Genomic DNA, 71489 nt, shown 5'->3' with positions numbered 1-71489 from the left:
TGGTGATTTTTCCTTTCTTTTGTTCTCCGGATCCTTTAAACTTAGGAACTGCGCAACAAATTAGTTATTCCAACCGATCAGCCGCATGTCCAATGCCTAGGACCAATGGGCAACCCAGATCCAACCGATCTGATCAATGCAGAGGTTAACAGAATCCCCTTTAGAGCCCAAAATTTCTCTTTGAATTTATGGAAAGATACATTCCGATCTTGGCCCAAAACCACCAAAGGGTGGAAAGGTTGGTACTTGAGGGTTAATAGATCGATGCAAGTATACTGGGCAGAACGGAAGTTGGACCAATGCATTAGGCTATCTATTGCCGATATGCAGAAGAATGAATCAATGATGATTGCAGCTGCTTACTTCTGGTCAGACACAACAAACACTTTTATGTTTGGACATGGCCCAGCTACTCCCACACTTGCCGATGTCCACATGCTCACTGGCTTGGATATTTCAACTGCCGATGAAGGCTCCATTTATGGTAGAAAATCTGAATATAGGGTGAATACCCGCAACATCGGCGGTTGGACGGGATACATTCAAGAATACCAGAAGACTGGGACACTTAACCAGAGGGAACATGCCACATTCTTGAATATGTGGTTAGAAAAATTTATCTTCTGTGGTCGATCAGTAGGACCAACCAACGCCTTCCTCCCCACAGCTGAACTTTTGGCTAATGGTGTAAGGTTTCCTCTTGGCCGATACCTTCTGAGCTCCACTTATCATCTTCTTCATCAAGTGTCTCAGAAACTTCTGCTTGGCGAACCCATCGGCAACCTAGGAGGCCCGTGGTGGTTTATCAACATGTGGCTGAATGCCCATATGCACAAACGTTTGTAATGGGACTTTTTTGCCCAACAATTCCCACGAGAAATTGCTGAAGACCATGTGCTTGGGGATGATGAATCGGCAACACGCTCACCCCTCAATTTTGGTGAAGTCATAATTGTCCTTCCTGGAACAGAGGCCAATGAAGACCAGATCGGCAGATTCTTCCAAAACTTCTACAATGGTCTTACTCGTGATCATAGGGCCTGGGTACCTTATATTGACGAGGAAAACAGATTTCCCCTTCTTTTCAACTTTGCCGATGACACCCTGAATCAGGATAAGGAACTCATGATGGCCATCATTACTCCCAGGGCAATTCCAGTAAATACATTTGGTAGCGGGGAAAACACCAACATTTTGTATGAATTTTACAACCCATCGGCAGTATCCCGTCAATTGGCTTTTGGGCAACTACCAATCAAACTTTGCTTTGCCGATGTAATCAAACCCAGGGAAACAATCACCTGTGGAACAGATTGGAACAAGGTAGTACAACTCTCCCCCGATGCCGATACCACAGATGTTGATAGATCCACCTGGACGCCAGTATCCTTCATCACCGAGTCATACAAGCAATGGTGGCGAGAGTGGAAGGAACAACTGTTTGCAACTTCTGCTCACACATATCGGCACATGATCGACCCTGAATATGCCATCCCTGACGACGCAGTAAGTTTCTTTTAACTCCTTTTTGCTTTTCCCTACATCAGTAACTGACTCTCTTATGACAGGTTAACAGCCCAGCACCATCGGTGAGCAAAAGTGGGAAACCCTTCGATCTTCAGCCTGTTTCCCCGATATCACCGATCGGCTACAATGCCCCCACCTTAACTGCTTTGACCCACCAGAAGATCCGTACCAAGACCATCACCTCTAAGTCCAAATTGGCTACAGCTAGGGCCACTCCATCGGCTGCTGCTACAACCTTGGTCAAGGCATTCAAGGTAACAACCTTGTTTATTTCTACTTATACCGATTACAAACTGTATTAACATTAATCATCAGGGGGTAAGAGCTGCTACTGGATCGTCATCGGCAATTCCTCCGATATCAAGCACCACTTCTTTTGACAAACCTTCAGAGGTATCCTCTTGACTTCTCATTTTATCTGTTAAATATCATACCTTACACTTGTTTTGCAGCAACAATTGGGTACATCGGCAAGCGTACCAGACGTCCAAGCTTCGCAACCAACAAGTGCCGATGCCCCCCAGCCAATCGTTGCCAATGCCCAAGCAAAGCGCAAAGCTTTAACAGATGCCGAGGCACAGCCAAAACGACAAAGGTCCATGCCGATCCCTACATCTGCCCCAATGCCATCGGTCATCATACCTCAAGAGCCAACCACTGATGAAGTCATAGAGGACATCCCATTGGCAAGCTCAGCCGATCCCTCACACGGCACACTCCAGGTTGTTTCTTCCAGTCAAGCACAGGAAATTGCCTTGAAACAGGTAAACCAATTAACCTAGCTGATTTACAATATTCATACTTATCCTTAACCGACCTCCTTTTCTTTTCCTCAGGAACAAGACTCCCCAAACAGCCTATTCTCCTTTGCTATTGATGTCTCTGACGATGATGGAGAGGAAACAAGTTCTTCCCTAGCACTGGGAACAATATCGGTAGAAACTAAGTCCAAGTTGGAAACTCTCCTGACCTTGCTACAGCAGGATACCGCCCAACTGGTAGATGACTCGGACCCCACAAAGGCAATTTTCAAAACAATCCATGGCCAGGTCCCTGCCGATGTTGAAGAAGTACTCTTCCCAGCAGCCCATTTAGAAAGCCGCCAACTACAATATCAACGGACTGCTCAACGTATTGCCGATAGAGCAGCTCAGGCTCAACTCAAAGAAGAGATGCTACAACTGAAACAAATTGCTGATGAGAAGCACAAGGGCATCGACAACTTGCAGACTTTGGGTGCTGAACTTAAGCAGAAAATCTTGGATTTATCAGCAAGGAAGATGGCTCTATTGGCTGAATTGAAAGAAGTCGATGCAGCCTTAACTCATGCTCAACAAGAAGAAAGCCAGCTACCCAATGCTATCAAAGCCCTTTAGCAAGAAAGAGATATCCAAGCTCGCAAAGCCTTGGCCATGAAGAAAAAACTCAAGCCTGTGGAGGGTGCCGCCGATGACGACATTAAAGAAATGGAGGAAGCCGACCAGATTCGCCTGCGTGTGATATTAGCTATCCAATCCTTGTTGAACTTGTAATCTTGTTTATTGTATCGGCACTTTATGAGACATTGACATCCTTGCATAATTCTAGCCGATAGGACTGTTATCGGCACTTATACTTTTATGCATCCATCCAGATACTAGGGTAATATTTCTTTAAATATTTTCCATTTAATGCTCTGGGAAACACAACCCCTTTGAGGGTTTCTAGAATATATGCGTTACCAGGAACAGACTGATTTATCCGATATGGACCTTCCCAATTAGGAGACCACTTTCCAAACTTTGAACTTTTAGTCCCAATCGGTAAAATCAATTTCCAGACCAGATCTCCATCGGCAAATTCCTTTACCTTCACCTTCTTGTCATACCATCTGGCTACTCTTCTCTTATTTTCTTCGATGCTAACTAAAGCCCTTAACCGATGACCCGCCACATCTTCCAACTCATCCTTCATAAGAGTATTATAATCATCGGCTGTCAGCTGATTTTGAGAACGTATTCGCCTAGAGCCAACTTTAATTTCCCAAGGCAATACTGCATCATGTCCATATACTAACTGATAAGGCGTTACTTTGGTTGCACCATGACATGACATCCGATATGACCACAAGGCTTCATTTAATACTGTATGCCACCTCCTAGGATTTTCTTCAATTTTGCGCTTAATGAGTTTGATGATCCCTTTGTTAGAAGCCTCAGCTTGACCATTAGCTTGAGCATAATATGGAGAAGAATTTAAAACTTTAATTCCCATACCTACAGCAAACTCATCAAATTCTCCTGATGTAAACATAGTGCCCTGATCGGTAGTGATAGTCTGAGGAATACCAAATCGGTAAACAATATGCTCTTTCACAAAATCAATCATATTAACCGATGTCACCTTTTTTAAAGGAATTGCCTCAACCCATTTTGTGAAATAATCGGTAGCAACCAGAATAAATTTATGTCATTTGCTTGATGGCGGATAAATCTGACCAATGAGATCGATAGCCCATCCCCGGAACGGCCAAGGTTTGATTATAGGGTTCATAGCCGATGCAGGCGCTCTTTGAATATTACCAAACTTTTGACACCCCTGACATCCTTTAAAATATTTAAAACAATCTTCAAGAATAGTCGGCCAATAGTACCCATTCCTTCTGATCATCCACTTCATCTTGAAAGCCGATTGATGTGCTCCACACACTCCTTCATGAATTTCACCCATCAAACTTTTCGATTCATCACTGCTAACACATCTGAGCAAAACTCCATCTATAGTTCGATAATATAATTCATCATCGAGGAGCACATACTTGGTAGCTTGGAACCTTATACGTCTCTCAACCTTTCCATATGGATCCTTTAAATAATCGACAATCTCCTTCCTCTAGTCATCGGTATCAACTGCCGATGTTAGCACTTCCTGAATAGGCTGATACCCTGAAGCATGTTGAGCTAGTCGATTAGCTTCCTCATTATACAATCGAGAGATATGTTCAAGACGAAAATCTCTAAATCCTTTCAACAATTGCAAACATCTTTCATAATACGAAATCAAAGCTTCACTTCGGTATTCATAAATTCCAGCCAATTGATTTATAACTAGCATAGAATCACCAAAGATTTCAACAGCATCGGCACGTATCTCCTTCAGTAATTCTAACCCTTTTATCAAGGCTTGGTATTCAGCCTGATTGTTCATCGACGTAGCAACAATCGGCAATGAAAACTCATACTTCCTTCCTTGAGGTGAAATTAACACAATGCCGATACCTGCTCCTTCACCACATGTGGACCCATCGAAGAAAAGTGTCCAGGGAGCAACCTCCAGAGAGTCCACTGTATTACAATGCTGAGTGACAAAATCAGCCATAACTTGCCCTTTAACTGCCTTAGTTGATTCGTAACGTAGTTCAAATTCTGATAATGCTAAAATCCACTTGCCGATTCTACCACTTAATATCGGCATCGATAGCATATACTTGACTACATCGTCTTTGCATATGACCGTACATTCGGCAGATAACAAATAATGCCTTAATTTGACACAAGAAAAGTATAAACACAGACATAATTTTTCGATGGCCGAATACCTCGTCTCAGCATCCACTAATCTTCTACTCAAATAATAAATAACACGTTCTTTCCCTTCAAATTCTTGAATAAGAGCTAAACCGATAACTGTATCATCAGTTGACAAATATAACCTGAAAGGTTTCTCGTGTTGAGGTGGAACCAGCACTGGAGGATTTGTTAAATATTTCTTAATTTCATCGAGGGCTAACTGCTGCTCAGCTCCCCATACAAATTCCTGATCGGCTTTCAATTTAAGTAGTGGACTGAAAGCCTTGATCTTACCCGATAGATTAGATATGAATCTTCTAATGAAATTAATCTTACCGATCAAAGATTTCAATTCAGTCTTATTGATAGGAGCAACCACCTTGTTAATCGCATCAATAGACTTCCTACTGATTTCGATGCCCTGCTGGTGCACCATAAAACCCAAGAATTGTCCTGCCGATACACCAAATGCACATTTATTAGGATTCATCTTCAATCCATGCTTCCTTGTGCACTCCAGTATCTTTCGTAGATCGGCTAAATGTTTTGTAACATCTCCAGACTTAATCACCACATCATCAATGTAGATCTCCACTAATGTGCCGATGTATTCATGAAAAATAAAGTTCATAGCTCTCTGATAAGTAGCACCGGCATTTTTCAAACCAAACGTCATAACTATCCACTCGAACAACCCCATATGACCTGGACATCTGAAAGCAGTCTTGGGAATGTCTTCTTCAGCCATGAATATTTGATTGTAACCTGCATTACCATCCATGAAGCTGATAATTTGATGCCCGGATGCAGCATCAATCAACAAATCAGCAATCGGCATTGGATAGCCATCCATCGGTGTGGCTTTGTTGAGATTCCTAAAATCAATACAAACACGAAGTTTTCCATTTTTCTTATAAACAGGAACCACATTAGAGATCCACTCTGCATATCGACACTGCCGAATAAACTTTGCCTCAATTAATTTGGTTATTTCGGCCTTAATATCAGGAAGTATATTAGGGTTGCATCGGCGCGCTGGCTGCTGATGTGGCCGAAATCCAGATTTGATAGGTAACCGATGTTCAACTACCGATCGGTCTAATCTAGGCATCTCAGTATAATCCCAAGCAAAACAATCTTTATACTCTTTTAACACATCAATTATTTGCTGCTTACACTTGGAATCTAACTTAGCACTAATAAAGGTAGGTCTTGGCCTATCGCCATTACCGACATCTACTTCTACTAAATCATCTACCGATGTGAACCCTTGACCTAATTTTCCATCATTGGCAAACCTATCCATTAAAACTCTTCTTTAGAACCGACTGCTTGGATCGGTGGAATTTCATAATCAGCAACTCTAAGGAACTCTTTTTCCCAAACTTCTCCTGATATGCATTTAGTTCGCTCATAAGTATCTGATTCTGCCGATGCGATGATATAAGAAGAATCACCAGGGACAACCTCAATCTTATCCGCAATCCACTGTACGAGGCATTGATGCATTGTAGAAGGAACACAACAATTAGCATGAATCCAATCCCTCCCTAGAAGCAGATTATATGCACCCTTGCCGTTAATAACAAAGAACGTCGTCGGCAAGGTTTTGCTGCCGATGGTCAATTCAACGCATACTGCCCCTTTAGCTGGTGACACATTGCCTTCAAAATCTTTCAGCATCATATCGGTTTTGGTCAAGTCTTGATCTCCCTTACCAAGTCTCCGATACATCACATAAGGCATAATATTAATTGCAGCCCCTCCATCAATAAGTACCTTAGACACAAGCTGCCCATCAACTCTGCCCTTCACAAACAAAGCCTTAAGATGCTGTCTCTCATCATCGGTAGGTTTCTCAAAAACAGCCATCATTGGATCTAGTGTCAACTGAGCTACTTGATCAGAGAGAACAACTTCTTCCTCATTATCAGACAATGCCAAAAACTCCATCGGCAACATGAATACCATATTAACATCTGCTGATGAACCCTTATTTTTGTGTTTTACCTGCCACTGCTGATGACCGGACTTCTCATTGGAGGAATTTTCCTCTTGGTATAAATCCTCCTGACGCTCACGTTGCATCCTCCTTCTCTATGTCTTTGTTAGACCCTCTGGGCACCATCGAGGAAACTTGGTTTTCCAAACCGGCTGATAACAGGTCCTAGTCGATTCTACACGGCGTATATTAGGGTCCCTGTAGAATATTTCCTCATCGAGAACTCTTGCATTTGCCATTTCCTCAAGCTCCTCTTGATTCCTTGGAAAATATCCAGCACGTTTACCAAGCCTTTCATGTACACTAAGTCTGCCCCCCAGCCGATCATGTACTGATGCTCTGCCTCTGATCGGCTCATTGATAAATAAACCCTGATTGCCAGGTTGAAACCTTCTTTCTGACCGATTGACCCTATAATAACCATTGCACTCAGGGCAATTTTCAACAGTTGGCAATTTAATACCTTCTTCCCAGCAATGGATAAAAAACAGGCACCTCCAATGATCTTTATGCCGATGCCATTCTTCCCGACGTCTTTCTTCTTACTGTTGTCGATATCGATCATTACGCTGACGCCAACCCTCCTGCTGCCTTCGATGAGTAATCACAATGCCAGGTCGAGGAGGGTTTTTGGAACTACTGCTTTCTCCCAACAAACCCTTACTTTTTGCATCATCGGTAGTTATCCGATGTTGGGGATCCACTGATGCGTTTTTCTCAGCAGCCTCTGACGTCAATACTTTGGTCTTCCCTTTGGCCTCCAATGTATTTGTTGGAAAAGGGTGTTGATCAATTTTCATTGGCCTCTGGGCATTGGAAGTACCAAACTTAATTCTCCCAGATTCAATAGCCGATTGTAACTGTTGCCTGAACACCTTGCACTCATTTGTACTGTGTGAAGTTGCATTGTGCCATTTGCAGTACAAGATCTTCTTCAACTCTTCTGCCGATGGGATCACATGATTAGGTGACAGCTTAATTTGGCCCTCTTGAAGCAGAAGATCAAATATCTTGTCGGCCTTGGTGATATCAAAGGTAAACTTTTCTGGCTCTTTTTGACCAAAGGGACAAGATATCGGCTTTTTATTCTTAACCCACTCAGCTAAGCCGATAACTGGTTCTTCATCAGAATCAGAATCTCCTACTTCTTCAACAAATGATACCTTTTTACTCCAATTCTTTTTAGGTTCAAAAACCCTAGTATCTTGATCAGAGATCCTTTGCACAAGATGACTGAGACTTTCAAACTCCTGAGAAGCATATCTGTCTTTAAGATGTGGCAATAACCCTTGGAAAGCCAGATCGGCAAGCTGCCGATCATCCAGCACCAGACTGTAGCACTTATTTTTCACATCTCGTAGCCTTTGCACAAAGCTCTCTACCGATTCATCATTGCGCTGTCTCAATTTTACTAAATCGGTAAGCTTCTTTTCATGGATTCCAGCAAAGAAATACTTATGAAATTGTTTTTCTAGATCAGCCCAGGTAATAATAGAATTTGGTGGTAATGAAATGAACCACGTAAATGCCGATCCAGACAAAGATGATGAAAATAATCGAACTCTTAATTCATCTCTGCTAGTTGCCTCTCCACATTGAATAATGAAGCGATTGACGTGTTCCATTGTAGATATGTCATCCTGCCCGGAGAATTTAGTGAAATCTGGTACCTTGTACCAATTTGGGAGAGGAATTAAATCATATGCAGGAGGATATGGAGTCCGATAAGAATAAGTATTGACCTTGGGCTTTATCCCAAACTGATCCTTCATAATTTCTGCTATCCTATCGGCCCAAAAAGCATCAGCCTCCTGCTGACGAACTGGCTGAATTTCTACAAGAGGTACCTGCTGATATCCTTTCACATATCTTTGTGGCCCACGATCTCCAGCAATCGGCATATTTGCCGTTATTTGTGGTCCATTAACCTGTTGGAAAGGATTCATCGGCTGAGCTGCCGATGCTTGATTCTAGACACCAGCTTGCATATAACCTTGTTGAATCCCTGCAATCTATTGATTTTGCTGAACTGTATGTTGAACAGGTAACTGTCCTGACCAACCATTACTAGAACTCATTGGTATAAAACTTGCCGATGGCTGGTAATTTGCTGAAATTGTTGGATAATTATAACCAGCTTGAGGCATGAACTGAACCCCAGTTTGACTCATAACAGGGGCTTTCTGCTGCATCGACAGTAAGCTTGCCGATGGATTTGAACTGGGCGTTTGAACCAAAGGCATCTGGAAACCCCCTAGAGTTGGTTGCACAGTAGTTGCTATAGCGTATTGAGGCACTTGGGCCATCGGTGAAATAGCCGATGGTATAAGAGCTTTTCCTACTGCGTCAAATACTTGAGGTAACCCAGGATTGAAAGCAGATGACTCCGGAGGCATACCATATCTCCACCAATTAGTAGGAATCTGGCTATTCTGAGACACAGGGCCTGACATAGCTGATGCCGATAGATCTGTACTAAGCTGAATTCGTCCTCCCGATCGTATCGGTGTAGATTGAATATTAGGTAAACCTGCCGATACTGGAGAAGAAGTAACTTCTGTACCCACAACGGCCGAGGGAGCCGATGGAGTATTGACAGATGCTGGCTCTGGTTGGTGATAGGCAGGCCCAACATAATGCGGTGACGCTTGTCCTTCTTTGAGAGTTCGAACCACAGCATTATGAATAGTATTGGACAGCACATTGGAATGATTAATCAAAGCATGATTTACTGTAGAATTAACCATCTCTTGAAGTTTACCAGGATTGGAGTCAAAGGTAACCTACCGAGGCAACGGCAAATCTTGCTTCTGGATGACTTGTCCACTCTTGCTCAGGCTAAACGATTTCAGACAAAGCTGCATGTATTCTTCTACAGCCTTTTCCATAGCCTGCCTCTACTCTTCCTTAAGATCTTCTTCTGATACCACGATAATGTTCCCCGCATCGATCTCGGAATTGAACATTCTAATCAAAGGATTGTTGTCCCACCGGGCGTGCCAAAAGATGTGTTGATACAAAAGTGGATCTGCAAACACAAAGGGCTAATACCCGAATCGATATCCAAGGCGTGCCAGTCGATTTGTCCTGTTAATCGACAAGGATGAAGATACGAGCACTTTGGTCCTGACAACAGCGATACGCCCGGAAGTCACAGCCAAGAGGTACTCACGCGGAACTCAAGGATCACCGAAGGTCGCACTGAAGCGATGCAGCTCGCCGAATCAATGAGAACTCGTAAAAAGGAAAAATAATGCAAATTGATGAAGTCGCCGAAAAGTAAGTAGATGCAAATAGGAGTAAAAATTGGTTTTGATATTGATTGATATATCTATTACAGTGCCCTTCACTCCATATTTATACCCTGATCTAAAGAGACATAACCAAACACAACTAGGACACCAAGCCCATATCTAAGGAAACACGTGACTCTTACATGAATCATACTCTAACAAATATAGAAAAGGAAATCAACTCCTATCTATTTCCCTGTCCACCTCAATTACGATGGAAATCTCACTGTCCACCTTCCCATCGGTATACTCCCTGTTTCATCGGCAGTAGTCTTCAAGTCTTCCTTCATCAGCATACTCCCTGTTTCATCGGCAGTAGTCTTCAAGTCTTCCTTCATCGGCATACTCTCTGTTTCATCGGCAGTAACACCTCCAACCTCATCGGCAACGCCCGAGTCTAAATTAACCTTTCCATCGACCACCACCAGCTATCGGCACCCATCTTTACAAGCTGGCTTTCATCGGCTATCAGAATATACAGTAACTTTCCCCTTGCCGATTAGTCCACTCCTATCATTTTGACACGTGCAAAAAATGGTGTCAACACAGCGGAGGTCGCCCGGAGCAGTGGCTGTGGGCGCAACCTTGATTCGATTCTCTGGCGTGGTCATCCACGGGGGCGTGGCAACGCAGGCGCGAGACACTACAGGACGACATAGCCATGGCGTGATTAGAGACGGCGTTGTGGGGTAGCGAGCAGAGAGCTAGGGCAGCGATGGAGCACGGGCGATAGCGGGCCGAGGAGCAGCGGGCATGGCGTGCGTCGGTGACCGAGGCAGCATCTCGGGTGGCTGCGCAGCGATGGAGGAGCAGGGTAGTCATGCTCGAGACGCTGTGACAGTGGGGCAGCGCGGCGGAGAAAGGAGGTTGGCGCTGTCACTGCGGTGGTGCGAGCATGCAGGGCAAAGGAGCGGATGCCTAGCACCGAGCGCAAGGGGAAAACAAAGAAACAAGAACCTGCTACCGCTGGATGTCTGGCACTATGGCGTACGCGTTTGATGCTTGCGTGCGTGCCTTGCTCTTGTAAAAGGAAAAGAAAGGCAGAGAAGCAGAGGCAGTCAGATAAGACAGAGGCAAGACAGGGGTAGACAAGGTTGCAGCGGAGAAAAGAAAAGGCAAGCAAGAGAGGAGCAGGTCAACTAGCACAGTCTTACAGAGATGACGGATAGGGACATGCTACAGCTGCACTAGCGCCACAGTTACACGTTCTTGATTTAGAGTTATCGTCGTAACGTGTGTGTGTGTGTGTGTATATAACGGTTTACTACTTTAGTCAAGTTGCAACATCTAGGCAGTTACCACTTTTGTTCCCAGACAATTACTACAGCTATAGTAGGTCGCTGGCTGCTGTAAATTATCGAGAAGGAAAGGTAAAAAGTAGTAGGCGCAGTCAGTCTCGCATGCTCTCTGCGACTTTTAACCCATGGAGGTTTGTAACCTGCCTACTCCTATAGTGAACAAAAACCACACTATCAAAAGGCGACAGACGCCTGGGATGGCCGATGCGAGAGTGGCCAAGACGAAGATGGCAAGCTCGTGAGTTCCAGTGCATATTGCATTCCCGTCGATTCCAAGGGCAGATGGACTGGTGGAGGCAGTGTTTTCGATCATGAATCACGCGTCTGGACTCTAGACCGTTAGCTCCCCCACCGGCCAGGCTGCCGTGCATGGGTGGCAGGGCATGGGCATGGCCACAGAACCATGTAAATTTATGAAACGGCCAGACGGGCAGCTGTCGCGGGTACGTTACCAACCTATTGCAGGGACTAAAATGAGTCTATACTTAAACATGTCACTTAAACTAAGGCTATAAATATATATTGTTCTATTTATTAATAGATTTTTATTTTATTTATAAAAGTTGCTTTTCGTTCTTAATCTAATAGAACAAACCATTTGCCAAAATCATCGTTCGACATTCCTAAATATTTCTACGCACGGCGTGGTTTAACTTGAGCATTTATTTGAGTCCACAAAACTAAGTTACACAGAATTCGCTTATCGTGTCGAGTATGTTTTAAATAAAAAATCTGAGAAACTCGTTTCAAAAATTCGTCTTAGGCCTAAATCGCGGTGCTAAACAAGCTCGTAACACCAGGGGTGTTACAGCTGTCGACGCTGACGTTAAAAATCCCACCTCCTCGGGAGGGTGGGAAAGGAGATTGGACGGCCATGGTTTTGGCGACAGTCTCTGTGGAGCCCTAGGACTCGGAGTCTAGATTCTCCTCTAAGATGGTGTGGAGGGATGCTTCGGGGCGTCGGCCGATGTGCAGCATGTTGATAGTCGGCGAGAGCTGGTCGGCGATCTGGTCAGCGAGAGGATAGATGTCTCCCACCTGGTCAGCGAATTTGCCCCTTAGGGCATCTTTGTAGGAGCGGTGATGCTGGTGAGCCCAAAGGGTAGGGCCGTAACCCCTGGAGTTTCCTAATCGGCCTCCGATGGATCTGAATTGGAGGGTGGTCAGCGCTGAACCAGAGTGGTCAGAGCAGATTCTATGATGGAGAGGCAGTCAGTGAGCTTCTGGCCAACCTGATCGATGGATGTGATCAGATCATCATTGCTGATCCGCTTCCTCGGGTAGCGGGGGCACGGGTGGTGAATTGTTGATGAAGACAACCTCGGAGGCAGTTCTGAGATTGGATCTGCAGTCACGGGTGTTGGGGTGGTTGGCGCAGAATCAATCTACACTGGCTCGATGATCTCTCCATCTCTGTCAGCGTTGATGATCTAGGAGATCGATCCGACCATGAAGATCTGGCCGGGCTACGTGGAGGACAAAGAGTCTGCAAAACGTACCATTTTGTTCAACATAGAAACAGCACACACGCCCCTACCTGGCGCGCCAACTATTGATAGAATATCATCGATAGTCCTCCGAGGGGTATCCCATGAAGGTAGATTGATCGTCAGATATGTGTGTAATTGAGAACAAGAAGGCAACAGAGACACAAGAGTTAGATAGGTTTGGGCCGTCAGCGCGATGTAATACCCTACTCCTATGGTCTGTTGGATTGTATTGGCTTCGTATGATCTTACGTGTGTTTTGAGAGGGTCCCTGCCCGCCTTATATAGTCTAGGGGGCAGGGTTACAAGTTGGTTAGATCTAGGAGATAACCAAAAAGTAATAACATATTACATGAATCATGGGATCGAACGTATCCTAACAGATCTCGTAGTATCTTTAGGATATCTTCCTAGTGTCTTGCGGGGCGTGCCGAGCAGCGCCGTGCTCCGCAAGGCTTCGTCTTATGGGCTGGACCACCCCTGGGGGCACGGCCTATGTAGTCTGCCGTGGGTATCCGGGGTCATACCCCCCACACTCGGGGACTAAGTGGACACACTTCACCTTGCGGTGAGTGTATTTTCTCTAATCTGGAAGACTCCGTGCCTCCTAAAGTTGAAGGCGATTACCTCCCTTTCTCGTGGTCGGACTCTAAGTGGGCACACTTGGTTCACAACGAGAAATTTTTTGATTTTGAACTTGAGCTCCTTACATCCTTATGGCAAGCCTTACTTGGGATACTCTGCTCGGTGATGGTTTACAACTATTTGGTGACTTATTATGATGGTCGGACTATGAGTCTAACTGCTTGGCTTTGTTCACACCTGCTCAGACAAACTCATGATAGCGTTGCACAATGGATACAAGGCGCTCGGGGACTAGCTGTGGGGGGTACGACCTTGGATACCCACAACAGACTACATGGGCTGCGCTCCTAGGGGCGGTCCAGCCCACAAGACAAAGACCTACGGTGCACGGCACTGCTCGGCGTGCACCGCAAGGCATCAAGGGCGATATCCTGAAAATACTACGAGATCTGTTAGCATACGTTCAATCCCATGATTCATGTAATCTGTTATTACTTACCAGTTATCTCCTAGATCTAACAGACTTGTAACACTGCCCCAGACTATATAAGGTGAACAGGGACCCCCTCAAAACACATGTAATATCATATGATCGCCAATACAAACCAACAGACTACATGAGTAGGGTATTATATCATGCTGACGGCCCAGACCTGTCTAACTCTTGTGTCTCTGTTGCCTTCTTGTTCTTGATTACGTGCACCTCTGTCGATCAATCTACCTTCGTGGGATACCCCTCGAAGGACTGCCGAGCATCTTTTGTCGACAAATATCGTCCAATCTACAGAGTGGTGTAGTTCAGTTGCTAAAAAAATGTCCGGTTCCAAGAGAAGCCTCCCGTCTTGGATGGATTCTTCTAAAGATGGAGAGGATGATTCAACCAAGAAGAAACATGCAGACACCTCCTAGAAGGCTCAGAAAGGGCCTGATTTCTCAAAACTTTTGGTACCTATCTACACCTTATTCGCTTGATCGTATCAGCCATGCTTATCAGCCATGATACAGTGTTTTTCTCTCATAACAAAACAACATCAGTCGGCTTATAAGCCATATAAACGATCAAGCGAATAGGGTGCTATTCGCCACAACTGCAATCAGATATATGCATGTATACTGTTCTGTATTGGTGATTTCATACATCTGTGTACGACGGGGTGGTGTTTGTGCTGTCAGGGTTTGTGAACCTCGAGAGGAGCACATTTTGTTGACAAGCATTGAACATGGGTGCTGAGTATCGAGCCGATTGGACATCAGACTACACCCTTATTGTTTGTGCATTTGTCAACACCCCCAAGTTTCGACAAGTTCAGGCAGATAATGGAACCATTGTCTCAAAGGTGGGTTCTCAACTATTGTCGTTATAGTCAGCTTTTTGGAAAGGCCTGGTGCAAGCGGTAGAGTCTTACCGCCTGTGACTGGAAGGTCCCGGGTTTGAGTCGCGGTCTCCTCGCATTGCACAGGCGAGGGTAAGGCTTGCCACTGACACCCTTCCCTAGACCCCACACAGAGCGGGAGCTCTCTGCACTGAGTACACCCTTCAAGCAAATAATTCCCTTTCCATCAACTTTCAAAGCTAAAATAAATTGTTTATGGTCTTGCCTTCTCTTAGGACTACACTGAAGATTGTACTTCCTGTATTAACAATTACATGCTTTAGTTTCATTTCTCAGTTTTATTCTTGCTTATGTTACAAATGAGTTTGTTGATTTTCACGTCACTTATAGGTGTAATAGTTTATCTGTCATTCTTCTCTACTCCTCCAGGCTTGTGCAGGTAGATTTTGTGAAGTTATGGAAGAGCTCTTTTTTGGCAATGAACTTCTCTCGTGCATGTGTCTTATGTATGAAGGTTGCTAAATTGGAGGTTGCACATGGCTTGAGGCTTTCTTCAGCTGATAGCAGATGTCGCCTAGTAACCGGCTGTCCAAAGGTTAATTTTCTTTACTGTTTTTTATTTACTTCGGTATATGTGTCTTTGGTTGTAAAATTGGAGGTCTTTTTTTTGCTTGCATACCTCATAATTCTGATCACTATTTCTGCTTCCTATCCAAAAATGATGTAGCTCAAGGAATTTAGGGGTACAAGATCCAGAGCTGAATTTTACAGTTCCATAACTTGGCCATTTGTTCTCTCAATTAGTGCTCAGCCCCACATGTTTTTAGATGCAGCTAGGCGCACACACTGACTTTAGTTGTATACCCACATTTTATTTACTTCTGTTTCTTCTCAATTGCGGCTTCAAATAACCTGGAACTCATTAATAGTGCCCAAGTTTTTGTGAATTTGGGAACAACACTTTAGCTCCATAGGTTACTATCTTATTTATTTTTTTAAGATTTTGTTTAGGTTCTCTTTAGTTATATACCCACAGTTTACTAACTTGTGTTTCTTCTGAACCGCTGCTCGAAACTATCTGGAACTCATTAAAAATGCCCTATGGTGAATTTAGGATCAAAACTTTTGCTCCATAAGTTGCTATCTTTTTTTCTTTTTTTTCAGATTTCCTTTTCGTTCTCTTTCTGGAGTAAGGCACAAAAGGCTTTCTCTTCAGTGCTTGGAATGCAAAGGAGATTTTGCGAATGTAAGGTCCGATAAAACATTTCAATCGTGATGGAGTAGTCATTCAGCTGTGTCAGTTGTTCCTATATGAGCTTCTACAAGTTTTTAAATTTCTGGCCCATCCATCTAAGGTCTCATGATCCATGCAGTTCATACCAGCTTCTATATGACCTTCTGTAGTCACTTAATCAGTGTTGTTTCATGCTTTAATCCTGACTGGACTGGTGTTGTTGTCCTGATCTTATCCTCAGTTCCTCTAAGCTCCCTTCGGTCTCCAAACTGCTGGCCTGCTTCCTAATAACGACAAAGTTCACTGAATTTTTTTCACCTATTCTTAGAATTGGAATTTTGTTTCAAGCAAGAGATTAAATATTAATTTACTATGCCTTTGCAGGAATATTGAGTTTTTGGTGCTATGGATAGTCCTAAAAGACATGGATGTTCAGTACACTAATTTGCACAATTTCTTCGCCAGGTAAAACTATTTTCCATTACATTTTACAGCAAGTAATGCGCCTGAACCATCTTCACAGTGGCCCGTTTGTTTTAGCTTTTGGCTGTATTAGTTAGTCTTTATGTATAACAAACTTAATAGTTATCTTCTGCGTATGCAATGAATCTAACAGAGTCCATGCCTACTTTGTTTTTAGTACAATAGTTTCATAATATCAGAATAGTTTCCTTACAATCAATCTATGCTGGTTAAACAGATGGTTCAAGCATCGCTTGTGCTGCTCTATTCCATTTCCAGGATAAAAAATTGGTCGAGTTGCTGCAGTTACTGAATCCGTTCTCTCTTCATCATTCGTTATATTGTAACCCCCTGCCAAGTTGCTAGAAATATTTGTCCAACACATGCACACATGTTACTTTTACGCCTTGTCGCATGTGCACACAATCCCTAAAAATTATAGCAACATAACAGCCCACTTACCAGTAATATGGTGTTAAAGTGGGGGTCTCTGTTTTTTCGGTTAGCGTATCCTTTCCCCAATTTCTAAAGGAGCTTCAGTCTTCTGGCATTTGTACTAAAACAAGCTAAGAAATCTTTTTTTTTTTGTTACACGTGGTTGCTGCCATTCTTCAGATTACTCTATGGGGAATAAGGAGTGCTTTGCCAGCTCGAAGATGCAAACGATGCAACTAGGTGCATATTATATGGTCTGCACCTCTTCCTTTCTTTGCCTAATTTCTTAATGCCGAAATGAATATACGAGAGTTCAAAATAAATAGTTGACATTCTGCAAGATGCACCCTGTCAAAAATTAGTGGGTTGTAATCTCTTTCTAATTTTATCTGACTGTTTTTATGTGGTCTGCCTAATTTATGTGATTGTTTTTTATGTGTGAACAGTTTGTGCTAAATCTACTTCCTTTGCAAAAACAATGGGGATGCAGGTATATATGTATATATGTTTAGCCTTCGTAAAATATAGCCACTTATTGATGAATGTTAAATAGCTATTTCACTTATTTGGGGATTTTTATACTATACACAATACTATGATGATACGATAGTTGCTGCGATTAGTTAGTTCAGAGCCTTTTGAAACCAATTTCCCTCGTAGTCTGGTACTTTTCTTTTTCTTTTTCATTTTCGCCTGACCCTCTTCCCTTTAAAATATGATGTTGGATGAAAACGGTGCAGACTAAAAGGTGTCCGGGCTCCGTTCGCTGGTCTGAAACTTGGCTGAAAGTGGCTGAAAAACACTGTTCTGGCTGAAATATTATGAGAGAAAAACACGGTTCCGGCTGAAAAAAGAAGCCAAACAAGCCAAACTTCATACCAGCCGAACGAGGCCACAGCCACAACGTGATTGCTTCACAGGTTGGCAACTTGCTTGCCTCATTTGTAATAAACAATGTTTCTTTTCAATGCATGGTGTAGATACTAGTTCAGAAAATTCAGTCTTGTGTGATCTAACATGGGGGCTTCCCCTGCTTTTTTCCTGGTTCAAAAAAAATATTATGTTTTAATTCCTTATATTGATCTGACTTACCTTATGTTACCAGAATAGGATATTGTTGGAATACTTTGTAAGATCTGTGAAAATAATGTTGTAAGTGCGTGTTTAGTTCGTGAAATTTGGAAATTTGGCTACGGTAGCACTTTTGTTTTTATTTGACAATTAGTGTTCAAGGACTAATTAGGCTCAAAACGTTCGTCTCGTAATTTCCAACCAAACTGTGCAATTAGTTTTTTTCGTCTACATTTAATGCTCCATGCACGTATCGCAAGATTCGATGTGATAGCTACTGTAGCACTTTTTGGAAAATTTTTTAGGAACTAAACAAGCACTAAGTTTACCAGGGTTCGCTACTTAGCTATTCAAACCACACTGCTCCAGAGAACGAGCTCTGGCTCGGTTGGCAAGCGGTGTAGGTGAGCACGCTGCCCGCCCACGTTCGAAGCCTGGCTTCGACGCTGGTGTGATGGTGTCTCACCCGGGAACAGTAGTTCCCTAAATAATTTCAGTTGTCTCTCACGCAGATGTGCCACAATGGTCAAGTGACGTGCCCGCCATGCTCGGAGTCTGATGATCTTCGAGTACCTCTCAGCTGCGTTCGTTGTTTAGATATAGTTGTAGGTTTGTTCGTATACCGTGTGTGTGAGGTGTGCGTGTGTGGTGGTGTGTGTCTGTATCCGAACAGATTCTACAGTTGTACTTAAGATGAGAGGCAAAAAAAAAACCACACTGCTCCAAATAGAAGTACAACTATCAGGCTAGAAAAATCTTTTTCCGCACTATAAAAAAAAATAGACCATCTGCTTCGCATACTAATGCTATTAGTTATTTAGGTTTTATAACTGCGTTTTGTAGTCTCATCCTTGTTAGAAAGAGTTTGTTTCTTCTTCTGGGCTGTGTTATTGTGCTGCCGAACAATAAACCCAATGCATGTGTTTGTTTGTTCTCTAATGTGTCTACAATTCTACGTATGAGGTTTTTGTAACTTTCTTTGTTGATTCTCTGCTTTCAGTATCTCAAGCTCATGATGTGAACTGGTGGGGCAGAAGTTTGGATTCGTATCAGCAGGCTCTCTCCTGCTAACCTCCGCCAGACACTTGCCAAGGAAGATCAAGAAAATTTGTACAATCTTGTTCAGGCTGGTATGATTTACTGTACACTGATGTGGAGTACTTCGTTTACTGTTGTCTGGTATATGATGGTTACCCACTCTTGTTCTTTCCAAGCCCCAGCTCAGCCGACGGAATTGGAGGATCTTAAGGTAGCCGTGGAGGAACATTGAAATGCTGTATTCCGTACTTCTCAGTGTACGCGCAAAGCTCTGATGTTCAATGTTCTGCAATTATCGGTATTTTCCCCCTTCAGGGTAATATATGATTTCAGCAACAGCTTTCCACTTGGTAATATTTTCATGGTTTCCTAATATTGTACCTTCAGATTAGATTCGTAAAATACATTCACTAATCCAGCCACCTTCAGGAACTCACCAGTGTCCAACCATTACGATCATCAATCAAAGCAAAGCCTGCAACTTAATACAATCAAGTGCAACAACTGACGAAATCTAGTTGGCAGTCTTAAGAGAGGTATGCCCACAGTAATAGATGAATCGGTAGAGGTGCGCGTGAGAGAATCGGACAGTGACAAACAACGCAAGAGACAACGATTAGACATGTTCAGACCGCCGACTTGGCGTAATACCCTACGTCCTGTGTCTTTTAGTGGGTTGTATTGCATATGATCAGATAAAAACAAGGGGGTCCCTACCCGTCTTATATAGCTCGGGGTAGGGTTACAGATCGGTTGTTTCTATCCTGATCGATTTATAAGATAGGAAGTTATAGATATTACGGGATCTAGCATATCCGAGCAGGTTTCCTAAATCACCGAGGATCTTCACGTAGTCTTGCGAGGCACGCCGACTTGTGTCGTGCTTCACGCATCGTTGTCTTGTAAGCTGGGCCTCCACTAGTAGCGCGACCCATGCGCAGTCTTGTGGGCTGGGCCGAGCCGCTAGGAGAGCTAGTCCCGTGGCTCGGCCTATGTACAACCCCGTGGGTATCGGGGATCATACCCCCACAGCTAGTCCCGAGCACCTTGCATCCTCTGAATAACACCGTTCTGAGCTTGTCCGAGCTAATCAACACGTCGCAAATTGTCAGGAAGAGGCTTTCGACCAGTCTAACTGGGAGCCGAGCTGTTGAAAAAGATATCCTAGCAATTAGTCAGGCGTCTGGGCTATTGGAGCGAGCGTCCGAGCTGTTAGAATCAATGTTCGAGCTGTTCAACCGGGAGCCGAGCTCAAACTTATGAGAAGCCGAGGTTTGTCAGAAGGATGTAAGGAGCTCAAGTTAAATTTTTTTGAAATCTCCATCTTGGACGAAGTGTGTCCACTTAGGTTCCGGGCGTCGAAGTTGGCCGCGTGGCGTCCTTGACTTAGTTATCGTGGAGGAACTTAGCCGCTTTGAAGAAATCTAAGTCAAAGAAATAAGCATATTCACCATAAGGTGAAGTGTGCCCACTTAGTCCCCGAGTCTGGCACTTGGTGAATTAGTCTCGTGGTGCCAGGGTCCGAAGTAGTAATCTTCAGGTGCTGAACCCGTTCCCAGCTTAGCTGAGAAAACAGTACAATCATCGCTAGATGACGTGTACACACGTAGTCCTCGAGCCTGCTGAAAGATTACGAAGATATCTAGTAGCAGGGTCAGAAAAAATATCTTGCCATGGAAATCCAAGAATTCCTTCAAAATATTGGTTGGCACACGCTTTGTCTTTGCGGCCCGCGCAAAACGACGCTTCGCATACGGATACGGTAAGCCCAGTTAACAGCCCAGTGACGCGTGGAGAACTCGGAGGGAACGCAGCGCGACAAGCGTGGTTTCCCAAAAGCCCTGGAAGGCGGAGGGTCAGTGTGGGGGGTATAACCCTAGATACCCACGACAATGGAATGGGCCATAGCACCAGGGGTGGTCCAGCCCATAAGAAGAAGGCGTGTGATGTAAGACACTGATTGGCATACATCACACGGTTTTAGAAAGGAATCTTGAAGATAGAGAAGGATCTGTTCGGATATGATAGATATCGTATTCCTTGTAAATACTTACCATATACCCGAATAGATCTAGATCTAACCGACTTGTAACCCTGCCCCCAGACTATATAAGGCGGGTAGGGACACCCTTGAATTCATCTCATATTCAATATAATCCAATAAAGACACAGGATGTAGGGTATTACGTCGATCAGATGGCCCGAACCTATCTAAATCGCTGTCTCTGCGCCTTGTGTCACCATTCAGTTCCTATTATACGCAACTACCATGGGTATACCCCTCGGTAGACTGCCGACCAGATTTCATCGACAATGGCGCGCCAGGTAGGGGGTGTGCGTGCTGATTCCATGGCCAACCAGATGGTCACCTTCTCGAATTCCATGGTTTTTCCCAAGCCTGGCCAGATCTTCACGGTCGGATCCATGACTTGGGTCATCAACCCCGACGGTAATGGGGAGATCATGGAAGCAGTGCAGAATCACTCTACGCCGATCGTGCTAACATCTACAATGACATCTCTGATCCCAGTGCCTTGCCACTCGGTTAGGAGATCCATCAACAACGATGATCTGATCACATCTATCAATTGGATCACAGATCGCTTAGAGGAATGTCAGCTCCTCGTAGATTCAGTGTTAGATCAATCTAGAGCGAGCAACGAATTTCCTGCACTCCAAGTTCACCATGCCACTAACGTCGAGCGCCCTGCTCATGCACGTCGTTCGAGGTAGCAAGATGAAGATTTGGTGATCACGGCAACTCTGGAAGGGCGTACCGTTCAACGCCGACCGCTCCCCGCCCCAACGTAGAGAATGTTGAGGCCCTATCCTTTTGGGCTGGTGGGTGCAGGTCCGATCTATCAGGACGTCGTGCACCATCTTTTCACCGACCACACCAAGCGCAGCTATGTCAACGACCTCTACCAGATTGACCTCCCTGAGGTCGACCAACCTACGCCAATGGTAAACTTGGTGCAAATCTGAACAGATCTTCCGGATAAAATGCTCCACACCATCCTAGAGAAAACTCCTGAGCCGTACTTCGAGTGCTCTGCCAACAGCTACCCATCTTTCCCTCTAGGTTTTTGGAGAGAGTTTTTCATGGTTAGCCATGACAGCATCGCTGTCGATGGAGAGATCAGTGTCTAGCACCATGAGCGTGAAGCCAGGAACATTGATCGCCAATGACGTCGCAATGAAGAAGCAGAAAACGCCGCTCTAGCCACTAGGGGTGGCCCACCGCCCCTCGCCCATAATCTCCAAGAAGAGTTCCTCATAGTGGACAATCAGTGAGTGGAGCAGACGCCGAGCGCCAATCTAGCTGTGGCCACCCACGAGTTGGCTAGACTCCCACAAATGCCGGAGATACTCAAGATTCAAGCGTTGCTCAAAGCAGCTCAGGCCTAGGTCAATGACATCCAGAATTGGATGTGGCCACCCGTGAATTGGCTAGATAGTGAGGCCATCTCCGCTTTCACTAGAGGACTCCATCACCATCAGGAGCTACGCTCCAAACTTTACCGCAAGAGGCCCCAGACCATCGATGAACTCCTCAAGGTTGCAAACTCATACGTAGATTCCGAAGAAGCCGATCGGCAGTTTAAGGAGGACGTTGCTCATGCTTCCCGCTCACATCACCACCCATGTCGTGATGATGATCGTCATGAAGAATGGCGTTATGAAGATCGCGACAGGCATTACGATGATCCTAAATGCCATCATAATGATCGACCAGAGGGATCGAGGGCTGCACCGCCACATCGTCGCCGACCGGAAAACTTCATCAACAATGTAGAGAAGCTACACGCAAAGCGCAATTTCAGCGCTACCTACGAAAAGCTCCTAGATAGTCCGTGCCTAATTCACAAGAACAACAAGCACACCATGTGGCAATGCTATGGCATGGCCAAAGCTTTCCACGATGAGGAACAAAAACGATAGGTGCGTAAGGACGATGAGTCAAATGACGGTAAGGGGGGGGGGAGCGACCCGCTTTCCAAGATGCCAACAAGACCATCGCTATAATCTTCGGAGGGTACGCCGTCTCCAAGAGCAAACGCCAGTAGAAGCTCACCGCTCAATAGGTCATGTCGATCACCCAATATGGCACGGTCACCGATCCCAAATATCTGGACTTGTTGGAGCATCCTATCACATTTAGTAGGGCCGACCAGTGGGCAGATATCCCATACCTAGGGCATTTCCCACTCGTGCTGGATCCAATCATCAACAACGTGTGATTCAAGAAGGTCCTCATTTATGGTAGGAGTGCCCTCAATATCCTCTTTGCTGGAGCCCTAATTGAGTTAGGCCTCACAAAGGACGATCTCGTCCCTGTTGATTCCCCATTCTGGGGTATCGTACCTGGCAGAGCGTCCCAACCTTTAGGGCAGATCACTTTGCCAGTCCAGTTGTGGCAGAATCGCCCAAAATAGCACCCTTATGGAGGCGCTCGTCTTCTACTAGACACTAAGCACCCCGAAGGCGTGATACTTCGAATAGTTCCGTCGAGCACACCCTAAGGGAGAACTCGAATAATCCACATTTTTCCTCCAGGATCCAATAATGAGAACAGGTTTATAATACTTAGTCCATTTCATACAACCAAAGTTCTTAGAAATACATTATTATAGTACCAAATTCAGAGTGTAGAATTTAAACAACGGAATTAAAATAAACGTCTATCGATAATATGCAAGGATCTGTCTGTGCCCACCAGAAGAATCCTTCACACACTAGCTACTCCTCAAGCTGCACCTGTAATAGGGGTAAATAAACCCTGAGTACACAATGTACTCGCAAGACTTACCCGACTAGTGGGAATAATTTCCCGACTCCAAAGGGTATGATAAGCTTATTGGTTTGCTGGGTTTTTTTTTTGCGGAAAGCAGTACCAATAGTGAATCCTTATGCATATTTCTTATCAGCAGTCATGATTAGTTCATTATCTAACCATTCTAGGTAAGCACCTATTCTACTTTTAAGAAAGAGTTGAGCAAACAGATCTATTTCACCACCTTTCATTTTCTAGTTTTTACTATAGTGCTAGACTGTAGACAAGTCATACCGGATTACTCGGCGATTCACGAATCAATATGCCTAGCTAGGTACCCCAAAACACACGCCCCACTTATACCCTAGGCACAAGCAGGACCAACCCACCACTCTCCTGTCAAGGGGTCTAGGTCCTCGTCCAAACTTGGACTCCAAGCCCCCGCACATGAGTCCTGAACTCATGCAGTGCTTAGACCTCCACCATCTCCGCCTCCAATCAGTCAGTCCGGAAAGAGCCGAAACCCATGACAAGAGAGCAACGAGCCTTCCCTGCTCCCATAAACAAGTATGTGCTCAGGATAATAAGTTTGTGACTTACCTAGAACCCATTGCAATGGCCGGTCCTTAACCGACACGGACAGAGAAAACAGTGTAACCAAGCTATGCCCTATTGGCCGTGGGACACAACCTCTTACACCCATCAATACCCATAACATATCCTAGCCCGATCTTCATTTTTCTTTTACCATTTTATCATAAGAGTGATAATAATAATCACCTATTGTGAGTAACGATAGGTTACTCACGCTACCGAAAATCCTAAGCATAGCAGTTACTCGCACCTGTACTAGTAGGACTCAAAGGACAGATATATTTATGCAGGTGGATTCTATAAAATGTTTGTAACGTAAATGCACATCATATATATATATATATTCAGTGCTTATTCAAAATAAGGGTTATGCACTGAGGCTTGCCTTGAGCAGGCGTGGTGTCAGCAAAGTCAGCAGCTGATGGCTCCGAGGCTCCCTTTTGGATGAGGATCTCCTCCTAGTACTCCTCGATTATCTCCTCGTACTTCAGCTCGCCTGCGGTCACAAACTCTTCCAACTCGTTATCTACATGCATAAAATGATGATGCATCACTTAGTAATACGACAACAACAACTCTTAAAATAAGAATACATCTATCAAGCTACTAAGCTAGCTCTAATGACTAAGATGCTAAGTTACCTATTATTCCCACTAAGCAGGTATGAAACATTTGAGTATTATCTTAGCAATAAAAAATGCCTTTCTAACGTTATTTATGATTTCACATATATACTAAAATAAGGAGTACTTAACTACCCTATTTGTCAACCTATTCTAAGGCTACAAAAATTATAGTGAGCACATAATAATATAAGGAACCTAATGTAGAAATTTCATGGTCAAAGATACTACCAATTTACCACAAAAATTCCTACAATTATTAATCTAAATAACATTAACACTTTCAAATGATTTAATAGACCTTAGCATCAACACAGACATGTATAAACTAACCATACTATCAGATAGACAACATTTTTAGAAACTAAACAGAATTTATTTCATAATTTTTGGATACTTATATGAATTGATATTAATTTTCAAAGTTTAACTTAGAATGTAAAATATAAAACTATTAATACTTTCTAGAAAAACAAAAACCAAATTCAACCCGCGTGGCCCACTAACGAGCGGCGCGGCCCACATGCGCGACTCGCAGGCACGGCCCACGCGGGATGTGGCCCATCCACGTGGAAATGGCCCACGACGGGGAGGCCCGCGTGCGCCGGCATCTTCGCAAAAACACCCTTGAGCTACCGATGATTTACCCTGAGGTCCGCAACACTATTTTCTATAGACTGCTCCAATACAAATAAGCCCCTCCCTATTCGCTTCTTTACAACGGGCCGGTCCTCCGGCCACCCCCGCGCGCAACAGCGCGGCGATGATGGCACTGGATAGCCACGCCGGCCATCTGGGCCCCTCCCCGCCCTCTCTAAGGGGCCGATGCTCACCTAGATGCAGACATGAATCAATGGGCGGTGAAGAGATGAGCCGGACGCGTTTAGGAGCTCCCTCCACGGCGGCGGACACCATGTTCCAGTGAGCCTAGGCACAACTGAGGTGATAGAACCAATGGGTGGGCATCAGCCACTCACCCCGAAGCTACCTATGGTGGTGGCTAGACCGAGGACGGACCGAGCATGTCTGGCAACATGTACACAGCAAGCCCAGCGATGGACTGTGGTGGTGCGACCACGTCAGCGGCTCTAGAAAAGCAGTGGCGGTGTAAGTGGGGTGCGTAGGGTGACTTGGAGGGAAATACGAAGCTAATGGTGCAGATGTCTGGCTCGATCAGCACTTGGGGATGGGTCTGTCATCCGCCTCGACCGAAGGCGGCCTTAACAGCTCGGCGGCGAGGAAAATGGCCAAATGGAGTTCGGTCGGGCTCAATTGAAGGCCGGAGAGGACTGGACGGTAGCAAGACTCTAGTACTAGCACCTGTCACGAGTAATTGCGTTGACAATGACCAGGCGCTATGAATTTGGCTTTGGCACAGCTCGGTCCCGCCTGCCCGTCCCTATCGACCGCAACAGCACGCGGGAGAGAGATGGAGAGAAGGGACAACACGAAGCGTCGCGTAGCCATTCAACAAAAAAGAACTAGGCGAGGGGATAGCAACTCCACGTGCGGCGCAGGGCAAGGCCAGCAGCGGCTTGGCACGATGTGTCGCACGCGGGAGCTCTACGCCACATCGACAGGGAATGGTTGACCCCAAGCGGGGATTGGTGTGCGTGTGAAAGGCAGCGGCCTCGATCCTATACTGACGCAGCGCCACTAGAGCAGAGAGAGAGGTAGGCGCAGTCGTGGCACCCATGTGCGAGGCGGTGTGCACGCAGCGACACAACAGCGACAGCGGTTGGCGGAGCAGAGCCGAGCAACAGAGCGAACGCCGGTGGCCCCAGGGGCACCAACAGCGGCGCTAGCGGCAGCGCGCATCGCGGCAGTGAGGAGGGACAGCTGCACGCCAGGGCTGTCTGCCATAGTGGCTAGCTGAGCGCGACCAGACACGCGCGCACGTGTGGTCGGCGTGCCGCCCCCAGCACAGGAGCACGGTGACTGCACCTACACGAGGAACCCGACCCAGAGTATGCCATGCACGCTTTTTAAAGCATCCAATTCACTCAATCGGTTGACCCAACATCCATACCAGCGTTGCTATACCTAAGAGGGCATATGAGGCTACTAAAACAAGCCATAATGCAACACCACTCCTTAACCCAATTCCTCTACAAAAATTACCAAATATAGCTTTGTCAACCTATTTTCTGACTTAAGAAATCGACTAAGTCTTGGGTTGGATTTGTTTCAAATTCGCTTTCCAAGCTATTGGAACTGTTAGCTAATGATATCATTTTTCGACCGTAGGTATTTCATCGTCATCTACAAAGACAAAGTTTGTACTTTAAACTTTATTCAAGTATCGTATAGATGTTCTATAGCCTTTTTTCTTAATAAAAATTGGTTTTAAACTGTAATACCCTAAAATTTGTACTTTTGAAAATATGATTAAAATGATTTATTTTTGAATTTTTGTCCTCATAAAATATAGGAAAATAATGTTTTTTATTAAATTAAAATTTATCATAAGGTTTAGCAACATGTTTGTGCATACATGCCGGTGCATTTGTTTCTTTGAGTTGTGTGGATTTGATTCAAATTGAAAATATGCTAAAATGTTTTTGAAGTTGGCTTTGAAGTAAAAGAAAAGAAAATTAGGAAATCAAAGCATTTCAAAAGTTGTATAATTTATTTTAGGAAAACTTACTAAAATGGCTCATTTTTATTTGAGTTAAAAAGTATATTCAAAACTCTATTTGAATTTGATTTGGCTTTGGTTGCCCCCGAACGAAGAGGTGGTACGGCGTTCTGGTACGTAGATTCCGCACCCTCTAGACCAAAGGGATAGGGCCTCGGTGGGTTCTCCATCGGGGCCTCGTAGTTGGCCAAGCGTAGGTCGGTAGCGGGAAGTGGTCGGCGCCACGTCGTGCGCCCCTCTAGAGCAGCCGTGATCACCAAATCAGAATCTGGCCGCCTTGAATGGTGTGGCCGAGCAGGTCGCTCGGTCGCAGTGGCTTGGTGATCATGGAGTGCAGGAAAATTGTCACTCGCTCTAGATTAATCTATAAGACCGAATCCACGAGGAGCTGACATTCCGTTAAGCGGTCTGTGACCCGATCGTTGGATGTAATCAGATCATCATTGCTGATAGATCTCCTAACCCAGCAGCGGGGCGCTAGGATTAGAGATGTCATTGCAGGTGTTGGCGCGATCGGCGTAGGGTGATCCTGCACCGCCTCCACGATCTTCCTATTGCTGTCGCGGCTGATGATCCAGGTCATGGATCCGACCGTGAAGATCTGGCCCGGCTCGGGAAGGGCCATGGAGCTCGAAAAGGTGACCATCTAATTCGCCATGAATTCAGCACGCACACCCCATACCTGGTGCGCCACTGTCGACGAAATCTAGTCGGCAGTCTATCGAGGGGTATGCCCACGATAGTAGATGAATCGGTGAAGGTGCACGTGAGGGAACCGGACAGTGACAGAACACAAGAGACAGCGATTTGACAGGTTTAGGCCGCCGACTTGGCGTAATACCTTACGTCCTGTGTCATTCGGTGGGTTGTATTGCGTATGATCAGATAAGAACGAGGGGGGTCCCTACCCGCCTTATATAGCCCGAGGGGTAGGGTTATAGATCGGTTATTTCTATCCTGATCGATTTACAAGATAGAAATATACAGATATTACGGGATCTAGCATATCCGAGCAGGTTTCCTAGATCATCGAGGATCTTCACGCAGTCTTACGAGGCACGCTGACCTGTGCCGTGCTTCACGTGGCGTAGTCTTGTAAGCTGGGCCTCAGCTCCACTAGTAGCGCGACCCATGCGCAGTCTTGTAGGCAGAGCCTACCCTAGCGGCTCGACCCATGTACAGTCTTAAGTGGATATCGGGGTCATACCCCACACTACTGGTCAAGATCGTTACTATGTTTCATTATTGATCTGTGGAAAAAAAAAGTACGGTGCCTGCACAGTTTTGTAGGATTTTGTTGCAGAGTATGCTTTGAAATTGAGTTTTTTCCTTTTAACCACAAAAGAAAAGTACTTCTATGTTAAACCAATATAGATGGATGCATTGCTACCTAATGTTCAGAGGATGGCAGGGTCCCTTTCCCACAAAAGTGTTGGTTCAAAAGGCGAGCATGACAAGATAGTTGAACATGAATGTTGCTTCCTTTTTTCGAAGTCCGTACCTGCTTTGCAGTTTGGGTGCACTACTTTTTAACATAGAAGAGGTACGCTGATCTGTGTTGTTTAATCCATTCCTACAGGATTTCATCCATCTATTCATTAGTAATGGGTTCTTGATTGTACGCAGAGATAGTGGCATTACGGTTGTGGATTGATCGCAGCAAGAGCACAACTAGTCCACCGAGCAACAAGATGATGATGTCTTCTTCTTTGACCATAATCAAGGTTAGTGAACGTAGTACCAGTTCGTTTGTGTATAGCCTCCACTGTTAGTTTGCCTACAGCGTCCTTATTACGTTGGAACCAAGTTTGCAATTTTCATGCAGCATGGAGCTTTTCTTAGAATAGTGTGATGGTTGTGCATACTATTTTAAGAAATTCACTCAAAGATAAGAAACATGTTCACAGTACCTTCATCCTGCTTGAATCCATAGTCTTCATTTCAACTGATTACCTTATGAACCAGGTTAGAGAATATTTCTATTACTTCTGAATTAGTGCCCACAAGTTTTCATTGAGTGCATCGAATACTGTTCATATGATTGTTAAGAAATCAGATAACTTGAATATTGTTCGGAGTTTCCTGGTTATACTACTATTATGCCCGCACCTCAAATACAATTCTGTTCAATAATTGTTCCTTTATCTATTATGCAGCCAACAAAGAACTTCATTGCCCAGTGAACGATGCACATGCCCACTACGCACAGCACTCAAATAACAGCAGCTCATCGGACCTTCTTCCCTTTCAAGTGTGGTGCTCAATCTTTTTTCCAATGTTGGAAAAGAGCAGTGTATATACTTAACCACCACGCTGCACATTGTTCGAATCTAATGTTGGAAAATAACAGTCTATATGCTTAACCACCTTGCTGTGTATTCTTCAAATCAGTACTTGCATATGCGCGCGATGGCGCGCGCTCTTCACTAGTGTAACTATAGAATATAAGATAAGATTTGAAGCCACACTGTACTCTAAAGATCAGTTTTTTTTGTGTGTGTGGGACCACTTCATAAGAAAATAAGCGCCTGATGCGGCACCTTTATTATTCATCCATTTTCGCCATGATCCTCATCACACACGACACATCCGTAGGTCGCTGCCCCGCACTAAAAAAACATGGCAGAATAGCAAGAAAGCCGATCAAGAACCGAGAGCACTCGCATGGACAGTTGGACACACACGGCCGCGCACCATCTCTCGCACCGTCTGAGGCATTGCTTGATAAGCCTTCTCCTTTCTTCACCGAAAAAATGGCTTCTCTTACTAAATCGATCGGTATGGATCCTCCACAGCAGCAGCTGGAGTTAGAGAGGAGACCTACCAAAAGGGGCCTCAATCTCTGGTTCTCTTCTTGAAGCATGTCGCGTACTCGCTCCCTCTCTACGTATGCTTTTTCTCTCCCACATCTACCCTGAGATCTCCGTGACTCTCTCGTCGAGTCCCTCCTCCCAACAGATAGAGCGCTGGGTGCATCGGCTAGCTCTAGATGGGCACCTTGCTTTCTGAATCTGGAGTGCGGCATGTCCAGAGGCGGCGCAAGGGTATCGAGGCTAGCGTAGCAACAGGCTACAATATCGTGTACGTGTTGTCATGCTAAATTAATCATCTTCTTGCAGCTACTCCACCGGTTGCATCAAGATTTGCACATTTATCACTACTACACAAAAAAATTTCAAGACGGTGCCTTTTAATATCTGAGGCGAGCGGGCTAGGCGGCCGCCACTGTTAATCGGTGGCAGAGCGCCCTTTTAAACGCATGATCCCCAAATCATGCTGCAGATTTACAGTTCATTAATTCCCTATATCCTTTTCTTTTCTATGAATCTTCGCATGAGGATTTTGTGTTCTTTTCTATGAATCTTTGCCAAGGATTTTGTGCGGTGCGCTTTGTGAGGAAGAGATATTTTTTGTTTGATTTTTTTTTTGTTGGTGCATCATGTGTTTAAAGGTGTTGTTTTTCTCAATTTCTATTTGAATTCGATTTCGATCTTAGATTTTGATTTACTGATGAGTTATGGCGAGGTTAGGTCTGCGATACATGCATGTCCATATTGATTTCTAGGGAGTAAAGAGTTCTTGATGGAGAAGATCAAGAGGAGACAGACAACGGTTGGTGAGGGGCCAGACCAAAAAATGAGACAGAAATTTTGGCATTAGGTATAGATATAGATTATGTACGTCGTAATTGTTGGCGTATGCATGTGTACGTACCGTGTTCCGTGGAGGCGAGCATGGCGAGGACCTTCTTGAACCAGCCGATCTGCACGCCGAGGGAGTAGGGCGTGATGCCGTTGACGTTGAGGCCGTGCTTCTTGAACAGCAGCTGGTTGAGCGCCGTGCCGCTGGCCACCGCGAAGTTGGCGCAGTGCCGGAAGTCCTCCTTGCTCTTCCCGTCCAGGTACGGCGGCCAGTGCGGGAACCCCAGCCGCTCCACTGCACACAGAGCAGAGCAGAGCATATGCACAGTCAGTGGACACTGGGCTGTGGGCAGTGGCATGCAGCAATCGGCACTCGATCGAACGCACCGATGAAGTCGACGATGAGGCGGCCGTCGGACCAGCGGCCGGTGGGGCGGTGGAAGAAGGTTTCGCCGTAGGGGGAGTGCGCGACGGGGCCCGGCGCCGTGGAGTAGTGGATGAAGTTGCCCGTGTCGATGAGCGAGTCGCCGAACCCCAAGAAATGGCTCTAGCAGCCGCCGCCTCGTTGGTACGACGGCCGTGTCGCCGCCGGAGCAGTAGTGGCCGCAGCAGCAGTCACGGGCACTGCCAACGACGCCGACGCCACCGGAAAAGAAAAGGCCGTCCGGTGCTCGGACTTCACCACTGATCATCGTCCAGGTGATTGGATCATCCGATGCTCAGACTTCACCACTGATCAACTGGTCGGACCGCTAGGATCATCGACTTCGTCGTCGACCAGTTGATCGGACTGTTCGTCAGTCGCTTCTGCTCAATGCTCACTTCGCCGCCGATCAGTTGACCAGACTGTTCGTCGCTCGTGCTTTATCGCCAGATACGTCGGTTACTCCTCGACGCTCGGATTCTTCGTGCTCGAGGACTAAGTGAGCACACTTCACATTGCGGACATCGCTAGCGACGTCGGGACTCCTCGCTCCTCGGTGCTCGGTCATCGCCAGCGACGTCAGGGCCTCCTCGCTCCTCGGTGCTCGGTCATTGCCAGCGACGCCGAGGACTCCTCGCTCCTCGGTGCTCGGTCATCGCCAGCGACGTCGGGGACTCCTCGCTCCTCGGTGACTCCTGCCTCCTCGGTGCTCAGACATCTCCAGCGACGCCGGGGACTCCTCGCACCTCGGTGCTTGGTTATCGCCAGCGACGCTGGGGACTCCTCGCTCCTCGGTGCTCGGTCATCGCCAGTGACGTCGGGGACTCCTCGCTCCTCGGTGCTCGGTCATCGCCAGCGACGCCGAGGACTCCTCGCTTCTCGGTGCTCGGTCATCGCCAGCGACGCCGGGGACTCCTCGATCCTCGGTGCTCGGTCCTCGCCAGCGACGCCGGAGACTCCTCGCTTCTCGGTGCTTGGACATCGCCAGCGACGCCGAGGACTCCTCGCTCCTTGGTGCTCGGACATCGCCAGCGACGCCGGGGACTCCTCGCTCCTCGGTGCTCGGTCATCGTCAGCGACGCCGGCAAGTCCTTGCTCCTCGATGCTCGGTCATCGTCACCGACGTCGGGGACTCCTCGCTCCTCGGTGCTCGGACATCGCCAGTGACACCGGGGACTCCTCGCTCCAAGGTGCTCGGTCATCGCCAGCGACGCCAGGGACTCCTCGCTCCTCGGTGCTCGATCATCGCCAGGGACGCCGTGGACTCCTCGCTCCTCGGTGCTCGGTCATCGCCAGCGATGCCGGGGACTCCTCGCTCCTTGGTGCTCGGACATCGCCAGCGACGCCGGGGACTCGTCGTTCCTCGGTGCTTGGACATCGCCAGCGACGCCGGGACTCCTCGCTCCTCGGTGCTTGGACATCGCCAGCGACGTCGGGAACTCCTCGCTCCTCGGTGCTCGGACATCGCCGGTGACATCGGGGACTCCTCGCTCCTCGGTGCTCAGTCATCGCCAGCGACGCCGGGGACTGCTCGCTCCTCGGTGCTCGGACATCGTCAGCGATGTCGGGACTCCTCGCTCCTCGGTGCTCGGACATCGCCAGCGACACCGGGAACTCCTCGCTCCTCAGTGCTCGGTCATCGCTAGCGACGTCGGGGACTCCTCGCTCCTCGGTGCTTGGACATCGCCAGCGACGTCAGGACTCCTCGCTCCTCGGTGCTCGGTCATCGCCAGCGATGCCAGGGACTCCTCGCTCCTCGGTGCTCGGTCATCGCCAGCGACGCCAGGGACTCCTCACTCCTTGGTGCTCGGATATCGCCAGCGACACCAGGGACTCCTTGGTGCTCCCTTAGTGGTCGGATCTTGCTACGTCTCATCGGTGTGCTATCAAGCTGCTCCATGCTGTTCGGATCTGGGTGCTGATCTTGGGCAGCACGTCTGGGGTCTTGATACGTGCATGTCGGACGATGTCAGCAAAGCTTTTAGACTTCTTTTTCTTTGACCCCGCTACAAGATTCCTTCTTTATCTTCTAGCAGGCTCGGGGACTAAGTGGGCACACTTCACCTTGCGGTGAATGTGCTTGTTCTCATCTCGAGACTACGCACGAGGACTGGCTGCCTGCTCGGCTGGTCTTCTACTTTCTAACTCTGGCACCACGTGACTATGTCACCTACTGTCACGCTCGGGGACTAGCTGTGGGGGTATGGCCCCCGGTATCCACAAGACAAGACATGGGCCGCATCATCAGAGGTGGTCTAGCCCACAAGATCAAGGCGTGCACGGCACTACTCGATGTGTACTGCAAGATATTGTATAGTACTAAATAAGCTATTTTCCTTGTAACCCTACCCCTCTAGAGTATATAAGGAGAGGCAGGGGCCCCCTAGTGGACACGATCCATACATCTCACTGCAATACATCAGAACACATAATATATGTATTACGTTATACTGATGGCCGAACCTGTCTAAATCTTGTGTCTTGGTACTTGTATTACCATCTCGCTCACCTCTACGATAAATCTACCATCGTGGGATACCTCTCGGTGGACTACCGAGCATCTTTTATCAACAGCGCCCCCAAAAAAAGGGCGCGCCACTTGCAGATGCCGGTTTCACCAAGAAAGCCAGAGGATGAGGGGATCATGTACGAACAAGAGACGTCGATCGTAGGGGTGGGCACACGTACTTCGGATTGGACGAAATCCTTTGATTCTTTTAGATGGGGATCGCTCGGTGAACTCTGCTCCATAAACTCCATGGTAGAGCAGCTCTAAAAAAATCTAAAGTTTGTAGAGCACCCCTTTAGGTGCTCTCACAACTCCACCTTTTTCTCTCGAATGAAATGCGTGGAGCTAAACCTGTTTGGCTAAAGAAACGTGGAGCGAAACTGAAAAAAGTGGATTGGAGCAATCCCAAACATCCCCATTCACTCACCGAATCATCTTAACATATGCTTGTCAACTGATTACTTGCATTACCTTTACCTATGCATCCAATTACCTTATTTACATTTCACAGAAATAGGTCGATGAAATTATCATCTTGCAGGTATATGCAACACCGTTGTGAGTATTCTTCATCCGCTTTAGAATTCTTGATTGCGACCATTGTTGCTAAAAGAGAAAAGTCTACATTACCTCTCTTAACTTTTGCGAAAGTCTATTTTTCCTCCCTAGACTCTAAAACCGGGTAGACCATCTCCCTGAACGTTTAAAACCATTCGTTTACCTCCATGACCGGTTATAAGCGGTTTTCAAAGGCGGTTTTTTCTTTTTTTTATTACAGTTGAATCTTTGAAAAATGATAGTAAATCATAGAAAAATCATAAAATAGAAAATCCAATTTTGTACTCTACATGAGTAGATCTATACAATGAACATATAATATGGTATGCTTTAGTACAAATTTATTGTTGTAGCTTTAGATCTATGATTTTCTATAATTAATTCATAGCTGTAGTTTCTATGATTCAATTGTGGTGAAATTTTTATTGTGAGCTAATTATTGTATGCTTGAATTGTAGTTAAAATTTTATACTCATTGGATCATGTATAACTTAGTTATAGATTTATAAATACTTTTTATCAAGCATACACCACCTAAATAAATCTATAACTAAGCTATATATAATCCAATGAGTATGAAATTTTAACTATAGTTCAAACATATAATAATTAGCCCGCCATACAAATTTCCTCACAATTGGACCATAGAAACTATAGCTATGAATTAATTATAGAAAAGCATAGATCGAAAGCTACAACAAAAAATTTATACTAAAGCATATCATATTATATATTCACTGTATAGATCTACTCATGTGGAGTCTAACAAAATTTGATTTTCTATCTTATGATTTTTTATGATTTACTATGATTTTTTAAAAATTCAGCCAAAATAAATAAAAAAGATAAAGATAAAACCGCCTTTGAAAACCGTTTATAACCGGTCAGGAGGTAAAATGAACGGTTTTAAAAATTTAAGGAGATGGTTTACCCGATTTTAGAGTACAAGGAGAAAAAGTAGACTTTTGCAAAAGTCGAAGGATGTAACGTGGACTGTTTCCTTGCTAAAAGCATTGGTGGTCTTTCGGCGAGAAGCTGACGGCCCAGTAGTATCCTGCCCCGCCTTAGATGTATTGGGCCAGCTGGTCTCACGAGTCACCCGGCCCATGTGGTGAGAGTCGAAGCGAAGCGAAGCGTTCGTGGACGTGGACTCATCCAATCCATCTTCTCTCTCTAGCGAGTCCACATCCACATCGCCGTGGTTGGAGCCCTGAGTCCGTCGCCGGAGACGTCGCGCCTGCGCCCACCATGGACGAGAAGGAGTTCCGGGGCATGCTCGACCTCTTCCCCGTCGTCCGCACCCGGGACTACTGCGTAAACCTCCTCCTCCTCCACCCCCCCCCCCCCCCCCCCCCCCCCCCCCCCCCCCCCCCCTTTTCCGTCTGCCTGTACCGCTATGTCTCGGGGGTAAGGGTTCTGATTTGGGGACCTCCCAAGTCCCAAGCCGCGATCTGTGGCGTGGAACTCGATTGGTAATTCGGGGTAGCATAGTCTAATCGGCCTTCCTGTCGATTCCGGTGACCCGATCTCCTGTTGCGACACACACTGTTGGCAGAGTGCAGCTCCGGGTTCCGAAATCAACTCGATGTTTGCATAAGTAGTTGCAGTAGAGGGATATGTAATGTAGCCTTTGGTCATAGGATGTATTGAAGGTGATAACACATTAGCACCCTTTAACAAAATTTACGTTACGAGTTTTGTTGGATGCAATACTGCAACGAAAAAAAGAAAAAGAGAAGCGAATTTTATCCATGTGCCGTGAACACCCTAGTTTTCCTCCCCTTCTTTTGGGTAAAGGGGGATTACTCATTTTCTCCCTTTATTAACAAAGAAAGCCCCTCCGGAATGGGAATGATACATATCTTCACAGTCCTGCCCAATAATAGTCGGAATGCTTATAAAAAGGGGTTCCAGGTTTAGTGTGTTGCTTCTTGCCCCTCAAGATAAGCAGGCTAATATTAGTGTTACACCTTGCTTCCCCTGCCGTTTAAGAAAGTAGGCTATTGTTGGCCTCTTAAAGTGGGTAAATATTAGTGACAAACTTTCTGGTAGATTGACAAAGTCCTTGTCATCTCTGTTTTGAGCTACACATAGTCACGCAATGTCATGAATGCTTGTTTCTGTTTGTTGAAGGTTTGTGGTTGAGAGAGTATTACATGGGGGCATGGCCACATGGGACTGTGGTGCTGCACATTTATCTAAATAGAAAAGTGGGTTCAACCAGAACAAAGAGCAATGTATTATAAGCACATTGATATGGAATCTTAAGCAATTGTGGTAGATGTCCCTTTGCAGAAGTAACTGAATAAATATGGTTTGTTCTTATTTCCTGTTTGCAGACCTTTTGAGCATGAACTGATGCATTTTTTTGTGTGTGTGTCAAATGTAGGCTGATTCTGGAGCATCCAGCAGAGGAACCAGACAGCGATCACGAGTTCAGGTGTGTTTGATTTAGTTATCGAGGTGCTACTTGATTATACCTGTTAACTATTTCTAATGAAGCTATCACTTGCAGGAGGCAACGAAGGGCAATAATAAGGACTCATCTGCTGCACAAGGTATGTCAGATGATAGTTTTTTGTTATCTCAATAGATTTAGATTAGAAGGACTATTGCTAAACCCAAAATTGCCATGTCCAACTGTGTCCTTATGTGTGAAACCCAGACTTAGGACTTTAGCATGTGTCCTGAACGTAATTTGTCATATCCATGGTCGGTTATGATTTTGTGAATGCGCAACATTCTTCATGGATTTGCTCCCTATCAGACAATTGAGATATTGATAACTACAGTCTACAACTGGTTACAGTTGAATTCAACTTCTTTTCAACTGAGACCTGACTCATTTGGATATGTTTTTACAAATTGGGTCCACAAGCAACTTACTGTCAGCATCTGTAGTTTCTTTTACTCGTCCTTTATTTTTCTGTGAAAATCAATAAAAGGCAGTAATATCATCACTTTCTATAACATCAAAGTGACTTGCAACCACACAATCCATCATTTGCTATCATACAAAATTGATCCACACAAAATAGATCTCTTTACATATCTGATATGAAGGACTGAGCAGTTAAGCAATGGAATAAAATGACACTAAGATGTGCTTTCTGCACCAATTACTGAGTGACAAATAGTTCTTCTCTAGGGTGTCCACTCATTTTTTTTCAATGAATTGAGGCCATTAGTAAATGCCCACCAATGAATGGGAATGACAGCTTTGGCACTGCAGTAATGGCAAATGATACACTTTCTTTGATTATGCGTTTCACTAATAATTATATAATAGATCTAATTATGCTCCGATATGCCATAGCGAAGTAGAATAGTCACTAATTTTCTTGCATTTTTCAAAGATATGTTTATGCAGAAATTGAAGATGGCTGCGGAGAAAAAGGTACACATATTTCTTTTCCAGTATCAGGAAGCTAACAACTCAATACAATGGTGTAAAACGTTTTTTGAGAGCTTTGAGTAATGTTGCGTGCCTTTTAGGCCTGTTGTTTGAGGAAGAGGAAAAATAATTTGGGGGCACACAAAACCGTGGCTCCATATATCAGAATATCTGAAGTTTGAAAAATTCTGCTGAATATCTCCTGTTCAGTTAAATACCACCAGAAGACCCAAACTTATAGGAAAATACCACTCATATCTCCATTAAGGCCATGCTTTATCTCAGCGCCAATTGTTGGTAGCCTACTCCTTTGTACCACCCTCTTTTCTGTTCATCACTGAAGTTGTGACCCAAGTCTTTTGTGGTTATGCCCATGGAGCTCCTGTTGGTAAGTGGCTGAGGGTTGAGAGAAATGCTATTGGAGGATTAGCTAGGAGCTGACAAGCTTTTGGTATAGGTTGTCAAAGTACAAGCTGTTCTTTTTCATGTTTTTTTTTTGTGTGGCCCATTTTTCTATTTTCTTTTTGCCTCATTCTGGTAGTTTTACTGAAGTGAAACCAGTCTCAATGTATACCCAAAAGGCTGTCGTAAAAGCTTTACAATCTGTGGTTGTTCATGGGAAGTTCATTTTAGAAGTTAGGCAAAATTGATTGGTCTTTTGGCTTTTTGCCTGTTAGTTAGTCTACCATTTGATTTTGGCAGTAGCATCACCATTGCCACAACTATCGTGGATACCATATTTCTGTTTATCACATGCCACCTTTGTTGGACTATATATTTGGGTAGTATTGTATGGTTGGTGCACGCTTCCAGTACTCTCATGGATACCATATTTGTGTTTATCGCTTGCCATCTTTGTTGGAATACATATTTGGGTAGCATTAACTATCTGGCAAGTTGAAGCACACTTTTTTCTGGTGGTTTAATAAATTGTTTTGCCTCACACTATGGCAGATTGGAGCGACAAAGGCAGAGTTCTTCTGCAAGGCATTTGAAGAAGCTCATGAGAAACTTGTACTGTTGCCTCCCTAATTCGACATTTTAATACCAACAACTATTCATACATGCTAAAGTTTATTTTCTGGAATTGACCCATGTGCTTGCAGGTTTACAGAGAGTTGAATTTGGATGCTGCTAAGAAGTTTCTGAGCGCATATGAGAGCTGATGATGAACAATAGATAGATGCTGCTCAAGGATCTACAGGTGCCAAATGATCCTGGAAAGTTGTTGATGCTGTTGAGATTTTGATCGTTGGCAAACTTAGGCCCCTGACATGTGTTGGATATCCCTTTTTAGTTAGCTACAATTGTTTTTTCAGATAAACGTTTGAAGTTGTCCATTTGTACACTAATAGTATACGTTTTTCTGTGTTTGCACTTTGTATTTGTTGTCTCTTTTTTAAATTTTATAAAAGGGAACCTATTACTCCTTTTTTTTTCAAGAAGCTTTGAAACCAAAATCTTAGGAATACCAAGAATGCCCAAACCCATCTGTTTATTGAGAAAACATTGGCGATGGAAAAAATTGGTTACGGTTCCAATTTTGAGAATTTTCGATAAATTTTCTAAAACAAACCATGGCGAAACCCAACAGGTTTACAGTGCAATCACAGCCCACATATACATTTCTTTTTCTTTTTGATCGAGAAACCCATATGCACATTTTTTTCAGGCACAAGAATCACCATCAGATATATCAACACGCATATTGATATTGATGAGCATGTACCAATCCAACGGCACAGCGCACACATTGCAAGTGGCCTGTTTTGTTTGGTTCATTACCAGAGGTTGGTCACCACACCTCATCTTACCTAACGTTTGGTTCACGATCGAAGTTGCAGCGTGCCATACTCTGCTTACCGATAGTTCATTTTGCACCTGAAGTGTGACGCTGTTTTTGGGCGTGGACATCTTTGGCCTGTTTGGTTCATTACCTGCCACAGGTCACACCACGCCTCACCTTGTCTTACTTACTTAGGGCGTTACCAAAGAGGTTCATTACCAAAAGGTTGCCACAGGTCAAACCGCGCCTCACCTTGTCTACTTTAGCTAACTTTTGGTTCATAGATCAAAGCTGTGACATGTCACACCCTGCTTAGGCACCAATAGTTCATTTTTTGCAGCTGAAGTGAGGCCCTGTTTTTGTACGCCGCACTTACACGGTACGGCGCGGCCGAACCTTTGGCGTGGCAGCATACGGTAGGAACTAGGAAGCCAAACAGGCAAGTCCCTAACCAGCATCGACGATCAACATCGCCTTTGATGGATTGTGCAAAGTTCACAAGTAATCGACCCCGTGCACCCTAATAAAAAGTACTATAAATCCCATGAACAGCCAGGGACACGGAGGGGAACAAAATATTCAAGGGAACCACTTCAAAAGCCAAAGTTTCCTCAATTGCATCGCAACAAAAGGCAAGCAACAAGTTTTATCCTTATGATGTTTCACCACAAATTCTATGACATCACGACAGTTCATAGTTCTTTGTCATCGATTTTGCCGGCATCAGATCCTGCGCATCTCACACTAGAACCGAAGACTAGTGACAGGCTTGCTGATGATTTGAATCAGTCCACAAGTGTGCCCAAAATGTCATGCTCTCTGAAGAGGAGGCACCTGAATTTTTTTTTCAGAAGAGGGCTCAGATCAAGTATCAGCGAAAGAATTGAAATGGCATTAAACAGAAAAAAAAAATCTTGAATGATAACAAATCCAACAACCAGTTGACATTGTATTTGCAACCCACAACTGATTGTGCTGCCAGTTAGCAACCAAAGGTTAAGATACATCATGTTTTTTTTTATGTAGTCACAAAAAGTATGGTTGGCATGCAGTATCCAGCACAGCATTCAACAACAATACAACATTTGACACAGTTAAAACAGTTGCTATCATGATTCCATATCATATCATGGGTTTGTGTTGGTTCAGCATATCTGGATGATTTCATAAAACAGAAAATGATACAGTTGTAAGGCAAATTTAAATATTGCAACAGTTTGGATATTATGGTGCCTAATTGAGAGATTAATAAGGCAATAGTAGTATAGCACAGCAACGTTTTCAAGCACAGAGAACGGTTCACTTACTCTTTATCAGCCGCAAGCTTGACTTCAGTTCCACCATACTCAGGCAGAAGAACAGTGTCGCCTTCCTTCAGAGCAACTGGGATCAGATTGCCTGCCTTGTCACGCTCACCAGGGCCAACAGCCACCACTTTAGCAGCATTCAGCTGCAACAAGAGCAACATTGTCAAGCAGAGAATTGATTCTACAGCCACAATAATTCGTTTCTCCAGTTGAACACACCCAAATACAATGCTGAATACTAATTAATAAGTCGAAAGAGAAAACAAAAGTCAAATCTTTATTTAAAAGACTTCAGAAGGCTATTTCCACAGAAACATTATCAAACAGTGAACTAATGCACACTTCAAAAACATAAGCTAATTCGTTTCACCAGTTGAACACCAACACTATCCAAAAGTCATTATTATAAAAAAAAAGTGTAAAACTGCAACTAGCCATTGAAAGCATGCTAAATTAAAAGCGTGAAACGAAATAGAATTGCTGATAGCTACCTTCACAGGATCATTTCAGCTACAAAATTGGCTATGCACTTCACAATATAGCAACTCGTTTATCTTACTGAAATCCCAGAGACATTTACTGTTTGGAACTGCAGCTAACGATAAAGCATGCTATTTCACAAATATAAATTATAATAGCTACTTGAAGGGTAAAATTGTTATAGCTAAGGTAACAGCACTACCAAGAATCACAGCCTACACCAAGCAATCTGAATCACTCGAGCTAATCACAACCCAATCAGAACTAACTTCTCCAGAGGGAGGAAGCATCGTCAGGATTTTTTAGCTGCTTCCAACTATTCGCAACCTACAAAGCGATCCAAATCGCCCAACCTGGCGCGGAACACCTTGCCTGACAACATGATCTAAACACCCCCGAGCCGACAATCCACGCAAATTGAATCCACTACACTACTCAAAGCAACAATAGCAAGATGGGGAACGGGCGTCGGGTGGGCGATGGTGCTACCTGCTTGGATGTTTCCGGGAGGAGGATGCCGCCGGCGGTCTTCTTGGGCTGCACCAGTTTCTCCACCAGCACCCGGTTCAGCGACGGGAGCAGCCTCTTCGCCATCGCCACCCTCCTCTCCTTCCCCTTCTTGCGCAGCAAGCCAAAGAAAAAAAAAAGCTCGAAGCTTCCACTCGCCTCACCGCCAACCGATCAGCCGGGGGGTTTAGGGTTTTATGGACGGACGCGGGCGCAGTGGAAAAATTACGAGCCTGCCCCTGCGAGATCGTGCGCCGCGCCGCCGCAACGTGCTCCGGCCTCTCGGGTGCCCTCTAGAACGTTCCTCGTTGGCTGGGCTGGGCCGGTCCGGGCCTCATGTATCCCGGATGGCCCACTGATTTATCTGACAAGAGTTTCTCGGCCCTCTAAGGAGCTTATGCTTTTTTATGTGTCGTTGAAAGCCCACGGACCATTTTGTTTGGGCTGTGGCTACGTGGGCCCAGAACACGATCCAGCGGCCCGATCCAGCAGGTGGATTAAGGTTTGGAGTGACGCCGCGGCGACCTCCACTGCAGGAGTCATTGTTGCCGGCGGCGGCGGCGAGAAGTTCAGCGAACGATGGCGGACCCCGGCAGCCCGAGGAAGCGGGAGGAGAAGGAAGAGGAGGACGACATCGTCTGTCTGGATCCGTCTTTCTTCGTGGACTGCAGGTATGCGCGTCGTCCGTAATTTGTTCTATGTGCTAGCGTGGGGGAGAGCTGAGGATTTGGTTTCGTTTGCTGGGTTCGCCGATGCGGGCAGCTACGAGATGACGACCTTCACCTTCGGGTCCCACGAGCTGCGCCTCCTCTGCCTCCGCGCCGCTTCCAGCTAGTGCTTCTTGCTCGTCATAGACTTCGTTCCTTTGAGACTAATGGATTTGTGTTCTGGAAAATGGGTGATGCAGTTGTTTTACTGGTCATTTGTTAGTTTCTTGAACTGGGGAGCTCATTTTTTAGCTTCAAAGAGTCTTGCACTCAAGACTCAACCATCCATTATTACAAATTCCAGCCTCTGGCTGACGAAGAGAAAGTGTGGAGCTAGTATGAGGGTTGCTGACGAAAGAGAAACTGAGGAGCTAGTACAAGGGTACTGGGGAGCTAGTATGAGGGTTACTGGGCATGTTTGATTGAATGCAGTGTTTTCCTGCTCATATGTTCACCCATTTTTGGTATCTCTACCTGCAACACAACTGTTCTGTTTGATCCTTTAGTGCTTGTACAGTGGATGCAGTTATCGGTGATAAATTCTGTGCTTGCTGTTTCATTTGCTGAATCATCTCTTACTGGAGTCAGTATGCATATGCTTCATGCCTTGCTGCCTTGTTTTACTTGATGTAGTGGTGCTCGAGATATTGTCGTGACAGGTGTTTTTGTTCATTTTCTTATTTTGGCTTTCATAGCAGTAACATTGGATGTTCATTACACAATCATGTGACTTAGGACCACTTTTGCCTTACCTTATATGAGAATCCTTCCTGTCATTCTAGTACTCTACGTGAGGACACCAAAAGCCTCACATTCCTCGTGATCAGACAAATAAAGGGTCATATTATAAATTCTTGTCACTAGATGACTGTTATGTCTTATTCAATCCCTTCATTTGCCTTTTATAGCCAACTGTCAACATAAAGATAAATCTTGGCTTCTAAAGTTCTGTTACACCAGTTCTGTGATGATATGGATGATTTTATTTAAGCCTCAACGTCACAGAAGTTCTGTTGGTGGATTCCTCACAGTACATAATGCCTGTTCCCATTGATTCCTTGCCATGGCAGCGCCACTTACAGGCATCTTAATGATTTGTGCAGCTGATTTTGATCTTACTGGACAGTTAGTGTGGCCAGGGGCAGTCCTGATGAACAACTACTTATCTCAACACCGTGAAATTGTGAAGGGATGTTCAGTAATCGAGCTAGGATCTGGGATTGGTGAGAGAATTCGCTGCCATGCTCCCTTCAGTCTTTGGTCGTATGAAAGCTGACTATATTATGACTTGCTGTAGGCATTACTGGCATATTGTGCAGCCGTTTCTGCAAGGAGGTTGTCTTGACTGATCACAATGATGAAGTTCTGGAGGCAAGGTTCAATTTTTTAGGAATTCATTCACAGATACCTCCTAGCTTCATATAGAAATTATCGAACAAAGTACCATTGAGACTTTTGCTTCAGTTTTAGCAATTTTGTATATGTAGATAAATGCATACAGTTTACAACAGATAGACAAGGACATTTAGCCATGTGTATGGCAATAGTCATTGCATACCTTTGTGTCCAGTGTACTGTCTATGTCTTGAATGAAGTGCTAGAAGGGTGGTAGAACATAAATGATGCAGTTACCTTTTATACTTGCATCATTCCTTATTATTCAATTCAAGTGCCACATATTTATACTGAAGAATGACTTTGCAGATTATAAGGAAAAACATAGAGTTGCAGTCATGTTCTGAGAAAGCACATGCAGGTTAGAGGTTGCCACCCCTTTACTTCAACATTCACAGAAAGTGAAATATGTTTGATAATGAGATCTATAATTGTAGTTCTATCGCAGTGTTGACAGCCGAGAAACTAGAGTGGGGAAACTCAGATCATTTAAGCGGTATTATTGAAAAACATCCTGGTGGATTTGATCTTGTTCTTGGAGCTGATATTTATATCCTTGAAATTTTCATACTTAACTATTTTTATTTGAAGGCTCTGGTCTTTCTCTTCTATTCATTTGTTATATAGCAATCCTTGCAGTTTGTGGACCTTGACTCGCAGAAAGCTTCCAGCAATCTAGCATTTCCTGCCTCTTTGATACTGTAGAGAAGATTGTTCGTATTCAAGCTGGTAAATGCAGATTCATATTGGCTTATGTATCCCGAACTAAAGTGTATGTATTTTCTCTTTTTATTATCTTCCTCCCATTTATATTTGAATAGATGAGCTCTCTTTTTTTTTGGCACATAAAAAATTGTCAGCAAATACTGTTCATCATAATTTCCATGTTACAGAGATCAACTCAAACTCCGCCTATGGTGGGGCGCCTTTGATGTCCCAGCATAGCAGGTCCCAAGCCCTGGTAAAGGAGGAGGGTTGTGTTAGGCGTGGCGAGCCAATGTAAAAACTTAGCCACTTAAATGGAGATGAAACCCGAAAGAAAATCGTTGGGGCGTAACCCTCTTAGCGACGCGCCATATCGGAACCCGGGTATGGTGTTAAATGGGCAAGGGCCGGGTCGTCACCCCCGTGACGCGCCGTGTCGTGATCTGGGCATGGTGTCAAGTAACCAAGGATCGGGTCGTCGCTTCCTTAGTGGCGCGCTACATCGGCGCCCGGGTGTAGTGAAAAATGAGCAAGGGTCTTTGCATCAGAGTCGACGGGCGCGAAGGGTAAGGAAGCTAGTCGAACCAATTAGGATCCGTTTAGGTAGTTGGAATGTAGGGTCACTTACAGGTAAGTTAAGAGAATTAGTTGATACCGCGACTAGGAGACGTGTAAATATATTATGCGTTCAAGAGACTAAATGGAATGGTCAGAAGGTGAAGGAGGTGGACAATACAGGTTTCAAGCTTTGGTACACAGGGACAGTCGCGAATAGAAATGGAGTAGGAGTTTTGATTGATAAGAGCCTCAAGAATGGTGTGGTGGGAGTGAGAAGGCAGGGAGATAGGATTATCTTAGTCAAGCTTGTCGTTGGTGATATGGTCTTGAACGTAATTAGTGCGTATGCCCCCCCAAGTAGGCCTCGACGAGAGTGCTAAGAGACAGTTCTGGGAAGACTTAGATGGCCTGGTTAGAGCTATACCTAGTAGTGAGAAGCTTTTTATAGGAGGAGATCTTAATGGGCATGTAGGTACTACAAGCGCAGGTTTCGAGGCAGTTCATGGAGGTTTTGGGTATGGTAGTAGGAATCAGGAGGGGGAGGAAGTTCTGGACTTCGCGGTAGCTTTTGACCTGATGATAGCCAACACTTTCTTTAGAAAGAGAGAATCTCATCTAGTGACCTTCACTAGCGGACAACACTGTAGCCAGATTGACTTTGTCATCGCAAGAAGAAAGGACAAACGAGCATGCTTGGATTGCAAGGTGATACCAGGGGAGTGTGTTGTTTCTCAACATAAGCTTTTGGTGGCAGATTTTCGTTTTCAGGTGCGTGCCCGTAGGGATAAACAAGCTAAGATTGAAAGAACAAAATGGTGGAAACTGAAAGGGGAGACGTCAGAGGTATTTAAGGAAAGGGTTATCAAAGAGGGCTCTTGGAAGGAAGAAGACGACATAAACAATATGTGGGACAAGATGGCAACCAACATTCGGAAGGTAGTCTCAGAGGTGTGTGGAGTAACCAAAGGAAGGGGACGCGAGGATAAAGATACTTGGTGGTGGAACGAGGAAGTCCAAAGGGCTATTAAGGAGAAGAAAGAATGCTATAGACGCTTGTACCATGACAGGAGTGTGGACAACATAGAGAAGTATAAGGTGGCAAAGAAGACTGTAAAGCGAGCTGTAAGTGTGGCAAAGGGTAGAACGTACGAGGATCTTTACCAACATTTGAGTACGAAGGAAGGAGAGAAGGACATTTATAGGATGGCTAGGGTTCGTGAGAGAAAGACACGGGACTTCAACCAAGTTAAGTGCATTAAGGATGAAAGGGAGCATCTCTTGGTAAAGGAGGATGAGATCCGACATCGATGGCAAGAGTATTTTGACAAATTGTTCAATGGTGAAAATATGGACACAACCTTTCAGTTAGATGACTCTTTTGATGACACTAATAGGCGCTTTGTGCGAAGAATCCAAGAATCTGAGGTCAGAGAGGCGTTGAAAAGGATGAAAGGAGGTAAGGCGATGGGACCGGATGGTGTCCCAATCGAGGTGTGGAGATGCCTCGGGGACATAGCTGTAGTATGGTTAACTAAGCTGTTCAACCATATTTTTCGATCGAACAAGATGCCTGATGAGTGGAGGAGAAGTATATTGGTACCGATCTACAAGAATAAAGGGGATATTCAAAGTTGTACAAATTACCGGGGAATTAAGTTGATGAGCCATACTATGAAGCTATGGGAGAGAGTTATCGAGCATCGCTTGAGAGCAATAACGCGGGTCTCTATGAACCAATTTGGTTTCATGCCCGGAAGGTCAACCATGGAAGCTATTTTCTTAATAAGACAAGTTATGGAGCGGTATAGGGAGAAGAAGAATGACCTACACATGGTTTTTATTGACTTGGAGAAGGCTTATGATAAAATACCAAGGAATGTTATGTGGTGGGCTTTGGACAAACATAAAGTCCCAACGAAGTACGTTGGGCTCATTAAGGACATGTACAACAATGTTGTGACTAGAGTTCGAACAAGTGATGGAGACACGGATGACTTCCCGATTATGATAGGACTACATCAAGGGTCAGCTTTGAGCCCTTATTTGTTTGCTTTAGTGATGGATGAGGTCACAAGGGACATACAAGGGGACATCCCTTGGTGTATGCTTTTCGCGGACGATGTAGTGCTAGTTGATGAAAGCCGGATGAAAGGTCCTAATATGGCTAGAGGGGGGGTGAATAGCCTATTTAAAAATCTACAAATCAACTAGAGCAATTTGATTAGTATGACAAATAGCGTAATGCAAACTTGCTCTAGCTCTACAAGGGTTGCAAGCCACCTATCCAACAATTCTAGTTGCAATGATTACTTAGGCACACAAACTTGCTATGTACTTACTCACTAAGAGCTCTCAACCTTGCTACTCTAAAGAGCTCAACTAGATGAATATAAATAATAAAGCAAGCTCTCAATTCTAATTACACTAAAGAGCTTGTGTCAACTAGTTTGCAAGAATGTAAATAAGTGAGTAAGGTGATTATACCGACGTGTAGGGGATGAATCAATCACAAGATGAATATATAGCCAATCACCGGGAGAATGCCAAAGACAAGAGACAATCGATTTTCTCCCGAGGTTCACGTGTTTGCCAACACGCTACGTCCCCGTTGTGTCGACCAACACTTGGTGGTTCGGCGGCTAAGAGGTGTTTCACAAACCTCGTCCACACGATTGGACACCGCAAGAACCTACCCACAAGTGAGGTAACTCAATGACACGAGCAATTTACTAGAGTTACCTTTCGGCGCTCCGCCGGGGAAGGTACAACTCCCCTCATAATCACCGGAGACGGCCACGAACAATCACCAACTCGTGCCGATCCTCCACCGCTGCTCCAACCGTCTAGGTGGTGGCAACCACCAAGAGAAACGAGCGAAATCCGCAGCGCAACACGAATACCAAGTGCCTCTAGATGCAATCACTCAAGCAATGCACTTGGATTCTCTCCCAATCTCACAATGATGATGGATCAATGATGGAGATGAGTGGGAGGGCTTTGGCTAAGCTCACAAGGTTGCTATGTCAATGAAAATGTGCAAGAGTTATCCCTTGAGCCGGCCATGGGGCTATAAATAGAGCCCCCATCAAATAGAGCCGTTATACCCCTTCACTGGGCAAAACGCGCTCTGACCGGACGCTCCGGTCATACTGACCGGACGCTGGCCCTCAGCGTCCGGTCGTCCGATGGACGCCACGCGTCACCAGCTTCAAACGCTGTTCGTCAGATTTCAACGGCTACGAAGCTGACCGGACGCTCCGATCAAAACTAACCGGACGCTGAAGCCCCAGCGTCCGGTCGTTTCCAGTAAGCTCCCCGAGGCATATTTTTCCGACCGGACGCGTCCGGTCCACCTTGACCGGACGCAGCCAGCGTCCGGTGCTCAACCCTTAGCCACTGTGCAGACATGTCAGTTTGACCGGACGCAGAAACCAGCGTCCGGTGCATCTCAGGTCCAGCGTCCGGTGCAACACCGAAACTGGCGACCTCTCTGCCAGCTCGACCGGACGCAGCCTTTCAGCGTCCGGTCGCTGAGTGACCCAGCGTCCGGTCAGTAGACCGACGCCAGCATCATTTCGACCAACTCCATTTCAACTCTAACTTCTTCACCCTTGCTCAAGTGTGCCAACCACCAAGAATTTTGCATCCGGCGCAATAGAAAATAGACATTTCATTAGAGCACATGTGTTAGCCTTTTTTCACAAATATTTTCAAGGGTGTTAGCACTCCACTAGATCCTAAATGCATATGCAATGAGTTAGAGCATCTAGTGGCACTTTGATAACCGCATTCCGATACGAGTTTCACTCCTCTTAATAGTACGGCTATCTATCCTAAATGTGATCACACTCACTAAGTGTCTTGATCACTAAAACAAAATGGCTCCTACATTTTATACCTTTGCCTTGAGCCTTTTGTTTTTCTCTTTCTTCTTTTCCAAGTTCAAGCATTTGATCATCACCATGCTATCACCATTGTCATGATCTTCGTCATTGCTTCATCACTTGGAGTAGTGCTACCTATCTCATAATCACTTTGATAAACTAGGTTAGCACTTAGGGTTTCATCAATTAACCAAAACCAAACTAGAGCTTTCACCGGACAGGAGTGAATCAGAAACTGGAGTTATGGCGGGAGACTTTGGAGTCCAAAGGTTTTAGACTTAGTAGAACTAAAACTAAGTATATGAGATATGACTTCGGCACTACTACTCGGGAGGAGGAAGATGTTAGTTTGGAAGGTCAAGTAGTGCCTAGGAAGGATACCTTTCGATATTTAGGATCAATGCTACAGAGGGACGGGGATATTGATGAAGATGTTAGCCATAGAATCAAAGCAGGGTGGATGAAGTGGCGGCAAGCGTCTGGTGTCCTATGTGACAAAAGGGTACCACAGAAGTTAAAAGACAAGTTTTATAGGACGGCGATTAGACCTGCTATGTTGTATGGTGCAGAATGTTGGCCTACGAAAAGACGACATATTCAACAGCTAAGTGTCGCGGAAATGCGTATGTTGCGTTGGATTTGCGGTCATACAAGAAGGGATCGAGTTCGGAACGATGATATACGTGAGAGATTAGGGGTAGCGCCAATTGAAGAAAAGCTTGTCCAACACCGGTTGAGATGGTTTGGACATGTGCAACGGAGACCTCCAGATGCACCGGTGCGTAGTGGAATCCTAAGTCAGAATAGTAACGTGAAGAGAGGCAGAGGAAGACCGAAGTTGACTTGGGTAGAGACAATAAAAGGAGACTTGAAAGGATGGAATATACCCAAAGACTTAGCCTTAGATAGGAGTGCTTGGAAGACAGCTATTTACGTGCCTGAACCTTGATTGCTTCTGTTGGGTTTCAACTCTAGCCTACCCTAACTTGTTTGGGACTTAAAGGCTTTGTTGTTGTTGTTGTTGTTGTACAGAGATCAACTCAGTGATTGTCCCAATTGACGAACTGTAATCAATTACAGTTGACCTCTTAGTTGATTATTTTGTAATGTCTAATTTGAATTCTCTTTGTTTAGTACATGATTAAGGATAGGTGTCAATTTTCCATGGGTTTTGGATTTGCTCTAATTTTCCGGTTATACTCATTTATATTTGCTTGAGTTAACAGAATGCCATCATGACATAGCATTTTGAAGAGAAAGAGCGCATAGCGCAGTGGTAGGGGAGCTTGTGTTGGACCTATGGTCGGGAGTTGAACTCCCCGTTCTAAAAAAAAAAGGCAACTCCCTGAGCTATTTAATAGCTATGATTTGTGGCCTTTTCTTGACCCTGTGTTTGAGATTTTTTTCTTAAAGAAATATTTTGGGGGAGGCTTTCCCCAGGGGTCAAGGTTTTTTTTTAGACAGCGTTTTGAACCACTTAACAGAAAAAAGGTAGTTCTAATGAGAATATTCATTTGTAAAATTTGTCAGGTTATACATCAGTTAGATTAGAAAATTGTAATTAGAAGTACATGTGCCTGAGTACCTCAGAGAAAACAAGACAGGGAGAAGTAGCATCTCCAACTAACTGAAACATTATATCAATCCATAAACCATGGATCCCATGCCATTACGTTCAAAAAAAAAAAACCCATGGATCCCATGGATCTAAACATTGAAGAGGTTTGTACTTCGTAGCAAAATTTTTACTTCAGAATGGCATATACAGTAGCAGAAGTCCTTCTGTTTCACAGGCAAACAATTCGTATGTCACCCATTTCTTTGTCAGCTTGTTACCTGTCAGAGATATTCTACAATTGTTTGTCTATTGCACTTGCGCAGAAAATGAGTGTCCAGTTGCATTCATGAGCAAACAGGATACACAGGCTGGCTTGCAGTAGTTTATATTATCATTTACTGACAACTATCTGGTTGCATACTCTAGACTCATTATTTGGTATGTCCAGAATGTACTGTTAAAAAGGCTTGCATTACAAGAGAGGTGTGTGTGTGTGTGGGAGGGAGGAATTGGACTATCTCTAACTTTTGTTAGTTCTCATTCTAATGTTCTGTAACAAACTTGTTCATTCTTTTAATTAAGCTAATTCTTTCTCATTAATGACCAGCATGGATGCGCTAGTACTCAAGGAAGCTGAAAAGCTTGGACTGTGTGTTGAAGAAGTGGATGGAACAAGAACAACCATCTCAAATCTTGAAGGAGTCATATTTGACATTACCCTGAAATGACACTGTCCTTTGACTCTCCTTTGTCGAAATGCTTGGGTGGTTATTTGTCATGAAGATCCGTAGAACCTCCTTTTAGCAGGAAAATCGAAGTTCCGCATTATGATGAGCTGGAGATGTGTCAGTTGTATCTCTGTAGAGGATGAAGCACTACCTTGCTGTCACAGTAAGAACATTACCCAATGATGGTCTTCGATTCATATGCGATTTGGTGTGGCTTTCTACTGTTTGACCACTCCATCCTTTTAGCTAATATATAAGATATAAGACGCCTCAATTCACGAGCGGTGAATGATGTTACAACTTTCTCAGACTATCTATCTATCAGTGAGATGACCAGACTCTGAAAGTTTTTGTGGCCAAGAGTTGCTGAAAGCAGCACCATCATGTATGAGTTGCAGATGCTTGTCTGAATTCTGAAAAAGGCTCTGGGTTACCATGCACTCGTGCTTGGTGCAGTAGCATGTAAAACACCAATTGAACAGAAACCTTCAGCGCCTCCTTCAACCCATGTAACATGGTTCCATTTTTTGCCTTGTTCTCTAGCCTGTTCTTGGTTCTTTGCTACATTTGTAAGCTTGCTGCGACAACTTGTCAAGGCCTCCCTGATGCAACCTTGTCACTTGGGCGTAGGGCCACAGTTTTATCGGCTTTCTTGGATTGCAGCCTGAAATCGGAGCTCCTGCCATATGGCCATGTTCTGTATGAATCAGAACTGTCAGTGATGCATGCATTGCAGTGCTTTAGCTGCAATTTGAACAGGTCTGAACCTGACCTCGTGCTGAACAATGTCAAAATTTATGGAGTGATGATATGCATTGAGAGCGGCAACTGGGCAAAGTCTGCATATTGTTTTGATTGATTCTACTCGTGTCCACAAGCTGGGCGACGGGAGGTTGAAACTGGGCCCCGGATGTGTAATGAAAAATCGGTGTTGGGGGCTTAACGACACTCCAACTAAGATGTTGCAACTAATGCATTTAAAGATTCTAAAAAACAAAACAAAAAAAAAAAACTAACGCATTTAAAGATCCATTTGGACATTTTTCAGTTTATACTGTATCTCGGAACTGCCACGTGTTGTTGACACATAACTTGAAAGTGTTCATGGTCATCGGGACGCAGCTATTAGCGACACATTAACTCTGTTTTTTACATATCCTATCCTAAGTTAAATATTTATACTCCATCAATCTCTAAATAAATCAATTCCTAAAATTCGTGCATGTCAAACTATCTTAAATTTGACTAACTTTATAGGAAAGAGTAACAACATTTATGACATAAAATGAGTATATTATAAAAGTATATTATATGGTATATCTAATGATGTCTTAAATCTTGATAGGTTTTCTAGAAATTCGGCAAAAGTTTGAAGTTTTTGACTTAAGACAACCCTATAAATCTATTTATCCAGGAACAGCATGAGTGTCTTTGACCATCGATTTGAAAAAAAAAATAGATTCATGACATAAGATTTATATTTTAAATTTACCATGAGAAATACTTTCATAAGATATAATTGATAATTAATATGTTATGAAACTATAAGGATTTTTAGAAAATAGATGGTCAAAGTTAGTAATGTTTGACTTAGGACAAAGTTAACGTGACATGTAAAAATAAATGGTGGGAGTACTAGATTGATATTACTAGATTTCATACTAAAATACTTCCATCGTATTAACTCTTTCCATCAAACATAAATTATTTTTATAGATGTCAATAGTTAGGCAGTCATGGTAGAGAACGTGTAATGTTTAAGGGACATAGGACGTCAATAATAGTACAAATAGCTAGCTCTTTGTGAAGAGTTAAGCTTGTACACTTTCTAATGATTCATGTGTTTATGCCTACTCAATTTTCTATGTGTTTATGGCTTTATTTATGCCCACACAATTTTCTATACTATCATATATATTAGGCTATTTTTTTTATCTTTTCTTAACTTTTTTTTATATATAAGCTAGTGTAAAAAAAAACATCGGCCTAGCTTATAAGTTGTGACCAAAGGAAGCCTAAGAGTTCACCATCGATGACATCCGACTATTTTTTTTTTCAGGAATGCTAAACACCACACGGGTGTTTTAGCACCTATAAACACATGATTTTTCCCGTGTGTCTCACGTAAGGCTCTGACCGACTCCTCCCCTTTGTGCTCCCATCCTCCCCTCCGCGTGCTGTCTCTCTCTCTCTCATCGGCGACGGGACCGGCGAGCTCCTCCCGGTGCCCGCGCCTCCTCACGACCAGGCGACAGCGCCGCGTGCAGCCCCCGGCCGGACCAGACCTCTGTCGCCGTCACCAGGGCGGACATCTGCCGCCGCCCTCCGGCTGGACCTCCGCCGTCGCCTCCGCCTCCCCCAAGCCAGACCTCCGCCGCGATTTGTTGCTTGTGATCTGTGGCGACATAGCCGCGATTTGTCCTTGTCCTTTCATAGAAAAAATTGTTTCCTGTGATCTGTACCAACGAAGAAGATAAACGGTGCCACGGGCGGCGCAACGGGCGACTGAAGGTAGAAGATGAACAGTGCGCAGCGGCTGGCTGAAGGTAGAGGTTGAACAGTACACATAGGCTGCTGGAGGTAGAAGATGAATAGTGCCAGAGAAATTCAGGTGCGGAGTTGGGGTAAAACACCCAAGTGTCAAACAGAGAGACTCATTTTTTTTCCCGGTGGCATGTATTATGAGGTGACTCGTCATTGATTAATCTACATAATGTAATTTTGGGGGTTTAGTATGTTCTAGTGTGACCGACAGTGCCTCTTATTATGAGGTTCACTGAATATAGAATTGTGCTTTTTAGGATCATACAAGAAAAGGCATTCGCTGTGTTCGGCTGGTACGAAAATACTGTTCATGCTGGTATGAAAATATTGTTCATACTGATATTTTGTGAGACAAAAATATTGCTCCGGCTGAAAAAAAAAAAAGTAAGCCAGCCAGCCGAACTATCCCAGCCGAACACGGTTATTATGACTGATTAGTTTCTTTTAGCCTCCCCTTTTTACAGCGCATCCGATGCTGGGAGGTGAGGTCAAAGGCAGGAGGATGCCAAGAAAGAGGGTTGCATCCGTCCAAACACCTGAAAGGGTGCACAAAAAGAAGAGCAAAATTTACTGGAGGGTACTGAGCCTAAAAAGCAAAAGTGAAAAGGAAGGAAGCAACAATCACCGGTTGGGTGCCATGGCAAGCAAACATACAGCCTTCTGCAGCTGCAGCATTGTTCCATTGCATAGGGCTTCAGGTTTCTTCCATTGTTTACTCACTTTGCATGACTGGCTGCAGAGATTCCCTTCCCAAAAGCCCAAAACATCTAGCATATAAACACATAAAGAGCGGTTGATTGGTTGGCCAATGATTGGCTGCATAATCCACATGAGAGAAGAATTTCATGCCATTACATTATGCAAGGCACATGCCTGCCTCCATAAGACCATAACAAACATGCTTGTTGTTTATGTGCTAATCCACCTACCTGAAAACTGGCTCCTCTGCAGCATGGATTAGAGTACAGCACAGTTCTTGCCTGATGATAACAAAGCCATGCAATACATTGTTACATTGCATGCAGAATTGTCTCACCCAATGGCCACACAGCCTCCTCTTGTCTGGGATACATACAGGCACAGAGAATACCTGCACGTACATGCAGTAGCCAGTAGCTAGCTACTAGTAGAAGTAGGCACCAAACTCTGTTGCCCAAATACCAACTGACTGATCTGATCAACAACACAGGCAAGATCTTTTGGTTACTTGTCAATTTGTGAGAACTATTAATAACAGGTGACTAGATGAGGTGTGCCGGTGACACCATCCTTGCTGTTCTACCAGCTTGGTCCAGGCCAGGCCAGGCCACCACAATGCATACATTTTTTTTTTTGCTGGTGAGGTTGGCATGAAGAAAATCCAACTGGCCCCGGCCGGCATGGCGACAGGAAGGTTACCGGCCGGCTCGCCGGCGCCGGCGGCCGGCCGGTTGGTCAAAAGGGCTGATAAACTTGGTCTTTGCTCATGTATCAGTGTCCTCTGGATGGAAAAGTTGGGGACATCGACATAAATAATGTGGAAAAGATGATTGGAGGAACTGAAAATTTTGTATGATTCGGATGTAAGCTTTTGGAGGTGATAGTGGCATGACATGGATGCCACAGTGATGATAAACTTGTGACCTCACACTGCCAACCTGTGGGGCTCAAACAATCTACAAGTACGTGAAAAAATCTTGCCGTTTCTTGTGGCAGAAACTGCACTAATCGCTGTGCTTAACAGTGCAACTAACAAGGCCACTGAATTAAAGATGGAGAATTTGACATAGCATGAGGTTATTTTCCTATGATTCTTGGCAGTTTGGTAGTCAGTAGTCACCACTTACCAGTGAGTGGAGTGCTCAACTCAACCATCAGCCATGACAGCTTGCAAATAAATATAACGGGTCAATGAGTTGTTGTACCATGCATGTTTAGGACTGGCTGTAAGAACTAAAAAGAGCTTCTTCTTCAATTCATCACTTGAATGGGTCCCCAGTGCAAGTTCAGATGAGCTGTGCCGCCCTCTCCTGTACTGCTGTACAAGGATATATCATATCATATATGCGTAGTTGCTGCGTACATGTCCAACAGAATGGACAACTACCATGCTTCCTCTGTGATAAAGTATCCGTAGTATGTACAGCTACAACCCCTAACAGAAAGATTTCTTTTTTAGTAGAGAAAAGCTGCAGGTAGATTGCTAGGTCGTCTGAACTGGGATTTTAATGCCTGGTCATGCATGCTTTGCTTAATCTACACATGTTAGCCCATTGATTGGTAGTAGTGTTAAGATTGTTATTAACTGTTTAACGCGTTTTTGGTAGTAAGGTAGTGTAGAGACATTGACTGAAACTGTATGGCACATAGTAGTGGTGAGATCAAATATCAAACTATATGTCATCAGCTACTCCTAGTCACTGGACTCGATCAGCTGATGTAGTTGCAAGTTGCAACCAGTCTTGCATATCAGTGGAAGTTTATTCACTACTTGCAGGTCTTGAAAAGAGATAAATTTGATAAATTTTAGTGCCTCAGTTTTAAATGATATTACAGGCAGTACTTCTACAACATAGACTTGTTGAAATATATTGGAGATGACTTTTCCTTATTTTCTTAAAAGATTGGATAGCTTATGGTGTCAGTGAAAATGATCTACCGAAAGGAAGTGGGTAGCTTTCTACTCTAGGATGTCATCTGCTTTGTGCAGGAACCACAAGCGGATAATTTTGCTGGTGTAATGCTTCATGCTTGCTTCCTGTTTGGACTATCTAACCACTGTTTTTTCTACTACAAAAAATGGAAATAAAAGCAGAGAATGCCACACAGATGATGACAGGTACTAAAATAGTTGCAATCAAAGGAGGACCTTATGTGTAATCCAGAAGGATTGCATGGCTCAACTGCAAACTGGATTTCTTGCAATGTGATGAAAGTAGCCCCTGGTCCATGTTAGCCCATGTTCCTGTATCTTTATTATATATCCTTGGCCAACTACTTTGTGTTTTTTGGGTTGGGGTGGGGGGGGGGGGGGGGGGGGGGGGGGGGGCGCTTTCCTTTCTTCATGCCTTTGCTTCTCCTGCAAGGCCTTTCACACACTAGAAAAAATGGTATGATATAAAATACATACTATGTGTGACAATATTGAGGAATTACTGATGCATGCAAGCAAAATGATCACAGATGCAAGTCCCCTGCTGTGCTGTTAAACAAAACTTATAGGAAAGCTGAAGAGATGAGAAGCATCATTGCAGGGTTTCCAAAAGGTTTCAGAAACAGTTATATATTTCAAGGTCCAACGGTAGCAACAAATTTCAATGAGTAGAAATATATGCCCACTCTTTTGGGGGCGAGATGATTGCTGCATTAAACTCAGTTAGTACTCTCAGAACTCCCAAAATCATGAGTTCTATGCCTGCATAAACAACTTGGAATCGGAACCAACTGAAAGACATTATTTTATCAGGGAATCTGAGCAAGACTATATCTTGGACCGTGCCAAATCCATATCTTATGATCAGCTGGACCAAGGATCAATGCAGAGTGCAAAACAAGAACTAAAGTCATGAGTTGTTCTCTTTATTCCTCAACTGCATTGTCCCCCAAAATATGCCCTTTTCAGTTTTCAGTCGGCAATTCCCAAGTGGGCGCCCAGAAATAATGTGCATTGTAGCAAATTGATTAAGCAATTTGCTTTAGCAGTTAGTGGGTGATGAAAGCAATGTTGGTAGTTATATATACACATATATTCTCTGGTTGCTTGTTTACAACAAGAGAGGGGCCCTATTTGCTTGGCTCGTCTGGGATTTGGTGAATGTGGTGCCACAGTGCCCCGTGCCAGCAATGGCAACAAGCACTAGCTTCTCACTTGTTTCAGTTACCCATGTAAACTCCCTTGATTTCTAGTGCCTGATCGGATGTACAGCTAGTAATTTATACAGTACTTGCACAAGCTATTGAGCAAAACAAAATTCAGGAAACTGTCAGGTAGCAGCATGAGAGTTTGAATGCCATGCATGGGCACGATGCTGGTTGGACCAATGCAAAACCTGAAATTAAGCAGGTGGCAACCCTAGGCCCCGTTTAGTTGCAAAAATTTTTGGCTTTTGGCTACTGTAGCACTTTCGTTTTTATTTGGCAAAAATTATCCAATTATGGACTAATTAGGCTTAAAAGATTCGTCTCACGATTTCTCGGCTAACTGTGCAATTAGTTTTTTTTTCTGTCTACATTTAATACTCCATGCATGTGCCGCAAGATTTGATGTGACGGGTACTGTACAAAAAAATTTTGGTTTTTGGCTTCAACTAAACGGCGCCCTAGTCCCAACATGCATATAATACTGACTCCAACCTTTTTTTGTTTATGCGAGTGTGCAGTGCAGCAGAGAGGACAATGGGATTGGACAATTCCATTGAACCTGCCTGTTCCTTCTTTTTGTTTGGAGGTGAAGGCTGAAGCAGCCTCAATCACCTCATCTCATCCCCCAATGTGGAGGCACCGGCACTGCTACAATCAAATGAGTGGAGAGAATGTACTAGTAACACACTGTTTCATAGGATGATTAGAAGTCCTTAACCTGACAGTGTCTGAGTTAAAAGCTGATTGCTGCCCTGTTCGATTGGCTGATAAGCCATGATTGAAAATACTGTTGGCTGATTTGTTGTGACAGAAAAATATTGTTCGTTGGCTGAAAAAGTACGCCAAGCGAACAGGGCGTGCATTTGTTAAGGGTTTGGAGATGAATTATTCCACTGCAGAAAACTGACTGACAGTAACACCTAGCTACCTCAAAAAACAACTGAATTTCTTATCCTGCACAGCAGTGTGATGTCCCACGAGGCCATGACGAAGATAACTTCACGCAAAGCAAACAAACACCACAGGAGTTATCGATAGCGTGGCTCGGAGGTTGTTAATCCGTGTGACGTCTGGAGAAGTTTATACAAATCTTCAGTTTTTACCTGCCTCATTAACAAATTCTGAGGAACCGGTAGGTAGTCTCTACTAGTAAAAGATGGCAGCTTCCCCAGTTAAAAACTCTGACGAAAGATTACAGTGACAGGAGAAGGTGGTCAGGTCAGATCTGAAGAAGGAGAGCGAATCGGAGATCCCAAACCCATGTCTCCAAGTCAACTTGCTTCGCGGAGGTGGAGGCGATGGACCTGGACGAAGCACCACAAGGAAAGGAAAGGTGGGGGCGTACTGGCTTACTCAGCAAGCAGCATTGATGCCTCCATTACTCCTCCACCCCTGCTCAATTCTTTAGCTAGGAGGTTGGAGGAGGAGCTCACAAGGACAGCCTGTTCTCGTGGCCTTTTCGGGGAGGGAGGGGATGACGAACTGGAGAGGCTACAGTGACAGTGAGATCAGTCAGACAGCGCCACAAATTCTCACCCTGTACATTTCTGTAACAAGCAAAGAAACAACAGAACATTATTAGGATTCAGAACCATCATTTACAAGTTTTGGCATTATTGCTGAAAAATTGCAGTGGTAAATATTTTTCCCTGCCTCTGCTTGTGTCTGACCATGTTTCATGGCAACGTTCTGAGGGAATTCAGGTAAACACATACACATGACATAGTTATGGTATATTTTTGGTAGGTTTGCAGCAAAGTGATGACCAGACCAAATAGATGGCAACAAAGCCACGAACAAAAGAAGAGCGTGTCACCATGGGGAGGGCTGTGCTGTGCCACCCCAACCCCACCAGCCTATCCCCCCTCACCAAAGCACAGCACAGCACAGCAACACAGGGAGGGGCACAGGGCTAGAAAAAGAGAAAGGAGACGACCAAAAGAAACTGGAGAAAAAGAAAAGAGCTCAAAAGCAAGGCGAGGCCTCCTCCGCCCCTTTTTCTCCCCTCCCAATTCACACAGGATTCACTCGCCCGCCCAGTTGTTTCTTTTAGTGCCGCCCCCATTCCCCTCTGATCCGAGCCTTTCGCTCAAAGCCTCCAGCTTTTCCAATTGTTTGGTCACTTCGGGAATCAAGGAATAAGTTCTTGCGCTGTGCGCGATAGAGAGCCTGATCCATCCTTCCCCATATCCTCTTCCCCTGGCATTTCGCTGCGCTTGCGCTCTGTGCGTGGCCACTGCAAGGGAAGGATTTTGGCCTGGTTTCTCTCTTCTTGGGAGTTCCAAATTGTCGGCCGAGATCTTCGCCTCAAGGAGGTTCCTTGCTTTTCTGGTATTGGCGGCTCTTGTTACAAGTCCAAGGAAAGAATTTGGAGGCCATGGGGGTCCCTTGCGACCGGTTTTGGTCGATTTCTCGGGTTGTTGAATTCAAGATGACGCTCTGACCCACCGCTGCCTGGTTTCTTGGAGGAAATTTTGCTTCAATTGGGCGTCGTTGAGCTACAGCCCTCCTCCAGCTCTTGATCCGGTCCATGGGGCTCTGCCATGGCAGGCCGACGCAAATTCCGGAGGCCGAGGCGGAGGAGGATCCCCACGTAGCCTCCGGCGCGGGCGACGGCGGGGACGGGGCGACCTCGCCGTCGGCGGCGGCGCCCGCGGCGAAGCCGGGCACGCCGAAGCAGCCCAAGTTCCCGTTCTACCTGCCGAGCCCGCTCCCGCCGTCCAGCTACAAGGGCTCGCCGGCGAACTCGAGCGTCGCGTCCACGCCGGCGCGCGGCGGGTTCAAGCGCACGTTCCCACCGCCGTCGCCCGCCAAGCACATCCGCGCTCTCCTCGCGCGGCGGCACGGCTCGGTCAAGCCCAACGAGGCGTCCATCCCCGAGGGCGGCGACCCGGAGCTCGGCCTGGACAAGAACTTCGGCTTCTCCAAGCACTTCTTCGCCAAGTACGACCTCGGCGAGGAGGTCGGCCGCGGCCACTTCGGCTACACGTGCTCCGCCAAGGCCAAGAAGGGCGAGCACAAGTGCCAGGACGTCGCCGTCAAGGTCATCCCCAAGGCCAAGGTTCGACACACGCGCGCGCGCACTCATCTTCATGGTTCATGCCATTGCCCATTGTCATGTCCCGTTCTCTAGCTGTTTGTATCATTTGGTCATTGAAGAACGTCTCTGCACATTACATTCTTTGTTGTTGTCCCCATCCAGTTGCATTTTGCATGTTTGGCCAATTTTTTGTCAGATTCCTGCGTGGTTGGATTCCAGCATGTCTACACCATGCTGCTATGCTCAGTTTTGTCGTCAAGATCCAGACTTTTTAATTCGTCTGCAGTTCTCTATGTGTTGACCAAGACTCAGCATTTGGATTCTGTATTTTTTCACCTCCATGCCTGTGGTCTTGGATCCTAGTTCGGTTTCGTCACGCTGCTGCTTCAAGCAGTAGAATTAGGGACTTAAACAAAGCTGGATGGATATGTGCCGTCACAAATTTGGTAGAACGTTACTAATCAAGCTGGGTTAAAGCACGCTTAGTAACTGATTAATGGAAAGGAGGCAACTTTACGAACCCTTCGGTTTCTAATAGCTCCCGGGGTGCTCGTGATAGCTGGTGGCAGGGTGACCTCGTCGCCCCGGTATGAAATTCATGTGGTAGCTCCGTCACAGGGGATGAGCCTCCTCCATCTGGATGTGGACTGCTTCCTGCATTGATTGTTTCATGTTATGCTCATGGCGCCATCAGCTGCCTCCTGCCGAGACCTGCCATCTTCCCTCCTCCTGCCGTGACCAACTATCTTCTTCCAATCTTTCCCTCAATGTTTCATCCACAGGTGGAAGAAGCACATGATCCCCTTGGATAGATCTGTAGGTCAAAAGGGAGCAGAGCTGTTGAATCACAGCTCGATGGTTTAACTCCCCTTGAAGAGTTCACTCATTATGCGCCTCCCTGCAATTATACGAGGGGTCATTCAATTAAGACCCTGTAGAGGCTCAGTATCCCCGGCCAGACCGGGGCTTTTATGAGCAAAGCTGGCAGTCCTCCTGTTGCATATGTAATGCTGTAATGCCCCACACACAGCTACTCACATTCCATGTTCTCATGTTGTTTGTCATAGGATGGCAGCAACACCGGTTTTTGTTTCATTCTTTGTAGAAAATGAGTGCAACAAAATCATTGATATGGGAAGCAAGTGAAGACAAACGACACCGATAAGATCACATTTTTTTTTTCTTTAGGGATTTTGAATGGTTTGCACTTTGATTTATTCTTTTTTGGCTATTTGGTGTCTTGCAGGATTGATGCCAGCAAGAGGCATTTTAGTTCGTGGTATCTATAATTGATCACTTATTGCCTGTGCAGTGCACAGTTGTAGTAATATTGAGCTGAACAGTATTGGTTGTTGGATAGGTTGCTTGAGACCATTATTTGTGCTTTGAGATCTGCATATGTATGACAAGCCTTGTTTTTCGGTTGACCATTTTGCTATCATCATTGGAGAGGACTATTTTTCTCTTTTGTCTCTTAGACTGTTAGTTGCATTCTCCAACTGCTAATACATTTGCTTAATCACATAAAAAATGATTATTAAAAATACTCCTATTTACTATATATGTAGGTTATCTTCATGGTTGGATTGTCTGTTTACCATTAATTGTTTTCTGCAATTGTGTGATCCCATATTTAAGCTCAAGAGTTTCAACATTCTCACTCAATAAATCTTCTGTCAGATGACAACAGCTATTGCCATTGAAGATGTGAGAAGAGAAGTGAGAATATTGAGTTCTCTGACAGGCCACAGTAACCTAGTGCAGTTCTACGATGCTTTCGAGGATGAAGATAATGTGTATATAGTTATGGAGTAAGTTTGCACCCTTTTTGTAAAAACCGAATGCTTTTTCTGTACTCACATGTTATTCTGTTCATTAGCCGAAGCTCTTGTTCTTGTATATATTGGTAGGTTTAGATTTCTGAGGAAGGGCGGGCCTGGTGCAAGCGGTAGAGTCTTACCGCCTGTGACCAGAAGGTCCCGGGTTTGAGTCGCAGTCTCCTCGCATTGCACAGGCGAGGGTAAGGCTTGCCACTGACACCCTTCCCCAGACCCCACACAGAGCGGGAACTCTCTGCACTGGGTACGCCCTTTAGACTTCTGAGACATGTTCCTTAGATGTAGATCCACTTGATGGATTGTTTGGTCACAGACCAGTCATTTTGGCCCACTGTCATCATGGGGGTTAATATTACTGTGCACGCATGCAATTCTGGTTACTTGATCATCTTGAACCTAACTCAGCTGTTTCCTTATGTTTCAGATTATGTAAAGGAGGTGAACTGCTGGACAGGATACTGGCTAGGTACCTATAGAGTCAACATTAAAATAATTTTCAACAACTCTAAGGATTTATTCTGCTAGGGTTGTGATTTGAATTTTCTTTCCTTGCAGAGGTGGAAAGTACTCTGAAGAGGATGCGAAGCTCATTATGGTACAAATTTTGAGTGTTGTATCATTTTGCCATCTTCAAGGTGTTGTTCATCGTGATCTGAAACCAGAGGTATGTTGCTAGGAAACTTTGACAACTTGTTGCGATATTTGTATCATTGACCTGGAATTTTATTTATGTTACACTGGTACTGAACATAAACTGCCACCGGATACCATAACTATTATGCTGTTTTTCCTGTATATTTCTTATTCTTTCCGTAATACTAATATTGCTTAGTCAATGCAGTTCTCTCTCTCTCTCTCTCTCTCTCTCTCTCTCTCTCTCTCTCTCTCATGTATGGTGATTTATGTATTTGTTCATTCCTTTTCCAGAATTTCCTTTTCTCTTCAAAGGAAGAAAATTCCCCCTTGAAGGTCATAGATTTTGGCTTGTCTGACTTTGTGAAGCCAGGTTGGTCTTATTTAGTTACATGAGGATTCATGTGTACTATTTATCCATGCCATATTAAATAGCTGCAGTGGGTCATAATGCCATCATTTTGTTCTGCAGATGAAAGACTAAATGACATTGTTGGAAGTGCATACTATGTTGCTCCAGAGGTGCTCCACAGATCTTATGGCACTGAAGCAGATATGTGGAGCATTGGAGTAATTGCCTACATCTTACTATGTGGGAGTCGGCCTTTCTGGGCACGCACGGAGTCGGGAATCTTTCGAGCTGTCTTGAAGGCGGAACCAAGTTTTGATGAGGCCCCATGGCCCACTCTCACGGCTGAAGCTAAAGATTTTGTAAAAAGGCTTCTTAATAAGGATTACCGCAAGAGAATGACGGCCGCACAAGCTCTCAGTAAGTTCAAAATTAGCTTCGCATTGCACTGTTGCACAAGCTCTCTGCACTGGGTACGCCCTTTTTTTATTGCACTGTTGCACACTGCTATCCTGCTGTGAAGATGCTTAGCACTTTTCTCAAATAAATGATAACTGCAGGTCATCCATGGATCCGTAATGCTCAACAAGTGAAAGTTCCTTTGGATATGATAATCTATAAGCTAATGAGAGCTTACATCAGTTCGTCTTCACTGCGGAAGTCTGCTTTGAGGGTATGCATAATCAAACTTCAGAAAGAGCATGTCTAGGAACTAGGATTCCTTTTTTTTGTCTGTAGATGAATGTTCCCTTTGCATACCTTGAGCTGGTGGTATGCACAGCTTAGTAAATTGTATGTTGCTAATTATTTCTATGAATTCTGCAGGCCCTAGCCAAGACGCTGACAACGAACCAACTCTTTTATGTAAGGGAGCAGTTTGAATTGCTGGGCCCAAACAAGAATGGTTATATCTCATTGCAAAATCTGAAATCGGTTAGTAACTAATTTTACCTTTTGCACTTCACTGTATTTTTTTTCTCTTTCACTGTGCAATTGCTCAAAGGTAAATGGAACACACAGGCTCTAGTGAAGAACTCCACAGATGCAATGAAGGACTCTAGGGTTGTTGATTTTGTTAACACCGTAAGCCACCCCCAGACTACCCTCTAGTATTTGCTTTAGTGTTGGTATATGAGATAACCTAAACCACTGACCCTGCTTTTCACATTACCAGGTGTGCACTCTTCAGTACAGAAAATTGGATTTCGAAGAGTTTGCTGCTTCTGCCATCAGTGTTTACCAGATGGAAGCCTTGGAGACCTGGGAACAGCACGCTAGGCGCGCATATGAACTGTTTGATAAGGAAGGGAACCGGCCTATTGTGATCGAAGAACTTGCATCGGTATGATTCCATCTGTTCAGACAATTGGTGGCCATGCATGGCATGATGTTAGTTGTTCACTGAACATCGCTTATATTCATATCTCTGGTTTGCCAGGAACTCGGACTTGGCCCATCAGTGCCTCTTCACGTTGTCCTCCAAGACTGGATCAGACATGCCGACGGGAAGCTGAGCTTCCTGGGATTCATAAAGCTCTTGCACGGGGTTTCGTCGCGCTCAATCCCGAAGGCCTAGCATACACCATCCATCCCTGCATATCCATATCCATCAACCAAGGAGATGACCGATGGCTAAGCCAATCTCTGGCTGGTGCGTGTGCGTGTTCTGTTCAATGGTGGCTGGAGGGTGGACGGCCTGAGACCAATGCAATGATGAAGAGAAATGCCTGATAGTCCTGTGTAGTAAGAGTAAGGCAACAGAAGGCCTGATACTTGTGCCTTATATACCACTTGTACCCCCATCCCTTGCCACGTGGATTGTTGACGCGTCGTCGTCGTTGTTGTACCGAAGTAAGCTGTTTGTAGACGAGTGTACAGATAAAAAAAAAAGCAGACCCAGTATCCGAGGCTCCAAGTGGGGTCTAGGGAAGAAAAAAATCGAGGCAAACCTTCCCCCGCAAATCTACGAAGAGGCTGCTTCGAACCCACGACCTGGTGACTCAGCGAGAGCTCTCACCACTCCACCAGGCCTGTCCTTGAAAGACGAGTGTACAGATGAGGATAGGGAAAAATGAATATGATGGAAGGGCCGAAAGATTTGCGACTGCTGTTTGTCAATGCCATTATGCCAATGCCTACAGCTGTAGCTGTGTCTAGCTCTCCTTTGTCTGCATCATCAGAAAACAGTAACGTCGCACCGCGTTACTGCAGAGTTTGCAAAATGCCTCGTCAATGCTCGTCTCTGTTCATGGCGACGAAGGCGCAGGCGCTGTACGTGGACTTGCTTGCTCATGGTGTGTACGAGTACGATGCCGTGAATGCAACGGTGTCGCCGCCGCGCGCGGTTTGGGAGGGAGCACGGCGCTGGTCCTGACGTACGTACGGCGGAGCAGGTCCGGTAAAGCTCAGGGTCTGTTCGCTTAAACTTATACTTTTATATTATTTTTCTCTCATAATAAAACAGTTTTAGTTAGCTTATTAGCCGATTTTAATCAGTCTGTTCGTTTCGACTGAAACGATCGTGGATTATAAATCAAAAGTACTACTGACTGGTTTGATATAAGAGAAAAATACTATTATAATTTATAATACACGATCGTATAAGCCGAAACAGGCTGAATAATGGCCGAACAGGCCCTCAGACGCAGGCTCCGGCCGGCGGGTTTGGGGGCCACTGAGCAGCCAGAGCGGCAGGAGGACCACACGGCCGTGCACCCAACCTCTCACCGAGCTAGAGAGAGAGTCAAACTACCACGTAGTAAATAGGAAAAACCTCCTCACATTATGGCATATAGCCGGAATATGGCTTAGTGTCTGTTACCAGAAAAGTATAATACAAGACAAAGTCAACAAATACTAACTATACAGGCTGTTCTTTAGTCATTATTATGTCTGTGAATTGATGCGTTGACATGAAGAGCCCAAACTTATTTAAAATGTCCATCTCAATATGTTTCGTGTCACGGTGATAAACATGAAGAGGCATTCACCTTTCTTTTTATAGCGCAGTATGATAGAGCCCACCAACCATGTAGGGTTGGGCGCCCCCGATCAGGGCACAAATCCAAGGGCCCTGGACTAATTGGATAGAGATCATCTAACATTCTCTCCCTTGATGTCACCTTATTACTTAAACTCAACTTACTTACTTGATCTTGTTCCCATTCCATCACAGATCAGTGCATAGAGCATGCCTCATTGTCACGGTCAGTTGCCATTAGATTAAACAGCTACAATGCATATCTCTGTTTTGAAACAGATTCTTAACTATACCCTTATTGTCTAGGAATCATAGGATTTCTCTTAAACCCATGTCGGCTAAGTGTTTTCTGAACACGCTGGGTGGTAAGCCTTTTGTAAGCGGATTCGCGAGCATCTTTTCTGTTCTTATATGCTCAAGACTAATTATATGATCCTGGACTTTGTCTTTCACAACATAATACTTTATGTCAATGTGTTTGGCAGCACCACTTGACTTATTATTGTGAGCATAACATACTGCTGGATTATTATCGCAGTATAACTTGAGTGGTTTATGTATGTCGTCTACCACTTTCAACCCGGGCATGAATTTCTTTAGTCAATTCACCTGCCCTATGGCCTCATAACATGCTACAAATTCGGCATACATTGTGGACGATGTAGTGACGATTTTCTTTGAACTTTTCCACGATATAGCTCCTCCTGTAAGAGTGAATATGTATCCTGACGTGGACTTTCTTTCATCTTCCGCATAATCAGAATCTATATATCCCTCTATGTGCAGGGAATCAGATCTTCTGTACGTTAGCATGAGACCCTTCGTACCTTGTAGGTAACGCAAAACTTTCTTTACTAATTTCTAGTGTTCTATTCCTAGATTACTCCGATATCTGCCAAGCAACCCGGTAAAAAAACTAAGTCAGGGCAAGTACACACTTGAGCATACTGTAAACTTCCGACAGCTGAACTATATGAAACCGCTTTCATTTGATCGATTTTATATTGGTTCCTGGGACATTAAAATTCCCCATATCTATCGCCCTTGACTACGGGAGCAGGTGAAGACTTACAATTTTGCATACTGTATTTCTTTAGAACTTTTTCTAAGTATGCCTTTTGTGATAATCCTAAAACCCCCTTTTCTCTATCTCGGTGAATCTCTATTCCTAGGACGAACGGAGCTTCATCGAGATCTTTCATATCAAACTATGAGGACAAGAACTTCTTTGTTTCAAGTAGTAGATTAACATCACTGCTAGCGAGCAAGATGTCATCCACATACAAGACTAGAAAAATGTATTCCCCATTCTTGAACTTTGCATAAACGCAATTGTCATCTATATTTTCTTAAAACCCAAACTTTCTTATTGTACTATCAAACTTCAAATACCATTGTCTTAAAGCTCATTTTAATCCGTAAATGGATTTCTTTAGGCGGCATCCCATACGTTCTTTTTCTTCCACAACAAAACCTTTCGGTTGTGTCATGTAAACATTTTCCTCCAAATCCCCGTTTAGGAACATCGTCTTTACATCCATCTGATGTAATTCTAAGTCGTAATGTGCTACAAGCGCCATTATGGTTCTAAAAGAATACTTACATTAGACTGGAGAAAATGTCTCATTGTAATCTATGCCTTCTCTTTGCATGAAACCTTTCGCCACAAGTCGCGCTTTAAACCTTTCTATATTCCCTTTGGAGTCATGTTTAGTTTTGTAGACCCATTTACAGCCTACTGTCTTGTCTCCTTTAGGAATTGTTTCTAAGTTCCAAACTCCATTGGTTTTCATTGATTCTATTTTATCTTCCATGGCTTCAGGCCACTTGGATAAGTGAGCGCTTCTCATGGCTTCTTTAAATGAGGTGGGATCACCCTCCATTTGAAATTCCTCACATTCATAAACTTCATAATCATTAGGAATGGCTGATCTCTTGACTCTTTGAGACCTTCTAGGGGCTTTGGTAGATGACGATTGTTCTATATGAGGCTGTTGTTGCTCTTTCCCATATGTGACAACAGGTTCTAGGGGATCCTGAAGGATAGGTTCCTCATGTTCATTCATTGTTGCCACAGGAGAACTAACAACATGTGTTGTTAGTGCAGTGTCTTGCACTGTTGGTATAACAACAACATGTAGCGTAAAGAATGGCTCCTAAACCATAGGAGTGGGCACGTATACCCGCTTCTCTTCAAAACTAATTTCTCACGCTACCATGCTTCCCCTGATCATGTCATCCTCCAAGAAGACAGCATGTCTTGTTTCTACAAACTTTGTTTGTCTGTCAGGACAATAGAAATGATAACCTTTTGACTTTTCTGGATAGCCAATGAAATGACAGCTGACTGTCTTGGAGTCCAGCTTCCCTATGTTTGGGTTAAACACTTTTGCCCCAGCTGGACAACCCCACACACGTAAATAGTTTAGTGAGGGTTTCTTTCCTGTCCACAACTCATACGATGTTTTGGGCACTGACTTACTTGGCACTCGATTAAGTATATGAATGACGGTTTTTAACGCCTCCATCCATAAACTTATCGGTAGGATAGAGTAACTTATCATGCTTCTCACCACATCCATTAAGGTACGGTTGCGTCTTTTAGCTACTCCATTCTGCTGAGGCTCGCCCGGTGTAGAATACTGGGCTACTATCCCATTTTCCTGTAAGTACCTTGCAAAGGGTCTAGGAACTTAGCCATATGAGGTGTGTCGACCGTAGTACTCGTCCCCACGGTCTGACCTTACTACCTTAATCTTTAAGTTGTGCTAATTTTCTACTTCAGCCTTGAATATTTTAAATTTATCCAATGCTTCCAATCTTTCCTTAATTGGATAAATATAGCCAAAACGTGAGTAGTCATCTGTGAATGTTATAAATGAATCATAACCATCCATACTCTTCACAGGAAAAGGACCATAGATGTCTGTGTGAACTATTTCTAAAATTCATACGCTTCATTTGGCATCTTTCTTTATTTTCTTAACGTACTTTCCTTTTATGCAATCTATGCATTGTTATAAATCTGAAAATTCTAAAGGTGGAAGAATTGATTTCTTAATCAATCGCTCTATTCTCCCCCTCGAAATATGGCCTAAATGACAGTGTCATAATTTTGAAGATACATCATGCACTCTCTTCTGCTTATTTGTTGCATTCATAGACGAGAAAGCATTCTCATTCTCAGTACTTACATCATTCACATTCTCAGAAAATGATAATAAATAAAGCTTGTCTTGTCGAAAGACAAGACCAACACATTTATTATTATAAACAATCTAACATTTGCCATTACCAAAATGGCAATCATATCCAGCGTCATCTAAATGTGAAACACTTATTAAGTTTCTTCGCAAAGAGGTTACAAATAGAACATCTGAAAGCTTAAGTAGAAAATCATCAACTAATTTTAGAGAAAGATATCCAATGGCTTCAACTTGAGTTTCAACTCCATTTGCTACTTTAATTTTTCTTTCTCCTCTTTGCAGGGTCCTCCTCGTACGAAATCCCTGTAATAAATTTGTAACATGAACAGTACACCTGAATCAATCCACCAAGTAGATTTTGCATAACTTAAATACAAGGATTCATCTATGAATGTAATGAAATCCTCACCTCTCTTTAGAAGGCTCTTCAGGAAGTCTGGACAGTCCCTTTGATAGTGTCTATGCTTCTTGCACCATTTGCACTGATCCTTTTCAACTTGAGAATTGTTGTTCTTCGGATGATGGTCGTTCTGAGGGGCTTTCTCATGAGGTTTGGCATTCTTATTGAAGTTCTTTTTCTTGTCCTTCACAAGGTTAGCAGAGTCACCCTATAAGGATTTTAGCCTCTCCTCTTCTTGAACACACATTGCGATGAGCTTCTCTATGTCCCACTTGTCGGGCTGCATGTTGTAGTTAACAACAAAGGTTTCATATTCCTTTAGTAAGGAAGCAAAAACCAAATGAATCAGGAACTCATCCTTGAGCCCCAAATCCATTGGTTTCAGCTTCGAAGCTGTGTTGCTCATCTTCAATATGTGCTCTCTAATACCGCCACCAGTATATTTCTTATTGAACAATTTTTTGATCAATGTACTAGCATAAGCCTTTGAAGAGCCAGTGAACTAACTCTCCACCTTCTTGAGATACTATGTGGCGATATCATAATCTGGGATAGACCCCCTTATAGCAACTGAA

General features: G+C 44.5%; 4 protein-coding genes across 4 annotated transcripts; 3 read left to right on the top strand and 1 right to left on the bottom strand.

The window, feature by feature from the left end:
- The first annotated feature begins 36226 nt into the window (after positions 1-36226).
- LOC136547338 (uncharacterized) lies at positions 36227-39842 on the top strand. Its single transcript, XM_066539297.1, has 6 exons — positions 36227-36389; positions 37465-37515; positions 37591-37633; positions 38432-38472; positions 39424-39483; positions 39576-39842. Exons 1-6 carry the CDS (start codon positions 36324-36326, stop codon positions 39633-39635), a joined length of 321 nt encoding a protein of 106 aa, XP_066395394.1. The 5' UTR covers positions 36227-36323; the 3' UTR covers positions 39636-39842.
- A 991-nt stretch (positions 39843-40833) lies between these two features.
- LOC136547337 (10 kDa chaperonin, mitochondrial-like) lies at positions 40834-42743 on the bottom strand. Its single transcript, XM_066539296.1, has 3 exons — positions 42532-42743; positions 41563-41705; positions 40834-41089 (listed from the first exon to the last, which is right to left on the bottom strand). Exons 1-3 carry the CDS (start codon positions 42634-42636, stop codon positions 41041-41043), a joined length of 297 nt encoding a protein of 98 aa, XP_066395393.1. The 5' UTR covers positions 42637-42743; the 3' UTR covers positions 40834-41040.
- Positions 42744-43088: 345 nt separating this feature from the next.
- LOC136542671 (uncharacterized) lies at positions 43089-52617 on the top strand. The gene is made up of 8 exons (XM_066535200.1): positions 43089-43220; positions 43312-43379; positions 44360-44479; positions 44554-44627; positions 44961-45012; positions 45100-45201; positions 45315-45423; positions 51964-52617. Exons 1-8 carry the CDS (start codon positions 43129-43131, stop codon positions 52082-52084), a joined length of 738 nt encoding a protein of 245 aa, XP_066391297.1. The 5' UTR covers positions 43089-43128; the 3' UTR covers positions 52085-52617.
- A 7752-nt stretch (positions 52618-60369) lies between these two features.
- On the top strand, positions 60370-66446 carry LOC136542669 (calcium/calmodulin-dependent serine/threonine-protein kinase 1-like). Its single transcript, XM_066535199.1, has 11 exons — positions 60370-61529; positions 63189-63319; positions 63771-63812; positions 63902-64010; positions 64274-64352; positions 64452-64748; positions 64889-65001; positions 65154-65261; positions 65349-65411; positions 65503-65670; positions 65767-66446. Exons 1-11 carry the CDS (start codon positions 60999-61001, stop codon positions 65902-65904), a joined length of 1779 nt encoding a protein of 592 aa, XP_066391296.1. The 5' UTR covers positions 60370-60998; the 3' UTR covers positions 65905-66446.
- Positions 66447-71489: the final 5043 nt, after the last annotated feature.

This window comes from Miscanthus floridulus, chromosome 3 (assembly GCF_019320115.1).
Source record: "Miscanthus floridulus cultivar M001 chromosome 3, ASM1932011v1, whole genome shotgun sequence".
In the NCBI taxonomy this organism is placed as follows: domain Eukaryota; kingdom Viridiplantae; phylum Streptophyta; class Magnoliopsida; order Poales; family Poaceae; genus Miscanthus; species Miscanthus floridulus.
The sequence above is the reverse complement of the archived record's forward strand: the minus strand, read 5'-3'. Positions and strand labels throughout refer to the sequence as shown.

Bases quoted from the DNA above. Each gene is read 5' to 3' on its own strand.
- LOC136547338 (XM_066539297.1), top strand. From the start codon at position 36,324: ATGGACGAGAAGGAGTTCCGGGGCATGCTCGACCTCTTCCCCGTCGTC. The intron at 36,390-37,464 runs GTAAACCTCCTC...TGTCAAATGTAG, and splicing joins TCCGCACCCGGGACTACTGC to GCTGATTCTGGAGCATCCAG. The intron at 39,484-39,575 runs GTACTGTTGCCT...ATGTGCTTGCAG, and splicing joins AAGAAGCTCATGAGAAACTT to GTTTACAGAGAGTTGAATTT.
- LOC136547337 (XM_066539296.1), bottom strand. From the start codon at position 42,636: ATGGCGAAGAGGCTGCTCCCGTCGCTGAACCGGGTGCTGGTGGAGAAA. The intron at 41,706-42,531 runs GTAGCACCATCG...CTCTTGTTGCAG, and splicing joins TCCCGGAAACATCCAAGCAG to CTGAATGCTGCTAAAGTGGT. The intron at 41,090-41,562 runs GTAAGTGAACCG...AAAAAAATTCAG, and splicing joins AAGCTTGCGGCTGATAAAGA to GTGCCTCCTCTTCAGAGAGC.
- LOC136542671 (XM_066535200.1), top strand. From the start codon at position 43,129: ATGGCGGACCCCGGCAGCCCGAGGAAGCGGGAGGAGAAGGAAGAGGAG. The intron at 45,013-45,099 runs GTTAGAGGTTGC...GTTCTATCGCAG, and splicing joins TTCTGAGAAAGCACATGCAG to TGTTGACAGCCGAGAAACTA. The intron at 45,202-45,314 runs ATATCCTTGAAA...GACTCGCAGAAA, and splicing joins TGTTCTTGGAGCTGATATTT to GCTTCCAGCAATCTAGCATT.
- LOC136542669 (XM_066535199.1), top strand. From the start codon at position 60,999: ATGGGGCTCTGCCATGGCAGGCCGACGCAAATTCCGGAGGCCGAGGCG. The intron at 65,262-65,348 runs GTTAGTAACTAA...TGGAACACACAG, and splicing joins CATTGCAAAATCTGAAATCG to GCTCTAGTGAAGAACTCCAC. The intron at 65,671-65,766 runs GTATGATTCCAT...CTGGTTTGCCAG, and splicing joins TGATCGAAGAACTTGCATCG to GAACTCGGACTTGGCCCATC.